Here is a 70627-nt window from a genome sequence, read left to right on the forward strand (position 1 = left end):
ACCAGCGCTAAGCAACCCATTGAATCTCCAGCTGTGGTGAATCTCGGCTACACTGAAAATATCTGTCTCACAATGCTGAGGTTAGCACTGGCCCAAACTCCCAACTCATTCATTCATTGATAAGGAGGCAGATTTAATATTAGGGTGCGTTCACACGTACAGGATCTGCAGCAGATTTGATGGCGCAGATTTGAAGCTGCAAATCAATTCTGGGCCATCAAATCTGCTGCGGATCTGCTGCAGTTTTTAAATCTGAGCCATCAAATCTGCTGCAGATCCTGTACGTGTAAACGCACCCATAAAGGGACTGTGTCAGATATACATAACCTGTCTCCCTGCAGCCATGTTTGTCTAAACCTGGGCAACCCATTTAAAAACTTAGTTTAACATATACAATATTGCAGCAGATTTCATGCTGCGAGTTCCGTAGTGAAATTGGCTGCAGTCCTTTGTAGTGTCATTTTCTACAGATTTACATACGTGCAGCGGCTTTTTTATTCCGCTGTAAGGCCATGTTCACACAACGTATCTTTTGTATTAATCATGGCCGCTGTTGCAAATTGCAACAACAGCTGTGATTAATACAAAAGATAGATTGTCATAGAAGTCCCGGCCGGAGTGTCTACACATAGTATACACTCTGGCAGGGACTCCAACCAGCGGCAAGGAAAACTGACATGTCAGTTTTGTGCGGCCGCTATTAAGCGATCGCAAAACGATCGCAAAAGAATTTTCCGTGCGATATATCGTTCCATCTAAACGCTGATCCTTCTAAAAAAAATCGTTACTTCGAAATTGTTAATCGTACGATCAGGCGAATTATCGTTCCGTGTAAACGCAGCATAATGGTGGTTTTACACAGAGAGATAATTCGCCCGATCGCACAATTAACGATTTTGAATGAACTTTTTTTTTTTTTTTTTTATAACGATACATTAGACGGAACGATACATCGTACGGAAAAATCGTTTTGCGATCACGCTGTGATCCTGTACGTGTGAAACTAGCCTAAGGATCCTTTTACATGTACAGATAAATCGCTTAAGTGGTCGTTTAACGAATGAAATGATTTTGTCTTTTAAACAATAGGCGTTTAGACGAAAAGATAAATGGCTGCAAAAAATTGTTGAAACGATCGGATCGTAATTACAATCGTAATATATACTGATCCCTGCGAACGACAAGTGTTTACACTGAAAGACTTGCGAACATTTAACAATAATTTTGAGGTCAACTGAAAAGATGCTATGAATGACTCACAAGCAACTTTTTTTGTTTGCTGTTTGATCATTGCTTTGTTTACACCAGAACGTTATCATTTAAATTTGAAAGATTTAAAGATTTATTGCACAATAACTGGTCAGTGTAAAAAGGCCCTTAAAGGAGAAGTCCCTCATCCTCTCCAGCAGCCACAGCCTGCACAGCTCTGGGAGTCGGGGAATGACGTCACCATTTTATCCAGGAAGTGAAGCCTTGATGCAGTAGTAAGCGCAAGAAAAAAGCACTTTATAAGCATTTCCTGTAATAAGTGTATATTGGTGATTGGAATAACTTTTGGGGGGCAATCTGCTTTAAACAAATTTTCTTAACTCGGCATCAACATGTGCTAGTGGCAGTAACATTTCCATTTTGTCAATATACCTGTATAAGGGCTTATAGTTTACTTAAAGCGACTCTGTACCCACAATCTGACCCCCCTCCACCCCCACCCCAAACCACTTGTACCTTTGGATAGCTGCTTTTAATCCAAGATCTGTCCTGGGGTCCATTCGGCAGGTGATGCAGTTATTGTCCTAAAAAACAACATTTAAACTGGCAGCCCTGTGCCCAACTGGCGTGGCTTAGATTGTGTATGCATTAGGCTGGGACAACCTCTCTGTCCCTCCTCCCCGCCCTCCTCATCATTAGGAATGCTCCAGGCAGATTGCCTACTATCCATCAGCTGTGTTAGCATGGCACATGGGCCGGATTGTTAAGGCACCTGTGCAATGTTCAGACAGGAAAAAATGTTCTAGCGGCATTCCTAATGATGAAGAGGGTGGGGAGGAGGGACAGAGGGGTGGTGCAAAATTAGGGGACAGATACTCTAGGCCCTGTCCATTGGGCATGGGGCTGCCAGTTTAAAAGTTGTTTTTTTTTAGGACAATAACTGCATCACCTGCCGAACGGACCCCAGGATAGATCTTGGATTAAAAGCAGCTATCCGAAGGTACAAGAGGTTTGGGGGGGACAGATTGTGGGTACAGAGTCGCTTTAAGACCAGATGTATTTTGATGGTACCATTTTAAAGGGGATGTCCCATCATTGGACAGTTCATACAAAATGAACCATGTTTGCTATTTGCATTCTCATAAAAACAAGAGAAGAAGAGTTATATTTACAGTGGTGCCTTGAAATTACGAGCATAGTTCATTCCAGGACTGTGCTTGTAATCCAAATCACTGTTAAACCAAAGCAAATGTTCCCATAAGAAATCATGTAAATGCAGACAATTAGTTCAACACCCCCCCCCCCCCCCCCCAAAAAAAAGTTATTTTTTTTATTCTGAATAACATGTAAAACAAGTGAAACAAATATTAAGAAACAGCTGAATATGTGGTATTATAAGTTACTGTACAGTATAGCAATCAGCATGTAGAGTATAATGTATAGTAAGGGCATAAACACAGCAGCAGTTTGTAGATACAGGACCGAGCTGCAGATCCCCAAAATGCAGTAGCGTAGTACAACAGGCTAAAATAGAGAAGCAGGGCTGCTGTCAGAGGTCTGTGTGGTCACATGACAGCAATGGGGAAGGGGTGTGTGTTTAGCATGGACCAATCAGGAAGTGAGAATCACAGAGATGTGCAGAAAGACCGTGACAAAAGCTTTCTATACAGCAGTGTAAATAACTGAGTGTAAAGGCCCTATTCCACGGAACTTTTTCGAACAATTATCGTTCATAAAATCGTTCAAATGACCGCTCGTTAACAATATTCGTTCTGTGGAATAGCTGTAAACGAGCGAACGACAACAGCGAAATCGTCGTTGAGTCGTTCACTATTTTTTTTTCAACATGTCGAAAAAAAATCGTTGGTCTTTCAACAATAATTCGCTAATCTTTTCGTTGAATAAAAAATCTTTCAGTCGTTCTTAAAATGTCTACCTACATTTCCCCGTGTTTTAATCGACCATGTAACGATGTAACGGCTTAAAAAAAATCGTTACACTACAGATATCGTTCACGTTCCCACACGTATTATGTGTTATAGTTCGCTTAAAAAAATCGTTAAAGTGACACTGTCACCCCCTTTGTTCATTTTGACATCTCTACACAGGTGTAAAGGGTAAATTTAGTGTTTTTCATACCTTATTTCATATCATATGTCATGGTGCTTGTTCAAGTAAAAAGTGTCCTTTTATCATCTGCAGATTGTATTAAGTGGGCGTGGCCTCGCGGCACTAGCGCCACATAACCCCGCCCACAACGGCACAATTGGCCCCGCCCCCTCGCCGGCCATTGGAACAGGCTGGCCGAAAGGTCTAGACTCCACCCCCTTTACGTTGGACAACCAATGGGCGTCAAGGGGGCGGGGCCAACCGTGCCGTTGTGGGCGGGGTTATGTGGCGCTAGTGCCGCGAGGCCACGCCCACTTAATACAATCTGCAGTTGATAAAAGGACACTTTTTACTTGAACAAGCACCATGACGTATGATATGAAATAAGATATGAAAAACACTAAATTTACCCTTTACACCTGTGTAGAGATGTCAGAATGCACTAAGGGGGTGACAGTGTCACTTTAAGTGCTCGTTAACGAGCGGTCAGAGCGAGTCTATGAACGATAATCATTCTGTGAAATAGGGCTATTAGTGCAGGCACATTATAGCACCAGTGTGTATTGCTGAGTGTGAGTGCAGGCATATTATAGCAGGAATGGAAAGGATGGGAAACACAAGGGCTGACAGACAGCAGGGAGCATGAAGGAATGAGCAGGGCATATGTGGGCACATACATGCAGCACTCTCTGTCCAAGGGGAAAGAGAGGTTACAGCTAAGAAGAGATTATCTCCACAGTCCTGGCACCTGATGCAAGCTCCAGCCTGAAGTGGATCTGCTATGATTTGGAAGGTGAGGGAGACTTCCTGGGTCAGAGTACAGTGCTGTAGACCCCGCTATGCAGACCATGCTCCTCCTCCACTCCCGCTCCCACCCAGGGAGCTCTAAAAGGGAATCCGTCAGCTCCCGGGCACTACCTGTGGTGCTGACAGTGTGCTGTAGCTGGCAGCCCCCAGTGAGCATGGTGCCTTTTTGGTAATTTTCCGTGCAGCGGATTATGTACAATCTTATGTCTCCTACTGTCATTGAGCAGTTGTTCCTGCCACACTTGTCATGCATCCTCCTCCCTCTTCATGAATAATCAGTGTTGCCCGGCCTCCTGCTCGCTCAGTTGTCAGATTGCAGATCAGTCCTCTGTAGGTAGTGTATGTCTGAAAGAATCTTTCCTGTGTAATGTGTTGGAGCTGTGGTCTAGGGGTAACTCACCTGTCTAGAGACCTGCCAGCAGTCCATTCTCTGGTTTGAATCCCCTGATGGAAATTAAATAGATGTCTTTTTTTCCTCATTACTGTATTATTTTTAAGGCTATGTTCACACACAGTATTTTTGCTCAGTATTTTGGTCAGTATTTTGCAACTAAAACCAGGAGTGGATTGAGAACACAGAAATGCTATGTTCTCACACTGTTAAAATTGAGCAGATGGCCGTCATTTAATGGCAAATATCGGACATTGTTTTAAACAAAACAGTAATTATTTGCCATTAAATGACGGCCATCTGCTCAATTTCAGCAGTGTGTGAACATAGCCTTTCAGTGTTTTCAATCCACTTCTGGTTTTGGTTGCAAAATACTGACCAAAATACTGAGCAAAAATACTGTGTGTGTGAACATAGCCTTAAAAATGATACAATAGTGAGGGAAAAAAAGACATCTATTTAATTTCCATCAGGGGATACAAACCAGAGAATGAACTGCTGTCAGGCCTCTAGACAGGTGAGTTACCCCTAGACCACAGCTCCAACACATTACAGAGGAAAGATTCTTTCAGAGATAAACTGCCTACAGAGGACTGATCTGCAATCTGACAGCTGAGCGAGCAGGGGGCCGGGCAGCATTGATTATTCATGAAGAGGGAGGAGGATGCATGACAAGTGTGGCACGAACAACAGTTCTGTGACAGTAGGAGACATAAGATTGTACATAATCCGCTGCACGGAAAATAACCAAAAAGGCACCATGCTCACTAGGGGCTGCCAGCTACAGCACACTGTCAACACCTTAGGTAGTGCCTGGGAGCTGACAGATTCCCTTTGAGCCAAAGCAATGCTCTTAAACCAAGTCCGTTTTAAAAAACTGTGAGCTTTTCTTGCAAAACGCTCTTAATCCAAGTTACTCTTAAACCAAGGTACCACTGTACTTAATTTTAGCAATAGTGCATACTCAGTTACTCTCCCTACAGCCAGGTCTTTGCATAGTGATCCTCTATTCACTGCAGGTCAGAATTAAAAAAAAATCTCTGCCCTGCTTGTCAGAAAAGAAACAGACCCTGTGTAATGTCATGGCAGTATAGCTAATACAACGCCATCTGCAGGAAAAGAATGGGCTACAGGGGAAGCTGTCAATTAAAGGGCACTATATTTTAAAGTATTGCTACCTGTGCTCTATTTAGTGTGGAGTACAGGGTTAAATGGGTGTTTCAAACACATCTTTAGTACCTATTTTGTGGGTGGATGTGTTTGGTGGAAAACACTTCCACTGCTCCGAAGGTCCTGGCAGAAGTGCTTCAATGACATTACCATACACTGAGCACATGGCCTCAGCCGTCACATGCACTTGAAATTAATAGACAAGCATACGCTCTCCACTAAATCAATCTTCTGGGCATGACAGCTTCAAAAAAGCATGCCCAGCCATCTGAAACATTGCGATTTTTTGGCAATGTGCAATATCGAATAAATAAGGAATTGATATGCAAAAGAAATCAGGAGCGCTGTCTCTACTTGATAAATGAAGTCCATTGTGTGTAGTGAATATCATATTCTCCTACTGGCTATGAAGATTCTAACCAACGCATTTATAATAAAAGCTGAAAACAAAAGACGTGAAACCTGCCCAGTACTGTGTGTGAGTCCAGCCCGAGAGCTGTGGGAGTGCACATGCAGTCTTTGTAGCATTTTTCAATGCAGGATTTTGAGGAACACATAGGGTACAGTATTTGCTCTTTTTGGATCCACTTCTGGCTCCTGGCTGAAGACTTTTGCACATACACATTGTTAGGGTGTTTTCTGTGTATATTTGCAGCGGAGCACCACGGAGGGTGCGTAGGAGTTGAGCCCACTTCATACACAGCAGGTACTAGTTGTTCCAAGCAGGGGCGTAACTAGAAATGGCTGGGCCCCATAGCAAACTTTTGATTCCGCCCCCCCCTTCAATCGACCACTACGCCATCAACACACTCAGCTCTACACAGGTTCTGTACACCATATAAATTACAGTACAGTCATATTAAGTGACTCACAGGGGACGTCTTCTCTGATCGGAGTTGTTTCCTTTTCATTTTCCTCTTCATCCTTTCTGGGCCGTTATGAGAACTTCTCCGAGCCACGATTCCACAGAATTTGCCAGAGAAACATATTAGGCTCCTCACTCTGGCACCATCCTCATCTCTATACACACTGCACATCTGTATTGGCCCCTTTACACCCTTGTTTAGTGGGTAGCCCTGACACTATGTGATCCTCTTATAGTATATTCCCCTCTGTGTATTTTCCCTTGCTGATGCCACCCTTGTTGGCCCCTTATAAATTACCCCCCTGTGTTGTCCATCCCCCTTATAGATGGTCCCCCATGTGGTCCCCCTATAGATGCCCTCTCATTTGGTCCCCTTATGGTGTCCCCCTATAGATTGGCCCCCCTGTATATCCCCTATAGATGCTCCTCCTGTATTATCCCCCTTTGCAAAGCAGATAGAAAATTAAAAAAACACAACTCACCTAACTCCCCCGTCGGCTGTCTTCTTCTCCTCTTCTCCCGGGGGGGGGGGGGGGGGGGCCCTCCTGGGGATTCCCGGGCAGCACAGGTGTTGGGCTCAGCGTGGCTCAGTGTCCGCCGGGCCAAGTACAGTGCTTCCGGCGCAGGGTGTATCTCTAACAAGCGCTCCTGTGCCGGAAGTACAGGCTGGGGGCGGACGCTGAGCTCACTGGTACAGTACCTGCATCCCCGGCAGCACAGGTACCAGTTAGTATTTTACAGGTGCTATAATTATACTCAGAGCCTAAAGCAGCCCAATGAGCCTGCTGATATGCCCCAGAAGCTGTTTAACTTATCAGTGCATGACTGTTAACCATTCTTCTGTTCTCCTCTGCATTATCTTCATCTTCAAATTGCACCTATGCTAATTCGGGGCTTGAGAGCATTTGGGGTATCGCCCGACGGTCCAGAGCACCGGTTCAGCCCACCCTCTCCCGTGCCGCCCACTATGTATATATGAATATGCATAGTGGGCAGCCCGGAGCCATCCCATCGACCCACCCATCCTGCCCCCTACGCATATATGAATATGCATAGTGGGCACACAGGAGCGGGCAGGCTGGATGGGTTGAGGGGGTGCTCCGGGACACCCACTATGTACATTGATACATGCATAGTGGGCGGCACAGGAAGGGGCCGAGACGGTGCTCAGGGCCAACAGGCAACGCCGCGAATTAGCATAGGGGCAATTTGCGAATATGAAGATAATGCAGAGGAGAACAGAAGAATGGTTAACCGCCATGCACTGATAAGGTAAACAGCTTCTGGGGCATATCAGCAGGTTCATATGATAGTGCCGCTTTAAAGTGAACCAATCACTAGGAGTTTCCTTCTAAGGGTATAAACCCACACACCGTATACGCAGCAAATACGCAGCAAATACGCAGCAGATGTGATGGTGAAGATTTGATCCTGTGTTCAGTTATTTAGATCTAATCTGCTGCGTATTTGCTGCGTATCGCAGTAGTAAATACACTGCGTATACCGAGTGTGGGTTTATACCCTAAAGCTACTAGTAGTGGCCGATAGATGTGGTAAACTCCTGCCTTACTATGTGTTCAATGCGGTCTGTGGTACCTTTAGCTACAGGAATTTGGTCTTTTATTCGGCCGGTTAGAAGCTGCTTTTCCTGTCAATCACCACCTCAGTGTGTGCTGACAAGCAGAGAGGCGAGACTAGTCACAGCCCAGATGACTAGTTCCCGTCTCTCCCTCTGCCTCATGCCCCCAAATAAAAGACTGAATTTCTGCAGCTAAAGAGACCACAGACCACATAGAACACATGGTAAGGCAGCAGTTTACCCCATCTATCGCCCACTGCTAGAAGATTTAGGAGGAAATTGTGAGCGCACAATTCGAGTATTGTGATAGGGTACTTTGTATAGTGTATCCTCGAAACATGACCTGTTGGTGGGCCATAAGGACTATAATTGAGAAGCACTAATCTAGACAGCTTAACTGAGGCAGGAACCCTATCCATCACCTGACTGTCCCCCTTTCCCGTATGGAGATTGCTAATATATCAGGACACTGCAACACATATGCAATACAATATACAAACAAACACATACTAACAGAAAGTTAGATGCATAAGGTGCTGAGGATGAAGGGAGTTTCCTTGCCTTGATAATCAGAGCAGTTTTTGTTAAGTTTCTAGTTCATTCCCTATGCAAATGAGGCGGTTCGGTGCACTGGTGTTGGATAAATATTCATTGGGAGGTGGATTGGTGAACTTAGGATGGTAGCCCCACCCTAGTGTACCATACCAACTTATTAGCATAGTGAATAAACTACAAGCGAAACAAAAATGGTGCTGAGGATCAAGGTAAGAAAACTACCTTCATCCTCAGCGATCTCTGAACTATTGAGACATAACAGATGAGTCTAACCTGCTGTTAGTTTCCTGTCTCAGCAAATATAATTAAACTTGTAGGGCATGTCAAGTTAAATATTTGTTACAGGTCCTTTATAGGTCCAGGTCCTCCTGATCAGGAAAAAAAGTGCAGCACACTGCTCCCAATCCATTCTCCTGATTGGTTGGGATCTCGCCAGACAATTTTTTTGTTTTTTTTTCTAATGGGTATGCTTTAAGTCCCTTGTAGTAATAACAAGTAAAATATAAAGTTTTAAAATATTAAAATCTTAATATATGTCTCCTTTCCAATTAAAAAAAAAAACAGAAGTGGCATTGTCTGGAATGTTACTGCAGAGTAAATGCCATTAAAACAGAACCTTAAAAAATATAAATTCAGAATTACATTTGGTTTTCCATTCCACCCCAAAAGTATTTTTTTTATGAATTACCAATATATATAGTATATGTATATAGTAAACTTGTAGCTGTATATGTGTTCTACTGCCTGTCTCCTGTTAACTGTTTCCTATACCAGTTGTACATTACAGCAGTGCCACCTGCAGGCTACAATATTCACAGCATGTTTAGGTTAATGTATCCTGTAGGTTGTCAGTAACATCGACAATAACTAAGGGCCCTATTACACGGCCCGATATTAAAGAGCAAGCTATTACATGCACAGACAGACATAAAGCGGGGAGAAGTGGGGCAGGTAGCCCATAGAAGATAGTGGTGGTCTGCCGTACAAAAGAAGCAGCAGCCAGCAGTCGCTATCATTTTTGTTTTAACTACTGCAATTCTTTTTTCGCTATGCCTTCTTTTTTTTTTCAGGGTTCTCTTGTGTGAAGTTTATCTATTGTGTACAAAAACCTTTGTGAATTTGTGCAAATTTTTTGATGTAAAGTTTACATCTGGTCAGGAGGCAGCGATCGGCTGTGAAAAATTTTTGTACATTTTTAAAATTGTGAGCAACAATTAGTCTAGGTTAATAATAATAATAATAATAATAATAATAAATTGCAGCCAAAAGATATTTGACTGCCAAATACTCATTCAGAAAATACAGAAAGAGCACACCAAGTATATTCCCCAAAGAAGGTGCAAAGGCTATGATAAATCCGGGCCATTTCCTCTTAACACATTCTGAATCGTATTTCTCATTTAGGTTACAAACCCACTTGGCGGGTCTGCAGCGAGTCTCCATGCTGCGTTTTTGCAGCGAGACTCGCTGCAGATCCCGGCCCTATACTTTTAATGGCAGACAAACACGCAGCAGGGATGTACATCCCTGCTGCGAGTTTGTCTGCAGCCCACCCCATTAACCCCCAGGCCGCCGGAGCTGATACTTCACCTGATCCCGGCTCCGGCGGTTCCCGATGTCTTCAGCAAGCCGGAGCGGGGACCAGGTGAAGTATATGCTCCAGCCAGCCGCCCGCAGCCCGATCGCCCCCCTGCAGCCCCGGCCGCCCGATCGCCCCCCCCCCCCCCCCCCCGCAGCCCCGGCCGCCCGATCGCCCCCCCCGGCCGCCCGATCGCCCCCCCGCAGCCCCGGCCGCCCGATCGGTGCTGCGGGGGGGCGATTGGGCGGCCGGGGCTGCGGGGGGGGGAGGGCGATCGGGTGGCCGGGGCTGCGGGGGGGCGATCGGGCGGCCGGGGCTGCGATCGGGCGGCCGGGGCTGCGGGGGGGCGATCGGGCGGCCGGGGCTGCGGGGGGGGGGGGCGATCGGGCGGCCGGGGCTGCGGGCGGCTGGCTGGAGCATATACTTCACCTGGTCCCCGCTCCGGCTTGCTCAAGACATCGGGAACCGCCGGAGCCGGGATCAGGTGAAGTATCAGCTCCGGCGGCCTGGGGGTTAATGGGGTGGGCTGCAGACAAACTCGCAGCAGGGATGTACATCCCTGCTGCGTGTTTGTCTGCCATTAAAAGTATAGGGCCGGGATCTGCAGCGAGTCTCGCTGCAAAAACGCAGCAAGGAGACTCGCTGCAGACCCGCCAAGTGGGTTTGTAACCTTAAAACAACTTTTGGCATGTCATCAGGGATGTCAAGTTATCGATCGTAGCTGGTCTCACAGAGACCGACTGCAATCAGGAGAGACTGCCGCAGCTGTGTCATCCACTAATTACAACAATGTAGCCTCATACACATTTGATGTTTATCAAACATGGTGTAAAGTGAAACTGGCTCAGTTGCCCCTAGCAACCAATCAGATTCCACCTTTAATTTTCCAAAGAGTCTGTGAGGAATGAAAGGGGGAATCTGATTGGTTGCTAGGGGCAACTGAGCCAATTCTACTTTACACCATGTTTGATAAATCTCCCGGGCTTATTTCCACATCCCGTATATTACAAAGGCTACTGATAGGAATGGAGTATTTCCCCACCCGACTTAATGTATCAATATGGTGTCGGGAAACTGTTTGAATCTCTGCAGCACTATAATGACAGAGGTGGATCCAATCCTGGGTAACTAGGAGAAGTTTCCTAGGAATGGATCCAGCTTTTCCAGGCACCCAGGGAGGAGCGGCACAGTTAAAAGGCAGCAGGCTAATGAGCGGACTACCGATCTAACAAAGTGTGTCACTTCATTATTATATTATAAACATGACCGCTTCCAACCAAGCTCACCATTCTTGTCTCCAGTTTGAACATGGTTTTACAATTTAAGAGGTTGTCCAACAACTTTTTCTTAAAGGGGTACTCCGACGGGGGGACTATTTTGGGATCTGGCGGGGGAGGAGGTGGCTAAGAGAAAAGACGTTCACTCACCTCCCCGGATCCAGCGGCGGGTCCCGTATCGCGGCGCTCCAGTCCCCGGCCACTTCCTGGTGTCTGATGCGCACTCGAGACGTGACATCTCAAGTCCGCTCAGCCAGTCAGTGACAGGCGGGATCTGAGCGGACTTGAAACGGATCCCGCCTCTGTCACTGACTGGCTGAGCAGACTTGAGACGTCACGTCTCAAGCCCGCGTCAGACACCAGGAAGCAGCTGGGCATCGGAGCGCCGCGATACGGGACCCGCCGCTGGATCCGGGGAGGTGAGTGGACATCTTTTCTCTTAGCCACCTCCTCCTCGGCCAGATCCCAAAATAGTCCCCCCGCTGGAACAGGGAATAATTTGTAATCTGTCCCTCTCCCTTAGTAGTTTCCTCTAACCTTTTCTTTTTACCGCTATGTTCCTGGGTGTCCATCCTCAGTTGCTGCTTTTTGGATTTGTGTTTATTTACATAAAGAACTTCCGGGTTACAGGGGTCAGCAGTGACATCACAGCTCTGCAATCTTGTAGCGCCAACCACTCCTCTCTGAATCTGGTTCCACAGGTGCCTAAGCAGCATGGTGGCTCAGTATGTTTTAATTACTTATCTGCAGATCTGCTGCGTATACGGTGTGTTCGTAACCTTACAGTAAAACAATATTGTTCCTTTATTTATATAGCTCCAATATTTTCTGCAGTATTGGACAGAGATTGTAGTCTCTTATATTGGTCACTGTCCTCAATGGGACTCACAATATTTTGAAGTGTGTAATAAAATCCATGCAAACATTGGAGGGCATACATGCGGCTGTTATCCCAAGACCCTAAGGGTACTATTCCACGGGCCGAGGAGGGCCCGATCAACGATGCAAACAAGCGCCGATCTGCTAGATCGCCGCTCGCTTACTGGGCCTATTCCACGGCCCGATAATCGTTGAGCGAGGGCTGCAGGGACATCGTTACCGATGTCCTTGCAGCATACATTACGTGTCAGGTCTTCTGCTCCGCTCCGTCTTTCTCCCCGGGTCCCGCGCACTCAAGCTTCAGAATGGCCTGTCAGCTGACAGGCCACTCAGACAATCACAGGCCGCAGGGGTCCCGGCCCGTGATTGGCTGAGCGCTCAGTCAGCTGACAGGCCATTCTGAAGCTAGAACGCGCGGGATCCGGGGAGGAAGACGGAGCGGAGGAGAAGCCCTGCAGGTAATGTATGCTGCTGCTGCTTCTCAAATCGGTCGCCCGCCACGCACCGCTATTCAACCGAAGCGATGCATGGTGGAGGAACGATGATTTTTTAGGTCTGGCCCTAAATGAATGATCAGCAGATGACACGATCGGCTGATCGTTCTATTTCACCGAGCGATAATCGGACCAATTATCGTTACTGTGGAATAGGGCTCTAACACTACAAAGCAACATTGCTAACAGCTAGGTGTGTAACTACCACCATACAGACTGCCATGATCAGGAGGCCCAGTGGCCCACTCCTGCAGTACATTGGTGTCCCTGAGCTGTCATAATTTGCAGCACCTGCTGGCTGGTTCTCTCAATGGCAGGAACAGGAACCTGAAAGACATTGCAGGAAGTAAAGAAAACAGAGGTCATGTGACTTAGCCTGAGAACACAGTTAGCGCTCTATAAAAAAAAAAAAGTGTATGTAGAACATACAGCACCTACAGAAGTCAGTGAAATACTAATTAATTTTTTTCTAAAATCCTGGACAACCCTCTTTAAAGAGGACCTGTCAGCTGGGATGCTGTGGTGGAGCCTGGCATACTTAACCCTCCCTAGAAGTCCCGCTCCTAGACCCAGTGCCCGGGTGGAGAAATCACAGCCCGAAGGCTGAGCGCACAATATGCAAAGCAGTAGAGTCTGGCGTCCATAAAAAATGACTGCTCCAGGGGTCGGGCAGACTGCCATGGCATCCCGGTTGACAGTGTTATCCAGTGCTACAAAAACCATGACCACTTTTCCCTCTCTTGTCTCCAGTTCAGGTGTTGTTTTCAATTAAGCTCCATTTACTTCAATGGAATTGAGTTCCAAACCCCACCCAAATTCCATTGAAGTAAATGGAGCTTAATTGAAAACCACACCTGAACTGGAAACGAGAGGGGAAAAAAGTGGCCATGTTTTTGGAGAGCTGGATAACCCTTTTAAATTCCATGCAATTCAATGGAAAACCCCACCTGAATGGAAGACATTTTCTGGAAAAAAAAAGTGGCCATGTTTTCCAAGCTTGGATAACACCTTTCAGGGCCGTTTCTAGCACCGTGCAGGCCGGGCCACTGCACGGGGCGATGACAGCTAGGGGGCGCCCTCCCTACCTCACTCAGCAGCAGTGACGTTCTGCACAGGGCAGCAGGCTCGGACTTCAGAGCGCCCACACACAGTACCTGGCTCCTGGGGGCTCCTTTGTGGCCTATGTACAGGGAAGAGGATAGAGGAGGCAGCAGAGGCTTCCCCACGTTCCCCCTGCGGCTCTACTGATCATCCACCACACAGGCAGCAGCTCCTGTGTGAGGCGTCTCCTCCCCCGACCCGGCCTGGACACAGATGAAGAGAGTCTATGTAAGTGCTGATGCTGTCTTCAGGGAGGGGGGGGGGGGGGGTCAGCAGTGTAGTGTTGGGGTGTATGTAATTGTGGGGTGGGGGGTGATGGGCAGCTTCATACCCCACAGTCTATACTTTTTCATCTTCCTCATCCTTTCCACCTTAGCTCAGGATCCTCTGCAGCTTCAGTCAGGAGGAGGGGGTGGGGGAGGGTTATTACCATACGACCTCAGCCTGGTGATTTAACCCTTCCTAGACTGCACCCAGCTACAAAAAGTTAAGAGTTCAATGTAAAAAAGCATGTGTGATGTCCTATGGTATGTATAGTTTGATGCTAATATTCTATGTATGTGTGATGTCTTATGGTACATATAGTGTGCTACTAATATTCTATGTATGTGTGATGTCCATACTGTGTAGTATACTAGTGTGTGCGCACGTATGTATGTATAATATATATATATATATATATATATACACATACACACACACAATGTGTATGTAAGTACATATCTATTGATCTGTCTGTATACATAATAGAGATGAGAGAACTTAGAGTAGCTTCACATGTACCGGATTCGCAGTGGATTTCACACTGCGAGTCTGGTAGTGTGATTTTCAATAGGGTTACATATCCACAGCAGAACTTACATTCTGCTCCGAATATGTAACTCAGCCCCTTTAACCCCTACTGCCTGTAGCATACATTAACTCGGTCAGTCCCGCTCAGCCAATCAGTGCACGGTCGCGCTGCAGTCACTGATTGGCTGAGCAGGACTGATGGAAGCCTCACATGCAGCCGCGGCACAGAGCAGGTAATGTATGCTGAGTGGCGGGCGTGGGTTAAAGGAGCCGGGTTACATACTTGCAGCGGGATTTAAATTCTGCTGCGGGTATGTAACCCCATTGAAAAATCACACTACCAGGATTCGCTGCGGAGTTCGCTGCAAACTTACAGCGTGAAATCCACTGTGAATGCAGTAAGTGTGCAGCTACCTTTAGGGTAAAAACACACACCGTATACGCAGCGGATTTACTGCTGCGATACGCAGCAGATTAGATCTAAATAACTGAACACAGCATCAAATCTGCTGCGTATACTGTGTGTGTTTGTACCCTTACAGTAAGTACCAGAACCAGACCCGTATGGTGCAGCTGTTGATTAAGGCAGCCTGGAAAAAAGATACAGCTACAACATCCGGTTCTGGTTCTGGAACTTACCATAGGTTTTTAAGGGCACATCCACACACCACATGTGCAGTAGGTTTCAAGCTGCGAGTTTCACAGTGAAATCTGCTGCGATACTGATTTCTATTACAGTCTATGGCGCTCCGTTCTTGAGGCAGATTTTCATTCTGCTGGAAGAATGTATAGTGCCATAGACTTGTAGAAGATAAAGCAAACCATTAACTTAGATTGTCCCGGTAACGCTACTTACGGTGCCCGGAAGATGCCAAAACACTCCCTTGCCTTGTGTTCTGTAGAACATTTAGCTGCTGAAATGAATTCTATTATTTTGGTGCATGAAACAAGCAAAGTGCCAGGAACTAGCCATCTGGGCTGTGACTAGTCACTGCTCTCTGCCTGTCAGGGAGCTCTGCAGGATGACTGACAGGAGAAGGTTACTTAGAAGCCTCTTCCTGTCAATCATCTTAAAACGCATCCTTTTTTTAACGTACACAAAAATTCAGTCTACCACGTTTTTGTGTACATTAAAAAAGCAGATGCGTTTTTTTTAAATAATGGAAGTAAATAGAAAAACGAATCAAAATAAATGCACACAAGTGCAAAAATGTAGCGCAAACCCAGCTTTAGTAAATTCAGTGGGACCTGCAACCGCTCCAGAGGTGGTGTAGGGGGGGGGGTGCTTTTTTCAGAGTCGCCCTGTTGCCAAAGTGGCCTAGAAACTGCCCTGACACCTTTAATGGAGCAGTATTAGAGAGTTTGCTTTTTGCAGGATAAGCTGCAATTGTAGCACTGCTAAAGAAACAAGTTTTTGCCAACTTTTTATTCCATTCAAAGGGATATTAAAAAAAAAAAAATCCTTTTCTCATCAATCAGGATAAACTTTACAGAATGCTTAATATATTATATATACATATACTATAGTGATATTCTTAGGAGGGACCCAGTCACCATGAAAATGCTACCCAATCCATCAGCATCCCGCTGAGCGCTATATCTTTAGCATGGAAACATCAATAACTAACAAGTTATACTAAATATTTTCCCATAAAGAGCCCAGGCCAATAAGTGACACCACCCACTGGACTCCTTTCACAGAATGAGCAGGGATTTTAATCAACACTAAATCTTTATTCAGCTATATATCAATCCCCTCAGCTCTTCCTGCTCTAACATACTGATAGATTAGTCAGCATTGTCTTGGCGACAGGTTCCCTTAATCAGGAATTTGGATTCTATGTTTTGAGCACTCTGACCTTTGTTTCACTAGGTGACTTGACCACTAACACAATACTCTGCAATATTTCGGAGTAAAACGGTAGTGTTTGCCATCACTGCTATAGGCCCTAATTGAAGCACTAAGCTGGCAGGTTTGGAAGCCTTCATTAAGTTCTCACAGGGGTTGTGATGGGATGACTGTCTATGGCTTAGATACTGTAGTCACTAAGGACTGCAGCATCTAAGGGGATAAAGGCCCAGCATCATCTCCAATCATAGCCTCTGCAGCAGATTGTCAGCTGTATTACAGTAGCTGCGATTAAGTCTGTATGTCTATCTTTCTGACCAAGCCTGCAGGTGCCATGATAGCCCAACACCGCAGTGCAGATTGTGTGGGTGCCGTTTGAGATTTCTGCATCCCATGCTGTACATATATAGCAGATTGCATTTAGAAGTAGATTATAAGCGATATGTTTTACACAAAGTATGACGGCTAAAGGGGTTTTATCTGCTTTAGGCTATGTTCTCACACAGTATTTTTGCAACCAAAACCAGGAGTGGATTGAAAAACACAGCAAGGCTATGTTCACACACTGTTGAAATTTAGTGGACATGTCAGAAGGTTTTACAGATGATAGTTACACTTTAAGTGAACTTCTGAAAGAAGCCTTGTTCACCTTTAAAATTCAAGCTTGAAGACTTCTTTGCCAATTATTTAAGTGTTTAAAGGACACCTGTCACCCCCCGTGCCGGGGTGACAGGCTCCCGACCCCCTGTTAGACCCCCCTATACTTACGTGATCCCGCCGGGTCCCACTTTCTGAGCCGGCCGGGTCCCGGAGATATCAGCTCCCGAAGCCCGGCGCGCGCGCTGACAGCAGAGTCAGACGCCCATAGAGAATGAATGGGGAGTCTGATGCTCCGTCATTCTCTATGGGCATCGGACTCATCTCTCAGCGCGCGCGCCGGGCTTTGGGAGCCGATATCTCCGGGACCCAGCTGGCTCAGGAAGTGGGACCCGGCGGGATCACGTAAGTATAGGGGGCTGTAACAGGGGTCGGGAGCCTGTCACCCCGGCACGGGGGGGTGACAGGTCCTCTTTAACCTCGAGTTGGAGCTCCACCATATGGCTACCACTCAGAAAACTGGCACAATCTGAATTATATGCGCCATGATACAAACAATAACCCACTCTGTTCTTTACAGGCAGTGGCGTAGCTATAGGGGTCGCCATGGCGACCGGGCCCCTACGCTAAGGGGGCCCGCACGGCCCCCCCTTGCCACTTGTGACAGTGTCACTTTAAGCATCCCGAGAAGCTGCGGCCGCGCAGCTTCTCGGGATGCACAGATCGCTTTGATGTTCCGCCCGCGGAACATTAAAGCGATCAGAATACAGGAGAAGGACCTGCCAGCGTCGTCCTCCTGTATTCTCTCCCATAGGCTGCCGGCACTTCATACCAGCAGCCTATGGGAGGCCGGGACGTGACCTCTCCGGCAGGCGTGAGGATGTGACGTCATCACGTCTGCCGGAAGTCCCGTCCCTGCGGCTCACAAGATGGAGCCCGAAGAGGAGGAGGAGGAGAGCTGCTGCCTGCAGCTACACAGCGCCGATTAGGTGAGTAGGATGTTTGTTTTTTTAGGGGCACCTCTGGGGGCATTATTAGTATATGGGGGCACCTCTGGGGGCATTATTAGTATATGGGGGCATTATTAGTTCTTGGGGGCACCTCTGGTGGCATTATTATTGTATGGGGGCACCTCTGTGGGCATTATTAGTTCTTGGGGGCACCTCTGGGGGCATTATTAGCTCATGGGGCACCTCTGGGGGCATTATTAGCTCTTGGGGGCATTATGAGTTCTTGGGGGCACCTCTGGGGGCATCTCTGGGGGCATTATTAGTATATGGGGGCACCATTCGTATATGGGGGCACCTCTGGGGGCATTATTAGTTGATGGGGGCAACTCTGGGGGCATTATTAGCTCATGGGGGCATTATTAGTTCATGGGGCACCTCTGGGGCCATTATTTGTTCATGGGGGCACCTCTGGGGGCATAATTAGCTCATGAGGGCACCTCTGGGGGCATTATTATTGTATGGGGGCACCTCTGGGGGCATTATTAGCTCATGGGGGCACAGCAGGGAATCCTACATACAGGGGGCATCCCACATTCCTACTCACTTTACTGCACATTACACCACACAGCGCAGTTACTATGGGAGCCTACAGGAGGGAGGAAGGGAAGGAAGTTGCTAGAAATGTGCGGAGCCTAAATTGTTTGTCTCGCAGGTTCTAAGGGGATGAAACGTATCTGGAAGGAATCATCATGGAGGACTGGGCCGGATGAAGAGGAAAAGGGAAAGTGACGCCTCAGATCAAAGAAGACGTCACCGGTGAGTCACTGTATGACCGTTTTCTTATTTTGTAGAACATCATTTAGTAGGGGTTCCCCGAGGTGGAAAAGGTTGGAAAGCACTGCGCTAATCTGTCCCGCTGCGCCCGCTGGCACATGCTGTCATCTGATTGGGCCTCTTACCTAATCAGATGACAGCAAGTACCAGCGCCCCCTTCTCCAGACATCTGCCTTGGCGGCCCAAGCTATGTCCTATGGCCGTATCTTTACCGCGTTGAGCTCCAGCTTGTGCTGCATCTACATTATCTGTACTCAAGAGATATCACTGTGTTATCTGTGGTGTTACATAGGACTGCAGGTGACATCTACTACATTATCTGTACTCAGAGATATCACTGCGTTATCTGTGGTGTTACATAGGACTGCAGGTGATATCAGGTGACTTCTCCAGGTTGCAGAAGTTCAAACTTCATCGTGCCCTGCTGACAGTTTATAATGGGAGTTGTAGTTTTGCAGCATGTGGCTCTTTAGGTTGCAGCACTACAACCCCTATCGTTTCCAACTGGCAGTTCATGATGAGAGTTGTAGTTTTTCAGCTGTAGAGTCAAAGATTGGAATACAATGATTAGACAATGACAGTACAGTCCATTAATTATAGGGGGCAGTAGTGCAGTACATGAGGTAGAGGCAGTGACAGGGCATTAGAACATGGTGGCACATTAGAGTAATTGGATATAACGTTAGATAGGACTTTGCCTGATCGGGGGGAGATGGGGGGGCCCCCAAGCTAAAATTTTGCACCAGGGCCCATCAGCCTTTAGCTACGCCCCTGTTTACAGGCATACATGTGTTTCAACAGTATAAAATAAATTGCAGACCTCAGGAAGGATGGAAGGTAGGTGTTTTATTCTGAGCATGTTGTACTGGGGAGGCCAAGTTTGCCATGTAAACAGTGAATACATTTAAAAGTGGATGAAAAGCAGACCCCACAGACATCTACAGGGCAATATATACATCTAGGAGCAAAACAATATACACCACACAGAAGGGGTCTAGTACACACCGCGACATTCTGCCCAGACAAGCTGTGAACGGGTGACGTGAGAGGGTGTTAACCCTTTCACTTCCAACAGACTACACAATGCACTGAGGTTGTCAAGTAAGTAGCTTGATAACTGTCCAGGTGAGAACCGTAGGATTTAAGGGTAAAGTGCTTGTGGCGCCAGCTTTCATTCCCCAGGACATGACCCCAAGAGTTCTCGCTCAAGATTGGCTCTTAATTCCTTGATATTCATTGGTTACACGTTACTCAGAGCATCCACACCAGGGAGGACTTTACCTATAAAAAGGATGAAACACATAGCTCAGGATACAGTTTTACCTACAGGGAACATTAATATTACATGCTACCCATTTAACCAGCCACCAATGTAATCTTTGGCCTGGACAAGTCTCCCAGAGCAGATCTCCCTTCTGGCCAATAGACAGGAGGAGACCACTTTGAAAGCCATATGCCCCAATTGGATGTATGGATGGTGGTTTTGAGAGACTACCCTTTTAAGTTACCTTCCAGAAGCTCCAGGCTGGCTCCACCTCCGGTGCTCACATGACTGACTTTGTCTTCAGTGTCCCACTTTGCGCAACATGTTGCTGTGTCTCCTCCACCTATGGTTATAGGAAGAGCATGAAATAAGATTGAAAACACAGAACTGTAACATTTGTATAAAGTTTAGGCTACCAGTACTTAGTGTTGACACCTTGCACCCATGCCACAGGGAGAACAGGGCCAAAAGCAGTATGCTCTGTACTCCTTGTAGTGACCAGGCCAGGTTCCTACTCACTTTAATAGAAGCCGAAGCTGCAGTAATGCTGTGCTTTCACCACAAGGAGTATGGAGCCAACTGCTCCTGGCCCAGTTAGTGCCTGTAATGTGGGCACTGAACAGCTGACCAGCAGGGCCGCCATTGTCTGCACACCACCAACTACAGTGGGTGGGCCATCAATTCTTCTCTGGACAACCTACAATTTGTAAAGTAGCTGACAGAATGTTTGAACCATTTCTTGAATCTATAGTACTTCTAGACTGCTGTGTAACATATTAAAGTTGGATGATACAGAATACTGCTACAGTAGGTAGTGTGAATGAGGTTAACAAATCTCATCCTCCAGCTGCAGTAATATTTGTGTATCCACTATTTAGATTTGCAGGTGATGGACAGCAAAAAGTTTGTTTCCCCCCCCCCCTTTTTAAAAATCTCTCCCTGTATATTAAGATCGAATTTGACACAGAATTCTAATAATCAATAAGAGACCCCCAAGTAAGCTGCAGATAGAGGCCAGGGTGCTTCAGTGAGTGCTCGGTCCCCTTCATTGCTTACCAGTAGTGTTGAACAGACTTGCTAAACCGTTCAAGTTTGGCAACATTCTCTGAACCCACACGCTTGGCTATGGCTGCCTCCATGTTTTACAAGACTTCCTGCAACAGCACCCAACTTTTCCATCCGCTGGGAGTGAAGAGTCTGGATAATGTTGCTGAACCCAAACAAAAACGACAAGTCCACGCAATGCTATTTAATGGGTACAATTTGTAAAGGCTGCATCTGACACTGCAAGGGTGCCAGGAGATGGACCACTACAGACCCAAGATTGATGGCCAACCTTCAGAGGGAGTAGTGGGAACATAATAATGAAGTGATACTTACCCCATCCCAGTGCCCCTGCAGCACCAGTGCCAACTACGCTCCAGTATCTCAGTCATGTAAAGTCACAGCCGCACTCTAAGCAGGTAGCTCCTGTGATGACACAGGAACCCCGGGGAATCAGGAGACCGGAGGGTAACAGCTAGGAACACCAGAACAGGCAAACTATTATGTTCCTACAACCCCCTGCCCGCCTTTGCTATTTACCCTTGCCCAGAGTGTTCCTTTAAGGACTGTTCAATATTGCTGTACTGGAAAAACCCTTTGGGAAGCTTGCCTTGTTTCAGTTTCCCTATAAAGCGAACACTACAGTACAACTTACCAATTATAGTTATGGTGCCTTTCCCTGTGACTTCCACAACCTTGTCCATAACTGCTTTAGTTCCTTTAGCAAACGTGTCCCACTCAAATACACCGACAGGTCCATTCCATACGATCTGCTTGGCTCTTCCCACAGCTTCCACAAACTGCTTCATACTCTCTGGTCCACAGTCAAGGCCCTGGAAACAGAATCAGTCATGTTGTAATAACCTCAAAAGAATAGCAACACCCTTTACTGGTTCCATTTTATATTGCCAAAAACAGAACACAGTTTTAGGCCATGTTCACACAAAAAAATTTTTAAGACAAGAACGGCTGTTGGCAAGTAAAACAGCTGTTCTGGTCTTAAAATAATGGACTAATGAACGGCTACGGAATTAACTGACACATCAATCATTTCCGACCGCTAGCGTGAACGGCTGTAGGTCACACAATGTATGGCCCTTCTGAGTTCTATGGTGATCTGGATTGCAGGCACACCCAAATGTGCAGCTGCTTTTTACCAAGTGTGAACATGGCCTTAGAGTAAAACAAAGTATTGGTAAACTTACAATCTAATGTGAGGCCATACAGGTTCTGAGAACACAATACTGCGCTACAAAAACATGGCCACTTTTGCCCTGCTCTTGTCTCCAGATTGGGTGGGGGGTGGGGTTTGAAACTCAGTTCCATTGAAGTAAATGGATCTTCATTGCAAACCACACCTGAACTAGAGACAAGAGTCGGGGAAAAGTGGCCATGTTTTTGTAGTGCTGGATAACCCCTTTAAAGGGAATCGGTCAGGTCCATAACAGGTACAGCGCTGCAGACAGACAGTAGGGAAATAAAACAAGTGATGCTTATCTTGCTGATGGCCATTTGCAAAGTTCTAAAATAGTGTTTTTCCCCAGAAGCTGAAGTGCCACAGCTATCTGCTTGTATCATTTTCCTTGGAATCTGATGTACCACACCTGTTAGCTTCACCTGGTAGGGACCTGACAGATTCCCTTTAACCTCTTGAGGACCAAGTGAAAAATGACTCAGTGGACCATGCAAATTTTCATTTTTGTGTTTTTTCCTCCTCCCCTTCTAAGAGCTCCAGCACATTCAGTTTTCCATCTCCAGGGCCATGTAAGTGCTTGTTTTTTACAGGAATAGTTGTACTTTGTAATGGAGTCTTTCATTCTACCATACCATGTATGATGGAACCCCAGTTTATGAAGATAAATTAGTGAAGTTGTAAAAAAAAAAAAAAAAAAAAAAAGCAATATGGTAACTTTTGGGGGGGTTCCTTTGTCTACATAATGAGTGATCGCCAATCAGACTGCACAGTGAGAGACCTCCGGCGGTCAGTTACACTGCAGGGGTCCCGATCGGTAAGTGACTGCGCCTGTCACTAACACTAACTCACTGCAGCTGGCCCCCCACCTGCTAAGTTCACGCTATATCCAAGATCAAGTTGCTGATTAACTCACTGATTATTCCGCTCAGCATTACAAAGAAGCTACAATGTTGCAGATAAAGCCGGCCAGGCACATGTTTACATCAGACGTCTCAGAAGGGAGGGGGGAGACAAAGGCTTACAGATGTGTTTTTAGCAGAAAGCAGCAGCTCAGAAATTGGAGGAAACTTAACAATTGATTCCACACTTGTTGTTATGTTTCAGTGGAATACACCTTTAATAGTTAGGACTGTATTGCAACGCTCACATACTGAGCCTATTACACGGCTCTATAAACATGCAGCAAGGGCTGCACTCACATAGTTTAGCAATGTCTGAGCAGTCCTTCCCTTAAAAGTGTAAACTTCATACCTCTCCACACTCCCCGGTGTCCTAGCTTCTGCCGCTGCCCACAGCCACCTCTGAGCCAGTCTCTGAAGTGACACGCAGAGGCGGGAAAGCGCTGCAGCCTCCTCTCACTTCAGAGACTGGCAAAGAAGTTGCCGTCAGCTGCAGTGAGCAGGTAGAACACTAGAAGGACACTGGAGGGAATCGACAGGCAAGTATAGGTTTATTATTTTCTTAACACATAGTGATAACTTTGCATATGCTGCTGCCCACTGTTACACTCAGTTTTGGACTGGCTCACCAGAGAATCCTCCGGTGGGCCCCCAGCTTTACAACCTGTAAAACACTGACTGATGTGTCATTTCTCACTGGTTTTTCATTGGTGGGCCCCCAGGATCATTTCCTCTGGTGGGCTCCAGATACCCCAGCCCGACACTGGTGAGACTCATTCCATATTTGTTACCATCTATGCTGTCTCCTTCTCCCAGTTCTGAGCTGCTGCTTTCTGCTAAAGACACAAAAACCTGTGTGTGAGCCTCTCCCCATCTCTCCCTCCTCCCTTCCAAGACACCTTATGTAAACAAGTTTCTATCTGCAACTTGTAGCTTATTTGTAATGCTGGGAGGACGTATCACAGTGAGCTAATCAGCAACTTAATCTCAGAGAAGCTACATAGCTGCAGATAAGGCCATCCAGAGACTTGTTTACATCAGCCATCTTGAAAGGGAGTTGTTTGCATAGATTACCCCTTTTTGGTTGATTATTGGCCTCATCACACAGAGCAATAACCTCCCAGATCAGCCTGATTCGGCAGATTGTCGCTGTGTGTAATAGGGCCCTTATTTTTTTTTTAATCCTGTCACACTCACCATCCATCCTGCCGGGATTCCTGTGGATACGCTGGCCTGTCCAGTGTTTGCATTCTCATCAAACTTGTCTGCAGTGGTGAAGTCCACAGGCAGGGTGATCCTTACACCGTTCTTCTTAGCTTTAGCCATCAAGTCATTTACAATTTTTGCACCCTCCTCATCATACAGTGATGTGCCAATCTGATAACAAGAATCAAAGTGTAGATTAATGGACAGACAGGAATCCTAAAATGAATGGCATATTAAAAAAGGGCAGCTGTGGGTCACAATATTGCAGGTTTGTTCCTAAATCAGATTTGCTGGGTTCCTAACGTGCTGCACAGCCATAGTGAATAGTCGTGGCTGCAAGGTTTTTAGATGGGAACCAAGTTTAATATGCCTTTCCAGCAAAAAAACACAACCATACATTCAAGAACCACAATGCCAAGCCATGTGAGACTAGTGAGGAATGTGAAGCCAGGCTTATTTTTCAAACATATCGTCTATACAGCAGCGCTGACAAAACCAGCAGAGCATTCAGAGCAAACAACCCCCCACCAATCCTAAATACAGGTTGCTATGCAGAATTGTCTCTTATTAGAGCATTAAACCTCCAGAAGTGGAACTGTAAGTCCTTCCTTTATAGGAGGGGTAGTGAGAGGAGAAGAGGAGAAGAGATACAAAAACCAAAAGCTGGTTTCACATAGTTAAAAAGAGGAGGAGACCGGCAGAAATTATTAAAAAGTATTTTATTACCCCCCCCCCCCCCCCCCAAAAGTTAAACAAATCACCAATATACACTTAGTACGGAAAATGCACATAGAGCGCTTTTTTACCCTGCACTTATTACTGCATGAAGGTTTCACTTCCTGGATAAAAAGGTGATGTCACGACCCGACTCCCAGAGCTGTGCGGGCTGTGGCTGCTGGAGAGGATGATGGCAGAGGGATGCTTAGTGTCCCTGCAGTGCCCTGTGTCCCTCAGTGTCCCCCCGCCATCATCCTCTCCAGCAGCCACAGCCTGCACAGCTCTGGGAGTCGGGTTGTGACATCACCATTTTATCCAGGAAGTGAAGCCTTGATGCAGTAGTAAGTGCAGGGAAAAAGCACTTTATAAGCATTTCCTGTAATTTATATTGGGGATTTGTATAACTTTTGTGGGGGCAATACAATACTTTAATACAAATTTTCGTTGGTCTTCTCCTTTAATGCTGTACGTCTCCACTAGATATCATCCTCCTTTTGGTGGGTTGCTAAAACATTGGAGCCATACAGCATTAACGCTGAGTGAACCCAGCTCAAGGGTGATGTGCTACGAAAACGTACCTCCATGTTGTTTAATACTTTCAAGAAGGTGAATGCCATTCCTCCACCAATAATCATCTCATCCACTTTATCCAACATGTTATTGATGAGCTGGATCTTGTCCTTGACCTTGGCACTAGAACAAAGGAAGGAAGAACTCTGTATAAAACATCTGCTGCAATCCTATAGAGTCATATGTACAAGTAACTCTCCTGCTGCCCTAAGTCTGACCTGTGCTATGAAGATTATCCAACCTGAGTAATAAACTTCCCTTAGCCAACAGATTGAGGTAGGATTATAAGATGCCATTCATAGCGCAAGAACATTACTTCTGCCTACAAGGGAACATTTTTAGCTGCAGGTTAATAAATGCAGACAATAATGCCCAAAGATACTCCTTGACAAGAAACCTTGACAAGAAACTAGAGGAGTTGCTTTAGGTAGCCCTAAATTTTAAGCAATATTATTTAAACTTGCTTCCTCCCCATGCATCCTGACAAACCATGGTTTCTGAAATAAACTTGTCATAGGCTGTATCATAGGCTGTATCCATGTTTTCCATTCAGCGGGATTTAAATGCAGATCATTCAGGTTCATGTGTGAACCCTAAATGATGGCATCCCTCATCCATAACAACCAGTTCTCCTTACTGTATCCTACACACTGTAAATTCTTAGTGAGACCCCAATGCTGCCCCCTCCTAAGCCAGACCTGCTGAATTCACACATTCACCGATATCAGAAGGCCAAGGCTGTCCACACTCCTATCTCCTAACCTTTTTAAGTTATCTATTAAAACTGAAGTGCACAGCAACCGATATAATGCAATACAATACAACTGCAGAATAAACAGGCTTCTCTATAGCAGCCACTTACTACTTAGCATTTTGCAATTCATCTAAAATACCATACCGGCATAAAAATTTTCCTGGGGCCATTACGTGTTTGTGCACCACACACACCTATAGATGTATACGCCGGTAGGAGTTTTTTGTATTCAGATGAAGGGGTGTGTATATTATATATATATATATATATATATATATATTTTTTATAATCTGTTTTTTTTGGTGGATAATATGATATATGATTTTTTCATGAGTGGTATTTTTATTTTTATTTTCATTCATTATCTTTTACTGGTTCCTTGTTATGGGTCATTGCTTGTTTCTATTTCATTTTTTTTTTTTTTTTTTTTTTTATATATGTTTCATTCTATACATTTTCTCTTTTTTCTGTATACTCATATGGAGGAGGCAACCCGATCACTAAACTACACTGTTTTTAGATCTATTCCGATCGAGTTGTTCATAGTGTGTTCAATAAAGTTGGGCAGAACTTACGTCATGTCTGACATCATAGGGGGAGTGTTTGTCGGGCTCACACATGTGTGGTGCGAGTCCGGAGACGCCGCGGCGGCCATGTTTAGGAATGCAGAGCAGACCATACCTCATGGGGGACTTAATACAATCAGTAGCATGTGAGTATGGATACCAATCTTTCTAATCACGGGTGCTATTTATATGTGATAATTGCATGACATCAATACCCTTGAGAAAGTCTCTGTGCTGAGACGAACGCGTGGGGTTCAGTGGACCTAGACATGGACCTCCCTTTATGGCGTTACAAATTCTTTTATGGTTAGCCATACATGGCTGAATTTACACTCTTAGGATATAGGCTCACACGTCATTGTCTGTATATTTCACATTTAAAGGAGAAGTCCGGCGAAAATTATTTTTTTATATGTTATTACTTATGGAAAGTTATACAATTTTCTAATGTACATTAATTATGGGAAATGCTCATATACTGCTATTTCCCTTAATTTAGTGTATCAGGAAGTGTTAGAATTATCTCTGAAGCAGTGACGTCACGACCAACGGTGTAATTCCTATGGAGTGTCCAGCAGGGGGCGCTCTATATATAGAAGTCAATGAGTACCATTGACTTCTATATATAGTGCGCCCCTGCTGGACACTCCATAGGAATTACAGTGTATGTAATGTAATGCACTGTACTGTACTGTTGTGACTTTATGAATACATTTATGGAATACTTTGGGGAGCAAGTGTCCTTGCTCCCCAAAGTATCCCATAAATGTATTCAATGAATACATTTGCAGGGCACCGAGCAGGGAGGGAGAGAGGTGCCATCTACCTCCCCCCCTCCCTGCTCGGTGCTGGGAACATATACAAAGTACTACTCCCCCATTATCTGCAGATAATGGGGGAGTAGTACCTGTGCTATCCCTATCACCGCCCGCGCCGCCGCCGCTCACACAGGGGCTGCTATTCATCGCTGATTCCCCGCCACCCGCCCGCCCGCCCCGTTCCTGGCCGCCGCTCTCTGCTCATGCCGGCCGCGTCAGCCCACCCCCACCCCGGCCGGGAGCACGGCGCTTCCTGGTGTCCCCGGCCGGGGTGGGGGCGGGCTGACGCGGCCGGCATGAGCAGAGAGCGGCGGCCAGGAACGGGGCGGGTAGTTAGGAGCGGCGCGGGCGGCGGGGAATCAGCAGCGCGATCGTAAGTTTGATGCCGGGAGGAGGAGGGGGAGCGGCGGGGGGCATGAACAGCAGCCCCTGTGTGAGCGGCGGCGGCGCAGGCGGTGATAGGGATAGCAAAAGGTACTACTCCCCCATTATCTGCAGATAATGGGGGAGTAGTGCTTTGTATATGTTCCCAGCACCGAGCAGGGAGGGGGAAGGTAGATAGCACCTCTCTCCCTCCCTGCTCGGTGCCCTGCAAATGTATTCATTGAATACATTTATGGGATACTTTGGGGAGCAAGGACACTTGCTCCCCAAAGTATTCCATAAATGTATTCATAAAGTCACAACAGTACAGTGCATTACATTACATACACTGTAATTCCTATGGAGTGTCCAGCAGGGGCGCACTATATATAGAAGTCAATGGTACTCATTGACTTCTATATATAGAGCGCCCCCTGCTGGACACTCCATAGGAATTACACCATTGGTCGTGACGTCACTGCTTCAGAGATAATTCTAACACTTCCTGATACACTAAATAAAGGGAAATAGCAGTATATGAGCATTTCCCATAATTAATGTACATTAGAAAATTGTATAACTTTCCATAAGTAATAACATAAAAAAAATAATTTTCGCCGGACTTCTCCTTTAATTTTTTGACTTAGCAGCCTGTTCCATAATAACTTTTGGGGGGAGGGGTCATTACAATTGTTCATGTCGGGGTATCTTTGGGTCTGTGTTCATCTTGCAGTCCCTTATGTGTTGTGTGTGTTTTAAATGATTTTAATGTGTTTGGCACCTGTTGCTCTATTTATCAATAAAGATTTCTATATTTCTTATACGCAATTTTTTGGATATAGTTTGTTTACTCTGGATGTGCCATCCTCTTTAATTTATGGCATTCTTTTTCTTGTTTGTGTCATCTAAAATACCAAGCAGAGAACTGCTGCAATGGGTCAAAGTCTATTGAGTCTTACGTAAATACTTTAGTAGGAGTTTTGCATAATAGAAGCAGCCAGAGCGAGATTCATGACTGCTCATGCTAATATGTATACTTAGACGAAGCCCAGAGAACGACTGCTACAAATGTTGCCTACTTCTGACCAATCTGATGCAAAAAGCATAATTAGGCTGGGTTTACACTACATAAGACAACGGCCGTGTCACAGAACGGCTTGTGTCAGTGAAGATCATCCCGACCAGTACTGCAGTACTGACCAGATGAACTTAATTTCTGTTAAATTGGGATGTGTGCCTGCATCCAGTGTATACTATGTGCAAACACTCCAGCCGGGATTCCCTCTATGTAACGTATCTTTTGTATTAATCATGGCCGTTGTTGCAAATTGCAACAACTGCCGTAATTAATACAAAAAATAAGTTGTGTGACCATAGCCTTAAAGAGAGTTTACACAGACAGATTTGACAGATTTTTGAAGCCAAAACCAGGAACAGATTATAAACCGGGATCAGGCCATAAAGGAAAGACTGATTCTTTTCAAATCCATTCCTGGCTTTGGCTTTCCAAATTGGTCAGATAAATCTGTGTAAACTCTGAAATTCTGATCATATAAAAGGGCAAGTGTTACCATATAAATGAGAAATTTTTGACACCCAGCACCCTTGCCAATCAGCTGTTTGTGCCACAGCAGACATTGCTGTCTATTGTGTGGTGCCCATGCTGGTTTACTGTAGGTCAGCTCCCACTAAAGTTTTAAAGGGGTAGTCTGGCATTTTGGCTGTACAGCCTGCACTTTTCAGAACTTGTCTTAGGAGTGACAGCCCGACCAGCTAATCACTGGCTGTGGGGCTATCCAGTCTCAGTCAGTGATTGGCTGAGCATGCTGTCACTCCCAGGACAAGTCTTGAAAGTGGAGGCTGTGCTGTTAGCGGGGGACACTGGGGGAGCGCAGAGGTAAGGATAGGATGTTTTATATATATATTATACACACACACACGTTGTACAGTGTCAGTAAACTGAAAAAAAAATATAACCTTCATAGTTAACCTGCCAAGCATTTCTGAAAAAAGGCAATGTGAAAACTGTAACATAAGCATTTCCAGGTCAAAACCATTAGAAAGCCCTAATACTACACATTAATCTATAATAACACTTACTTACCCTCCAAGGATGGCAAGGAATGGTCTCTCAGGTTTCTCCAAAGCCTTAGCAAAATAATCCAGCTCTTTCTTCATTAAGAATCCAGCTGCTCTCTGGGGCAGATTAACTCCTACCATAGAGCTAGAAGAGATGACACCATGTTAACAGACCTGGGTGCTGCACGGAGTGATCATGTATCATGCTGACTATACTAGCACATCTCCCATCATTTGTCATCTACCAAAGAATGGCGATAAAGGTTTGTCAATGGAACTCTTAATTGCAAGGCCATACAGAAAACCTGGACCACTTGTAGATCTTTTGAACAAGATTTAGAGCAAGGGTGTTAATTCAGGCCCTCCAGCCAGTACAAAACTACAATTCCCATCATGCCTGGACAGCCAAAGCTAAGGCTGTCCAAGCATGACGGGAATTGTAGTTTAGTAAGGGCCTGAGTTTGACACCTATGATTTAGACAATAAGGTGATCTATATCTTCCGACTTTCTACAGATTTACATGCATCTCACTGAAAATCGAGATGGAGAAAGAATGCCCACCATCTGCCAGGCTGGCAGCCATCCATATATTACTAAGGTTCTAGCCTTCATATGAAGATGGGTGGCTAAAACACTATATGCACAATCCCTACCACATCACAGGTTTTAGGCCAGTGCAGAAGATCAAGGAAAAACAAGAAATGGCCACCACAACCAATACCACTATTCACACTATGCAGGTGCATAAGATAAAGCAGAAGCATGCAACAGCAACCTGAAATTGCCAACAGCAACCTGTAGCATTGCCCCTGCTTAATGGTTCACACATGCACTGATTGTGTAACAAAGACCATGCAATACTACAAAATTTAGTTTTGGCCAATATAAATAAAAAGCAAGTAAACCTACAGCAACAACCTCTCATCTGCAGGTCTGCAACAACGAATGCCGCTTACATAGAAACAAAAGAGCATCATGGACCTCAAATTCCCCAAGATCCAGGAAATTCACCCATATGGTTTATAGTTGTTTTGAAGCAACCGTGTCTATTCCCTCCAGGCTCTCCAGTTAGTGTAGCAGTACTCCTGAGACTGCAGTACACATGGAGGAAGCAACCAATTTACCACTACATCACCTGCATTCATTCATCTGGAAGCCACTGCGTCATTACCTGTGAGCTCTGTGTGCTGTCCCAAAGGCATCATTAACATAGATGTCTCCTAGTTTGGACAGAGATGCCCTGAAAGCTTCCACTTGTGCAGGATCTGCCTTGGTCTATAAAAAATGAAAAATAAAATAAAAAAAAGTGCATAAAATTATAAACAGACTACTACAAAAGATCACAGAAGCAGGTAATGGCTCATATCTAAGATGAACGCCAGTTGTAAACTTCTAGGACCATCCCATGCTGCAAAAAAAAAAAAAAAAAAAACTCCCTAGATTCATCTCCCCACTCTGAACTGACTGGTTGAGTCTGAACACCCAGATGCAGACCATTCAAAACTTTTGAAGTTAAAAAGTAAAAGGGTATCAAAGATTAGGAAAAACCATCACTGCTTTTTCCCAAAGCAGCACCACTTTTGTCTTGTGTGGTTTTGCAGCTCTATACCATTGAGCCAAATTGTCTCACACTGTAATATCACTCACAAACAACTCAGAAAAAAAAGCAGCTATGATTTTCTAATCTTTGATAATCCCTTTAAGACCCTTCACAACCAATGACGCAAGAGTACATCATGGTGCCACTAGGGAGGGCCCAGAGGTGTCACGCCTTGATCCCACTGCTTCCAGCTGGCACCAGCAGATCACCGCACCCAGCTAATTAATTTAAATGCTGTTAACCCATCTGGTGGTCTAGTGGTGGGATTGCGATGCAATCTGTTCTTCTTGCCAGGCCTCAGCGACTAGGACACGGATCCCATAGCAGCCCATAGTAACAGTGCTGGTTAAATAGAGATCAATGCAGTACATAAGTACTGCATTGATTTCTGAGCAATCAGTGCCTTGCTTATAGAAGTCCCCTGGGGTGCTACAAATGAAAGTAAAAAAAAAAACAAAAAAAAAAACCATAATAAGTTTAACCCTTTGAGGACGAGGCCCAAAATGACCCAGTGGACCGCGCAAATTTTGATCTTAGTGTTTCCGTTTTTCCCTCCTCCCCTTCTAAGAGCTCTAGCACTTTCAGTTTTCTATCTACAGGGCCATGTAATTGCTTATTTGTTACAGGAATAGTTGTACTTTGTAATGGCATCTTTCATTCTACCATAACATGTATGATGGAATCCCAAATATATTATTTATGAAGATATAAGTTGGTGAAATTGCAAAAAAGAATGCAATAATGGTAACGTTTGGGGGGTTCCTGTGTCTACGTAATGCACTATATGGTAAAAGCGACATGATTACAATTATTCTATAGGTCAGTGCGAACACAACCACATGCAGGTTACACAGATTCTATCATGTTATATATTTTTTTTTAATGAAATCTTTTTTTTGGCAATTATAAATAAAATGGGACTATTGTGACTTATAACGGTTTTATTTTTTCACCTACGGGGCTGTATGGGGTGTCATTTTTTCCGCCATGATCTCTAGTTTTTATTAATACCATATTTGTGAAGATCGGACGTTTTGATCACTTTTTATATATAATGTAACATAAAATCGGTAATCCGCGCACTTTTTTCCCTCTTTTCGTGTAGGCCGTTAACCGTTGGCAATGACGCTTGTTATATTTTAATAGATCGGACAATTACGCACGCTACGGTATATTATGTTTATTTTTTTATTTCTTTTTATATGTTTTATTTATATAATGGGAAAGGGGGTTATTTCAACTTTTATTGGGGGAGGGGCTTTGGGGTAGTGCGTTAGTGTTTTTAACTTTTTTTTTTTTTTTTTTTTTACACATTTGAAGTCCCTTTGGGGGACTTTTATATCCAGTACTTGGATTTTTACACTGATCATTGCTATGCCATAGGCATAGCATTGATCAGTGTTATCGGTGATCTGCTCATTGAGCCTGCCTGTGCAGGCTTAGTGCAGCAGATCGCCGATCGGACTGCACGGAGGCAGGTAAGAGACCTCCGGCAGTCCGTTTTACCGATGGGGACCCGATCGGTAAGTGACAGGGGACTCCCTGTTTAAGGGACGCTGTTTAAGGAGTTAATGACACGTGGCAGCGCGATCGCTGCAGCGTGTCATTACCGGTGAGGTTCCGGCTGCTGATTGCAGCCGGCCCCCACCTGCTATACAGCGCGCTCCGCTCCGGAGCACGCTTCATAGCCGGAGAAACACCCAGGGCGTACAGTTACGCCCTAGGTCGTCTGGGGACAGACTTCCATGGCGTAACTATACGCCCTGGGTCGTCTAAGGGTTAAATAGCACCTTTCTCCATTTTATAAATCAAAATAAAACATTTGCTATCACCGCATGCAGAATCACCTGAACAACTAAGTTTTGCAATTGATTATCTTGCACACTAAAGCGGCACAAGTGCAAAAAAGTGCTGATTTTTGGTCACATCAAATTTGGAAAAACTAAAAAGTGAACAAAAAAAGTCACCTACAATCAAGCTACGGACAGAAAGTATAGATCATGGTGCAAAAAAAAAAATAAATTACGCCTCAAGTGGCCCATTCAATTTCACCGCACAAGTAATTTTTTTTTTTCGTTTCACAGCATATTTTATGGAAAAATTAAGTCTGTCGTAGCAAAGTACAACTAGTGTCACAAAAATAAGGGCTCATGTGTGTCTGTAGGTGAAAAAAAATGCAAGTGCCTTTAAAACACAGAGGAAAAAACAAACGCAGAAATGCAGATTGGCCTGGTGCTTAAAGGGTTGAGGCCAGCACTTTTTAGCAAGAAGTTCCCATTAAAATGTAGTCGATTAAGCTGTTTAGGATCTGATCAGAAAATAGTTTCTGGTTAGAGATGAGCGAAACTCGAGCATGCTCGAGTCGATCCGAACGCGAACTTTCGGCATTTGATTAGCGGTGGCTGCTGAAGTTGGATAAAGCCCTAAGGCTATGTGGAAAACATGGATATAGTCATTGGTTTTCCAGACAACCTTAGAGCTTTATCCAACTTCAGCAGCCCCAGCTAATCAAATGCCGAACGATAGAGTTCGGATCGACTCGAACCTGGTTCGCTCATCTCTATTTCTGGTAGAAGTGAAAAGAGACTGCTTGATCTCAAGTGAACCCTGTAAAAGTTCACATACTGGTTCTCTTGTTTCAGCCAGTAAAGGTCACAGGAGTAAAGGTCAGCATTCATCCGCCTGTACAGTAGGAGAAATACTCAAGGACAGGAGTTACAACAGGTCAACCCTGCTTAAAATAGAAAGCAGCTAAGAGACTCTTTACTTGACCTTCAGTAAAATGTCAGGGGGTCAAAAGCACAACAGATAGATATTAAACCTGATGTTCTAACATGGACCTCAGTTAGGAAAGAGCAGAGGCCAGTGGCTGTCCTGACAGAGAATGTGTAAGGCAAACAGGTTCTAAAGACTAAGATGGTGTGGGAGATTGGTTGGTGGAGCGGAGTGAGGTTTGGCTGGTCGGGGTATACACATTTCTTGCATTGTTTGTCACCTTGTTCCCTGCAGCATCTTTGCCTTTTCCTTCTTCTTCCACATGGAATCTCAAGTTCTCCAGAAGAATGATGGTCCCAGGGGCTGGATCTGCACAGGCAGCCTCGACTTCTGGTCCCACACAGTCCTTCAGGAACGTGATATCTCTGTACAATGAATGCAGGAAGGAAAAGACTGTCAGCACTTAATATAAATATACCATCATGAAGACATAGACCACCATCTCATGAGGACTAGTCTACAAGTCTCAAACACAGATCATATGTATGAACATTGCTGATAAGCATTACACTGCATTCCCCAAGTGCAAAGAGACTTAGTACATACTGAGGAGACAACTAATATGTATATCAATAAGAAAAGCTGCAACCAAATATATTTTTATTTAAAGCTGAAACAAAGAATTACCTATTCATAAGAGACTTCAGCTCCTGAGCTACTGGTGCCAGGGAATACTTGTCTGGCATAGGAATGCCATCTGGCCTGCCAAGGTGGCTCATCAGAACAACAGATTTTGCTCCATGGTCTAAGCAGTGCTGGATACTGGGGACAGCAGCCTTAATCCTAGAGATCAGGGACAAAAAGCAAACTATACACATCAGCAGTTTCACAAAACAGGAAAAGGTCTATCAGCAGATATTACTATCATGCTTAAATATACAAGGCCAATTTAATAAAGCAGAAAGATTGGAATATACAATGGAAGTGGTAGTGAGCAGAGATAACCGGTAGATGCTAGTATTGGTGTCCAAGAACAGAGGACAGGTCTATCACTTGAGCCGGACAGTTATGGCAGCTCTATATACCAAGGGACCTCACCATGAGGGTACAGGCACAATACAGAATTTCCAGAGACCTCAAGTGGATTCTGCTGGGTGGAAATTCTGTAGTATGCATGTATCTTCACTCAGATTGTGGACTGCTGGGCAGGTGCAGGATTATGTCCTATGAACCCATAGCAGATCTGAAGCCATGCAGAGCATGGATTTGTTAAAGCGTTCCTGTCACTTAACTTTTGTCCTGATGCACAGATTGTCTTCGTGCCGAGACACCCTCTGGCCATTACTTCTAGCCAGGAGAATAGTGAAGCTGCGCGCTTCACTCCCCACCTGGACAGCCAATCAAAATTCTAATGGAGCACCTCCCCTGCAATGAGCTGCATAGGGTAGCTGGCTGGAGAGTAAAGCTCACCGTGACACTTTACCTGGCTATAAACTAGGGATCAGAGGGGGTCTCATCACAGAGCCCCCAACCAATCTTAATGTTTGATATGTCTGTGCAACAAGATAGAGGTTAAATTACAGTAACACTTAACACTAGTCTGTGTAAATAATTTTAAATTTTCAGAGAAGTGTAGCTGTATGGAGTCGCTCTGGTGGTCCATGTAGTAAGCCTGGTATAATAAAGGTCACCTATAGTCAAAGGAGAACAGAGGGATAGTGTTCTCTCCTATAGAGAACAGAGGTCGTAATACGCATTTTAATAACTTTACACTCCTGAGGTGCAGACAAGAGATCAATGAGTCACTGAAGCTTCAGCTTACCTTTGGTTGTTAGTAATCTGGTTATTTTTCATAGGAACATTGAAGTCAACCCTAGAAGAGAAATAGAAAGTTAATTCCTCGCTTCAAACTAATACCAAGTATTAAAGAAAACATGTCGACTGCAGACGTATATTAAGCCATGCAAACATTAGGCTCCCAACAAACACTATACACTTGTATACTACCTATACCCGCTGCTCCTCCTGGCCAGGCTGTGCACATGGTTTCGTAGTTATTTCAGTGTGTGTTGAACGAGAGCCTACACAGCCACCAGGGATCAGTTTCCTCCATTGTTTCGGCATGCCTGGGCTTCATTTAGGCGAGAGAATCATAAATGACTTGGTGCATTAATAATGCAGTTATTGCAAACTATTGACAGCCTGGTGACTGATGTCCGCTGGCAACACTACCCATACAGAAAGCTGGTGGATCAGCTAGTACAGACATCCTACATACATGCTTGCTTTGAAGGAGTGTTACATGTGCAAAGTTGCTGAACTGAATACCCACTCTAGAATGACACCATCACCCATTGCTTTGTAAGACATGGGCACATCCCATCATAGCATGTCTTCCTCCAAATGGAATTATTCCCTGGACAGCCATTTTGCTTCCTGGTAGTCAGTTCAATTTATGACAAGCCCTAGCAGTTTTAGAGTTAATTCCTCATTATGAGCCATCTACAATAGCAGTGAACACGCTGCATGGTGACTCAGCGGCTACAGCGGAAGTTGGGTCTCTGACAAAACTACAGCAAGCCAAGGGAGAGGCTTCAAAATGTAACACAGTATGGTCTACCAGGTTACCTTATAACAAATGGTGTATTGTAGACTACAGGAATACCTGTATGCGGAATGGGCCACTGTACATCTAGCCAATACAATGGGACAGCAGACAAGCGTCTGTATACTGGGATAACACCCCTGGTAACTGATCACAGTTACTGTAGTGTTATTTCGGCTGTGTGCCCTGACAAGCTAGAACACATGCCCTTGCACTGAATAGACCGTACTATAAAGCCTTTACCAACCCTTGCCTCTGATAGTAAGGATACTGGCATAATTAATAAGTTATTGATGTTTTCCCATCATTAAAGTGTCACTGTAGTTTAATTTTTTTTGCTGAAATCAATAGTACAGGCGATTTTGGGAAACTTTGTAATTGGGTTTATTAGGCAAGTATGCCATTATCTGCATAAAAAAGCCTTTCCCCAGCGCCGCCCCCCCCCCCCCCCCCCTCCCTCTCTCTCATCCACTGCTTATCAGGAAATCACAACTCTTTTACAGTCTGGCCCTGTCAGTTCTATGGAGGGGAGGGGGAGGGGGGGGGGGGGGAGATTACTCGGCAGCAAAGAACAAAGGATTACACAGCGGGACCTGTGTGAAAGACTATATTCAGAGGTCAGAGCGGTCAGTGCTGAGTGTCAGAGGAGATAGCCTGATGTAGCTGTAAATTAATTCTTTGTTGTCCGGTTTTGGAGCCTCATCTCCCGCCACCCCTCCCCTCTATAGAGAACAATGAAGACATGGGGGAGAGCTTCAAACTGCTTTTTCATGATTCATGCATTTTTCAGCTAATAAACCCAATTACAAAGTTTCTTAAAATCACCTGTACTGTACAGTGAATTTGTCTTTAACACCAGGTTTTCCCAGAGAAGGATATAACCAGATATGACGGCACCTACAGTGGTCGTCATTCACCTCACCCTGAATAGTGGGCCTGTTCATTTATGCGTAGGGATTCATTTCCCGCTTGGCTTTAGAATTGCACTAAAATGCCAAAAAACTGGCTGCTCATGCCAGCACTTCGGGGGATTGCATAATAGCAACACAGCCAGGCTGAAACCATCACTGAACAATGCTGCATATGTAAAATATTCTGTGTTTCGTGTTGGGACGACATCAAGTAATATAGCAGCAAGCCATGCAATTTTCTGGAAATCTGCCTCTCATGCACTACATGGTATGGCCCATTAGACTGTAGCAGCGGGTCGTATACCAGACATCACATCCTATGGTAACTGCAGTTTTCTCAATCCACGTGTTAGCACGTTTCCTTAGTCATGGTTCATTATGACACCGGAATTTCCTGTAACACATGCATGGCACTGCAGAGGTTAAACAAGCCTCAGCCCCCCTTCTGTCCCCCATACAGGGCTATTTTAGTCTTCACAAGGATGCCAGGCAGAAATCTCCTGGCCTTCTTGATACAGTATACATCTGTGGGGTCATTTATACATGCTCTATTATGAGAACAGGGAAAGTGACCTTTACTTCAGTTCACTGATACTTGCAAATGAACCCAATGAAATATAGCCTAAAACTATCACATTTAGGGTAGCTTCATGCGTACTGTATCGCAGCGGATTTTCTGCTGCGGATCCACAGCAGATTTGGCAGTGCAGATTTAATGCTGGGTTCATCCATTTAGTGAAATCTGCTGCAGATCCACTGTAATACGGTACGTGTGAAGCTACCCATACATGAATAAACCCATAATCCTCAGCAGTAGCCACCCAGGGGGCTACAGATGCAGGTCTCATGCCCGGACACCTCACTGATACAGTGTAACAGTAAGAATAATATTAATAGAATGGCCATCATTCTAATTATACAATGTAACAGTGATAAATATTTACAGAATGCCCACCTATTGTAAATATAAACACTATTTAGCCAAAATACAGAAACTGGATATTAGTACAAAGTCACCGCACCCTTTACACTGGAAGGCAATTGGTCTCCCCATTGGCTTTTACTACACGGATGCGGTAATGCCGATAATAGGATGGTATTTCCCGTGAGATGCTCTGACATCTCCATCGACCTTCAGTCTGCCCTTCACACAGATACATGACAAGGGCACAAGGGAACAGCAGCAACAGTGATGCACAGTCCGCCATGCTTGGTGGGGAACATCTTATGCAATCCACAGCCTCAGGTCATCACCACTAATACTGATGCAGGAATGATCACTGTCTGGATGTGCGATTGCTGGTTCAATAAAACAGACAATGAAGCATTTCTAGGTTGAGTATTTGTGTAGCTCAGAATGGGCCAATAGGCCATAGAGCACCAACACAGGGGCTGCGTACTCTCAGAGGCGTCACACCCATCAGCTTGTTAAAGGGATCCTGTCCCATAGATAATGCAGCCATTGGATAGAGCTGAGCAGATTTATATGTAGTATAGTAGGAAATGTGACAGCTCTTTATATGCACATTTATCCACAGATAGCTGTCAATCACAGAGCAGGACCGCCCACATGACTATTTTGCCAAGAATGAGACAGTGACAAGTTATCCTGAAACTTTTCATACACACCTATTTATCAATCAGCTCTACAGCATGCTGCCTGCAGACGGCACTGGACACTCAATGTGACAGGTTCCCATCAGTAACATTAAACTGAATGGTCACATAGTAGTAGGATATTACTGGATGGATGACTGGAAGTCCAGTAACCAGGACTGGAAACCATCAGCCTGTTACCAGCAATGAGTCAGGAGAACATCCTGGACATAGTGGGCAGTCTCATCTGCTTGTCATCCATAAAAAAAAAAATAATAATAATAAAAAAAAAAAAATGTAAGGATGAACTATTATTGACATGTTAATAAAAAAAAATAAAAAAAAATAAAGAGTAATTACAGAAATACGGATGCACTACATATGCCCAATCCTTAAGTTTTAGTGGATTGTATGGGTGAACAACAGGAGGAATCTATGGACTCCCCAAAAAAAATTTTTAAACACATTGGGGGAGATTTATCACACCTGATGTAAAGTGAAACTGGCTCAGTTGCCCCTAGCAACCAATCAGATTCCACTTATCATTCCGCACAGACTCTTTGGAAAATGAAAAGTGGAATCTGATTGGTTGCTAGGGGCTCCCAAGAAAATAAGATAAGAAAATAAGAAAAAAAAAAATCTCCCTTTGGCTGCCTGAGCCCGGCTGGATGCCCTCCTGCTATGTATATGTTGGGGATGGAGTAAGTCACACCCACACATAGTGCCCGGTGCTATCACAGTGCCGGCCGCACGCGGTACCGCAACCTCACATCACGGTGCGGAGCAGGCGCTCACCTCATCACCACCCTCTTCCCCTTCACGTCCACCTTGTCCAGGGTAAGCTTATTAGACAGAGACATGTCTGCTGCAGGTCCAGTCAGTCCGCAAATGGCAACGGGATATCGCGGCGCAGGTCACCTTAACATTGCGGAGGCTCCGCCCCTGCAAATCCCTCATTGGCTCAAAGCGAAGGACGGGACGACTTACTGCTCCACTATTGGTAGATAACGATGTCATCTGTCAAAGTAGACACGCCCACTGATCGCCCGCTAAGGAGGCGGGATCGGAGGAGACTGACACGCCGGTGAGTCAATGCGAAGCGTGCCGCCGCCATGAGCCGATCACGTCTGTCACGTCGGATCAGCACGAGCGCTGAGAAAGTCTGAGCCGGTTTCTAAGTTTTTGTAATGGATAAAATACGTCAGATTACGGCGAGAATTCACACTGCAGCGGGGGAGTGCGTCATTTACATCCATTTCTGTACCATTAAATTGTATATCAGAGGTGTCAGTAATTTCCTATTTGGCTGTGCATACAAAGAGCGGCAATAAAACACATGCCAGTGCTGGTGTAATGTATAGATAATAACCATTATACCACCTGCCCTGAGGAATCTGCTGTCAGATACAAACAACAGTCCAGAAATCCACTCGGGATTTACAGAACAAAGTCTATACAAGTTCTCATGTGCCAATCGTGTCACATAACTAGCCACACATCAACCCCATCATGGCAAAACTGGCGGCACCAACCACTCCTAGGCAGCACTGGGGGTGAGCGCCTTATCAGGGTTCAGCCTGGTTCACACTAGGATTCAGGCTCAGACTGGCCCACAGGGAAGCAGGGGAATCCCCCGGTGGGCCCTACCCCTTGGAGGGCCCCTGAGCAGGAGGTGGGCCTCCCTGTTTAGCAGCTCCAGGACAACATATAATCCCCAAACTGCACATGCCTTTCACCCAGTCACAAACTGCCTCTATCCAGTAACCTGGGGTTTTATCTTATATAAAGGCAGGGAGTGACTGGGGTGACAGGCAGCAGCATGTAGTGTGCAGATTTAGTCCAGCCCCTCTCCTCTCCCCTGGGACCTTCCACCACCTCCTCCTCTCAGGCTGTCTCTATCTGGGTCCAGGGTCGTGGAGTCGGAATCGGAGCTAGTTTTGGCTGCAGTCGGAGTCAGAGTTAGTTTTTGCTGGAGTCGGAGTTGGAGTCCGAAAAAAATGTACCGACTCCAGCTTTAAAAAAATCTTTAGAAAATGTAGAATTGAATTTTGATATGAATTTTACAAGTTTTGCTCATGAATATATATTATGAGCAACATTCTAATAGGACACTGGCCCTATTACATAGGGTGGTCGCGGAAAAGTTGTCGGTCATATTTGGCAGTTTGTTTCTGAGCTGGAAGAGTCCATTGTGTGGGGGGAGATCTGTGCTGCTCTCTTCCTGGATGCTGGATGACTGTATATGAGCAGCAGTGTAATATGAAGATATCCTGTGTAATATAGAGGAGGAGAAGACATAAGTAGTGTAGCTGTAACCTCTGTCCTCAGTGTGGTGTTTTCTCTCTGGGAGAAGATTGTGTGTTTTTCTTCAGTGTTCTATGGCTGCAGCTGTGTGTGTGTGTGTGTGTGCTATGACTGCAGCAGGCTGTGTGTGTGTGTGTGTGTGTGTGTGTGCGTGTATGCTATGGCTGCAGCAGACTGTGTGTATGTGTGCTATGGCTGCAACAGGCTGTGTGTGTGTGTGTATGCTATGGCTGCAGCAGACTGTGTGTATGTGTGCTATGGCCGCAGCAAGCCAAGTGTATGTGTGTGTGGTCTGTATGCTATGACTGCAGCAGGCTGTGTGTGTGTGCTATGGCTGCAACAGGCTGTGTGTGTGTATGTGTGCTATGGCTGCAGCAAGCTGTGTGTGTGCGCTATGACTGCAGCAAGCTGTGTGTATGTGTGCTATGGCCGTAGCAAGCCAAGTGTATGTGTGTGTGTGTGGTGTGTATGCTATGACTGCAGCAGGCTGTGTGTGTGCTATGGCTGCAACAGGCTGTGTGTGTGTACGTGTGCTATGGCTGCAGCAAGCTGTGTGTGTGTGCTATGACTGCAGCATGCTGTGTGTGTATGCTATGGCTGCAGCAGGCTGTGTGTATGTGTGCTATGGCTGCAGCAGGCTGTGTGTATGTGTGCTATGGCTGCAGCAGGCTGTGTGTATGTGTGCTATGGCCGCAGCAAGTCAAGTGTGTGTGTGTGTGTGTGTGTGTGTGGTGTGTATGCTATGACTGCAGCAGGCTGTGTGTATGTGTGCTATGGCTGCAGCAGGCTGTGTGTGTGTGTGTGCCTGCTATTGCATGCCCCCACAATGACATTCTATATCACTGTGTGACCTCTATATCACTATGTGTGACCCCTCTCTATATCACTATGTGTGACCCCCTGTATATCACTATGGCTGACCTCTATATCACAGAGATCTGGCATTATTAACAGTGTTTTGTTAAGTATGGTGAATATTTAGTTAGAAACATAGAAGACTGTCAGCAGGAAAAGACCACCTGCTCCATCTAGTCTAGTTGTGAGTAGTTCAGGACATGGAGGCTGGAGACTGGCTGCATCCACTGCACACACAGAAGAAGCTGCTTTATATACAGTATTCCTTTATTCCCTCAGAAGTCACCCCAGGATCATGTAATACATTAGGGAAAAGCTGCTGAGCCAGTGTGATAAATAAATCCCCTGGTATATGACTGGCCATTTATCAAGGAGCAGCAGTCGGGAGTCGGAGTCGGTCCTGATAAAATTCAGGAGTCGGAGTTGGAGTCGGAGCTGCGGCTTACCCACTCCACAGCCCTGCTGAACACACACTTTTTGACAGATCCGCTCAACACTACTCCTCACCAATACTCTTGGAATATTTCAGCTTACTTATATAATATATATAACAATATACAGTGTGAACTCTGGCGTGTATTTTAGACAAAGAATACATTTTTCAGAGCATATTTTGATGTGTAATAGTTGAGAAGTGGTGTATTTTTTCCAGTCTGACACAGCGCTCTGTGCTGCCACCTCTGTCCATGTCAGGAACTGTCCAGAACAGTAGCAAATCCCCATAGAAAACCTCTCCTGCTCTGGACAGTTTCTGACATGGACAGAGGTGGCAGCAGAGAGCACTGTGTCAGACTGAAAAGAGAACACCACCCTCTGCAGCACATACAGCAGTACTATAAGATTGGAGATTTTTTTTTTTTTTTGCTGTGAACTATGTTACTTTTAAACAACTAGACAACCCCTTATGTACAGTCAATGCAGTTTCTCCAGTGATCATCTAATCAGATGATCACCGATTTCCTATGAAAGACTGGGAAATGTAGTGTTACATGCAGGGCCATCTTACCCATTGGGCAGGGTAGGCGGCTGCCCGGGGGCCCTTGCGTCCTAGGGGGCCCCTGCCCTCTGGGACACACCTGTATTTTTTGCTTTATAAGACGCACTTATAAAACTAAGTGCGTCCTATAAAGCGAAGACGGCTCCCAAGCAGTGCTGAGCACCGCAAGGAAGCCGTCCCGCCCGCCCCCTGTATTGCCGCTCACTATGCATATGCATAGTGAGCGGCCCTGAGCCACCCCCTCCGCCCGCCCCTTCTATCGCTTCTCAGCTGACAGCCGATCAGAAGCCCAGGAAAGTGCAATGAGCAGCACTTTCCTGGGCTTCTGATCGGCTCAGCTAAGCGGCGATAGAAGGGGCAGGCAGTCCAGGAACTCACCCGTCCGCCGGCCCCAGCAGCTGATGTCTCCCGACAGCGCGCTCCCGTCATCCTCCGGGCACAGGCAGCGGGGTACAGAGACGCTGCCTGTGTCCTGGATGTGTCGTGCAGCCGGACACTTCCGGCACAGGCAGTCTCTCTGTACCCCGCTGCCTGTGCCCGGAGGATGTCGGGAGTGACGCGCTGACGGGAGACATCAGCTGCTGGGGCCGCCGGACGGGTGAGTAACTGGTTTGTTGTTTTGGGGGTCACTGGCTACTATGGGGGGCACTGGCTACTATGGGGGCACTGGCTACTATGGGGGGGGACTGGCTACTGTGGGGGGCACTGGCTACTATGGGGGCACTGGCTACTATGGGGAGCACTGGCTACTATAGGGGTACTGGCTACTATGGGGGCACTGGCTACTATGTGGGGGCACTGGCTACTATGGGGGGCACTGGCTACTATGGGGGCACTGGCTACTATGGGGGGGGACTGGCTACTATGGGGGCACTGGCTACTATGGGGGGGGACTGGCTACTATGGGGGCACTGGCTACTATGGGGGGGGACTGGCTACTATGGGGGGGGACTGGCTACTATGGGGGGCACTGGCTACTATGGGGGCACTGGCTACTATGGGGGCACTGGCTACTATGGGGGGGACTGGCTACTATGGGGGGCACTGGCTACTATGGGGGGGGACTGGCTACTATGGGGGGCACTGGCTATTATGGGGGCACTGGCTACTATGGGCGCACTGGCTACTATGGGGGGGGACTGGCTACTATGGGGGGCACTGGCTACTATGGGGGGGACTGGTTACTATGGGCGCACTGGCTACTATGGGGGGGGGGGGACTGGCTACTATGGGGGGCACTGGCTACTATGGGGGCACTGGCTACTATGGGGGGCACTGGCTACTATGGGAAGCACTGGCTACTATAGGGGTGCTGGCTACTATGGGGGGCACTGGCTACTATGGGGGCACTGGCTACTATGGGGGGCACTGGCTACTATGGGGAGCACTGGCTACTATAGGGGTGCTGGCTACTATGGGGGGCACTGGCTACTATGGGGGCACTGGCTACTATGGGGGGCACTGGCTACTATGGGGGCACTGGCTACTATGGGGGGCACTGGCTACTATGGGGAGCACTGGCTACTATAGGGGTGCTGGCTACTATGGGGGGCACTGGCTACTATGGGGGCACTGGCTACTATGGGGGGCACTGGCTACTATGGGGAGCACTGGCTACTATAGGGGTGCTGGCTACTATGGGGGGCACTGGCTACTATGGGGGGCACTGGCTACTATGGGGGCACTGGCTACTATAGGGGGTACTGGCTACTATGGGGGGCACTGGCTACTATGGGGGGCACTATATGGGGGAATTGGCTACTATGGGGGGCACTATATGCAAAGATGTGGGGGATTTGATGGCGGCGGTTGGGGGGGGGGGGCCAATTCGCACCTCTGCCCAGGGGCCCATGATGCTGTTAAGACGGCCCTGGTTACATGTCACCCATACTGTCTTTACTCTGGGGGATTTCCAGGTAGGGATTCCCTCCTTCTCTATTCATTTCAACAGCTTTATGTATAATCCTCTTTAGCCGCCCTTTCAGCATACAATTGTCAGCAGTCTCCTTCATGTTACCAAATCCACCGTATATATCCGTATACCAGTGGATGCTAAACTGAGTGACAGGAAATGTTGGGAATTGTAGTGTATAGAAATGTCTGTGAACCACAAGTGTCCCTCCAAAAAGATGGGAGGTATGGAGGAAGGGCTGACTGCAAAGCATTATGGGGAAACTTGATGTCACATATTTTCTCTCATCATCACCATCATAAGTTTTCCAGCAATGGCGCAGCTTTATCAATCTATGAAAACATTGTCTGATTTGCCCCTAGCAACCTATCACAGCTCACCTTTCATATCTTAACAAGCTCTTATACAATTAAAGCTGAGCTCTGATTGGTTGCTATGGACAAGTTAGACTGTTTAGGTTGCACATGGCCAGGGCCGGCCTTAGGGGTGTGCAGCCAGTGTGGTTGCACAGGGCGCAGCATCACTCCCGGCCAGCTAGAGGGCGCTCCTGCTGTTAGATGTTCTGTCTGCAGGTGCGCCCTCCTCCTCCAGCAGGGGTTTGTTCCTTTCCCCTCTCCTGCCTTCCTGACAGCGCCCTCGGGCCACACAGACACTTGCCAGACCATTAGTACCTGGCAAGTGCGGCCCTCTCAGCCCCCGGATGCCGCCTCTGGCAGGGGATGGTTCTCTCCTCTCTCCTCACACTCACATGCTGCACAGAGCTGCTGACGGCCCCTCCCCCTCTCCTGCTGTGTGAGGAGGGAGGAGGGGGAGTGATGGCGGCAGCTGGAGGCCTCCTACCAGGGACTGGACTATGAAAAGGAGCAGCAGCAACTCTGTCAGTGAGTGTCATCATCAATGTATTGTCTGTCAGGCTGGTAGTATTTCCCAAACCCCCATCATACCCTGGTAGTTGGTGTGTGTTACATGACTACAACTCCCATCATACCCTGGTAGCTGGTGTGTGTTACATGACTACAACTCCCATCATACCCTGGTAGCTGGTGTGTGTTACATGACCACAACCCTCATTATACCTTGGTAGCTGGTGTGTTACATGATTACAACCCCCATCATACCCTGGTAGCTGGTGTGTGTTACATGACTAAAACCCCCATCATACCCTGGTAGTTGGCTTGTGTTACATGATTACAACCCCCATCATACCCTGGTAGCTGGTGTGTGTTACATGACTACAACTCTCATTATACCTTGGTAGCTGGTGTGTGTTACATGACTACAACTCCCATCATACCCTGGTAGCTGGTGTGTGTTACATGACCACAACCCTCATTATACCTTGGTAGCTGGTGGGTTACATGACTACAACTCCCATCATACCCTGGTAGCTGTTGTTTGTTACATGACCACTGTTACATGACCACAACCCCCATTATACCCTGGTAGCTGGTGTGTGTTACATGACTAAAACCCCCATCATACCCTGGTAGCGTGTGTGTCACATGATTACAACCCCCATAATACCCTGATAGCTGGTGTGTGTTACATGACTACAACTCCCATCATACCCTGGTAGCTGGTATGTGTTACATGACTACAACCCCCACACTGGCGTAGCTACCATGGGGGCAGGGTACGCCGTTGCTATGGGGCCCGGGGGTTCAGGGGGCCCGGGCCCCCACGTTAAAATATGCCCCCGCCCCCTGTATTGCCGCTCTCTATGCATATGCATAGTGAGCGGCCCTGAACGATCCCCTCCGCCCGCCCATCCTGCCCCTACTCACCTGTCCGCCGGCCCCAGCAGCTCCTCTCCCGACACTCCGGTCTCCTGTCATCCTCCGGCACAGGCAGCGGGGGACAGAGACGCTGCCTGTGTCCCGGAAGTGTTCTGCAGCAGCAGTCTCTCTGTCCCCCGCTGCCTGTGCCGGAGGATGACGGGAGACCAGAGTATCGGGAGAGGAGCTGCTGGGGCCGGCGGACAGGTGAGTAGCCTGTTTGTTGTTTTTCTGGTCGCAGGGGGGGATTGGCTACTATGGGGGCACTATATGGGGGCATTAGCTACTATGGGGGACACTGTCTGGGGGCATTGGCTACTATGAGGGCACTGTATGGGGGCATTGGCTACTATATGGGGGCATTGGCTACTGTATGGGGGCATTGGCTACTATGGGGGCACTGTCTGGGGGCATTGGCTACTATATGGGGGCATTGGCTACTATGGGGGCACTGTCTGGGGGCATTGGCTACTATATGGGGGCATTGGCTACTATGGTGGGCACTGTCTGGGGGCATTGGCTACAATATGGGGGCATTGGCTACTATATGGGGGCACTGTATGGGGGCATTGGCTACTATATGGGGGCATTGGCTACTGTGGGGGGCACTGGCTACTATATGGGGGCACTGTATGGGGGCATTGGCTACTATATGGGGCAATGGCTACTATATGGGGGGCACTATATGGGGGCACTGTATGGGGGCATTGGCTACTATATGGGGGCACTGTATTGGGGGCATTGGCTACTATGGAGGGCACTGGATACAATGGAGGCACTGTATTGGGGGCATTGGCTACTATATGGGGGCATTGGCTACTATGTGGGGGTATTGGCTACTATATGGGGGCATTGGCTACTATATGGGGGGCACTATATGGGGGCATTGGCTACTATGTGGGGGTATTGGCTACTATATGGGGGGCACTATATGGTGGCATTGGCTACTATATGGGGCCACTATATGGGGACATTGGCTACTATATGGGGGGCACTATATGGGGGCATTGGCTACTATGTGGGGGTATTGGCTACTATATGGGGGCATTGGCTACTATATGGGGGGCACTATATGGGGGCATTGGCTACTATGTGGGAGCATTGGCTACTATGTGGGGGCACTATGTGGGGGCACTATGTGGGGGCATTGGCTACTATATGGGGAGCACTATATTATAGGGGCATTGGCTACTATGTGGGGCACTATATGGGTGGATTGGCACCAATTACACTGCTGCTATCTCCAAACTGTGACAATGAGCAAAATATTTTTTTTCTATTTTCCCCCCTAAAATCAGGGGTGCGTCTTATCAAAAGGCGTGTGCTATAAAGCGAAAAATACGGTACTATATGGGGGGGGGGGGGGTCAGAGAAGGGTCTAACTACTTAATGAGGGACACAGTTGTCTAACTACTATATGAATAGATGCATAGGATATTGGGGCATGAGTGAGGAACCTAAACTGTCTGGCAGATCCTACTGAGAGAAGTCCTTATGGTGGCCAGGCTGGATGGAGAAGAAGGGAAAAAGTGAGCAACTCCGATTGGAGAAGACGCCTGTAACTGCACTGTGATCACTTATGGTGTGTAAAGCCTGTGTGGAGCCTATACATGCCACTATATGGCCAATGGTGATATTGGACTGTGGACTGTGGATTTTATTCCGTAGCAGTGGTAGCATTATTCAGTATGTGGGGGTTTTAGTCAGTAATAGGTGGTAATATTTGTCCCATGTAAACTGGTACTGTTTGTATTATTCATCTTAACATACTGGATTTGGTTGGTAACAATATAGTGGTAATGGCAGTGGTCATGGTGCTATAATGCTTTTCCTAATACTATATATACATATTGCTCTCTCTTCACAGCTTAGTGGTCAGTTGTTTGGGGGGGGGGGGGGGCAATGAAAAGTTTGCTATGGGGCCCAACCAGTTCTAGTTACGCTCCTGAACCCCCATAATACCCTGGTAGCTGGTGTGTGTTACATGATTACAACCCCCCTCATAGCTGCAGTGTTACATGACCACAACCCCCATCATACCCTCATAGCTGCAGTGTTATATGACTACAACCCCCATGATCCCCTAAAAGCTGCAGTGTTACATGAACACAACCCCCATCATCCCCTGATAGGGTATGATGTAGAAAATAATAGCGAGACGGCACTCACTGGATTCAGCTGGATGCTGTTTATTTGCAAAAATCACCACATACAAATGCAATGGCATACAAGGTAGCCTTGCAAATAAACAGCATCCAGCTGAATCCGATGAGTGCCGCCTCACTATTATTTTCTACATCGTATTCTTGTAAGTACCTCTCATGGACTGAGCACCGCTGTGTGTCCCTGTAATACCACCATTTACCTGCACGAGCTTCCTGTGCTCCAGCGTCTGTACACTGGGCTGGATGACCGGCAAGGATAAGTAATGCCAGGATTTGCTACTATTACTGGATTTTTGTACCCTGATAGGGTATGATGGGGTTGTGGTCATGCAACACTGCAGCTGAGAGTGGGGTTGGGCGTTAGGTTTTGGTATGTGGAGGGGGGCGCCGAAAAAAGTTTCGCACAGGGTGCCGTCTACCCTAAGGCCAGCCCTGCACATGGCAACCAATCACAGTTCAGCTTTTATTTTACCAGAGTAATTTGAGAAACGAAAGCTGAGCTGTGATTGGTTGCTATGGGCCACATCAAACCATATTATTTAGTGTTCTTAGTGCGGCCTAACCATAAGCTGTTTGCTTGCACACAAGTGTGTTTAGTGATCTCTGCAGTAAAACACATCGCCAGTCATTAATGGGTTAATGCTTCAGATGTGTTTACCTGCAGTAACCATAGCAACCTTGCACTGTGATGACAAGCGCTTATGTCATAAAGAAGCTTCCATAAAGCAATGCACCGCGCCCTGATCAGTGCCATCTTGGATGCGCCAGAGGACCTTGAGCTTGTAGACTTTACTGCCCCCTACCCTTGATTTATTTTGGAGGTTCTAGCAGGGGAAAAGGGGCGGTCTGCTATAGACTTCCCCTTCATCAACTCTCCACCTTCCTGAGAAGTGGACCTGGATCTGTGAAGGAGAAGAGATACATCCGCCGGCCATCAATAAGGTGACAGATATTGCAGCCGGATCTCTCATATCCAGTTTATTATATTTATAGTATGGTATTACCCTCTAAGCCCAGGGGAGGGGCAGCTCTCCAGCCATGGCTCCCACGAGGTTTCCCCCACAGGGGTTTTTTCCTCGCCTGAGTGCTGGAGGGTGACTCTTCATGAGTCGGGGGTCTGCCATTTTCAGTGTCATGTAATTTTAAATAAAATTGGGCCCCTTTTGACACCTGATTACAATGTGTTGTGTCTTTATTTCTTGTTCTTTGGCTTAACTTATTATGTTTGGGAGTTGAGGATCCATCACATATTGCAGAGTCATAAAGCTGGACATCTGCCTGCTACACAGATCCATTACCTGCACAAAACGCACAAGTAGGATGGAGCAGTGGATAGTAGAACTCCTGCATGGATGTGTGTATCCTGCATATAAAGGGACACTCAAAACATGCATCGCAAGGTTTATACCTACATCTGCAAGGTTTGTCAAAAGGTCTTTTCTAGTGACAGGGTCACCAGAATCATAGCATATCATAGCAACATGGACACCACCATAAATATACATCATATATACTGTACACAACCCAGTGACTCTTGTGTGTGGGGGCAGTATCAGGGGCAAATCTAAGTATTGCGCCCCCTCACACATACACCCAGGTGTGGGCTAGGTAGCTGCCCCCTCCCCTAAAATCCACAGGATAGGGAATATCAAGCTGATTGGTGGGGGTTCCAGTGGTCACCAAAATGTGGGGAACGCGTCCCCCTCAAATAAACAGTGGGGACGATGCTCCATTAATTCTCTATAGGTCTTCTTATTTCTTATCCTGTGAAAAACTTTGGGAGAGGGGTATGTTCTCATGTATTATATGGTTGGACAAGATGTTAGCTAATAGTCAATGGGGAAAAGTGAAACACAATACTCAGAGGACATTTTTCTGCTATGGTGTTTTTTTGTTTGTTTATTTATTTATTTTGTTTGTGAATCGTAGCAGGCTATGTGTTTGGTGTTTTGTCACAGTCTTTTATGGCAGTGATTTTCAACCTTTTTTGAGCCGCGGCACACTTTTTATACTTAAAAAATCCCGGGGCACACCACCAACCAAAATGGCACAAAATGACACTAAAACAGTACATATTATACATATAGTTAATAATATAGATTCTAAATGTATTTATACTCACTCAGTGTGAAACCTGGGCCTGTTTTCTTCTCCCCCCTGTGCTTCTCTCCTGTGCTTCTTTCCACCATACTTCTCCCCCCTGCTTCTCTCCTGTGCTTCTCTCCTCCGTGCTTCTCTCCTGTGCTTCTCTCCACCATTCTTCTCTTCCCCCTGCTTCTCTCCACCAAACTTCTCTCCCCTGTTTCTCCCCCATCCCCATGTTTCTCTCCCCCATCCTCATGTTTCTCTCCGCTGTTTCTCTCCCCCATCCCCATGTTTCTCTCCCCCCTGCTTCTCTCCCCTGTTTCTCCCCCATTCCCAGGTTTCTCTCCCCCATTGTTTTCTCCTGTTTCACAGGGGCACCATAGTTTGGGGAACTTTCCCCGCGGCACACCTGACCATGTGTCGCTGCACACTGGTTAAAAATCACTGTTCTATGGGGGGGGATATTGTCATGTCTAAATGGAAATTAGTGTTTTTTCCCCAGTTCTTCAACAGAAAACCTGGAATCACATGATAAAGAATCACATGACTTGTAGTGAAAAAGAGAAACGCAGGGGATAAAACGCTAATAGCAATTTACACATAAATGAGAAAATGGCAGCAAAAATGCCAGAAAAAAAACACCAAAAAGCAGGAAAATGTGCAACAGATTTGTAGTGAATTTTGTATAATTAAAAGGGGATTCAGGCAATTTTTTTTTTTCAAATCAACTGGTGTCAGAAAGTTATGAAGATTTCTATAGTTAAAAATCTCCAGTCTTCCAGTACTTATTAGCTGCTGTATGTCCTACAGAAAGTTGTATTTTCTTTCCAGTCTAATACAGTGCTCTCTGCTACCACCTCTGTCCATGTCAGGAACTATCCAGAGCAGAAGTTTTCTATGGGGATTTGCTACTACTCTGGACAGTTCCTGACATGGACCGAGGTGGCAGAAGCCTCTTTGACTCTTTGTACCAGAGAATAAAAGCATTTTCTATGCTATGGAAGCACAGACAAATATATTTAAGGTACCATGTGTTGTCTTGACATAACAGCATCTAACAGTGTCCGTAGTTTGGAACATGATTTCCAAAAATAGAAGTCTCGTGACTTACCAGTCCCTGTGCCCCATAGAGATGCTCTCGTGTCTTCCATCTGCCAGAAGTAATTTTCGCCTGGGTTCAGTGTACATGTCAGCCCTGGCTCCTCCAGCTGCAATGTCACAGAGCGGCTGATGGATTGCCGTCCTGGTCACTGATTGGCTGAGTGAGTGATCCATCGGCTGAGTATGTGATGTTGCAGCTGGAGGAGCTGCAGGAGACCAGCGTCTGTCTGTCTACCTGAGATTTGCTAGTTTCAAGGGACTTCTCCTTTCAAGAAACTTAACCTCTTAAGGACATAGGACGTATGCGTACGTCATATGTCCTCACTTGCACTTCAAAGCGGGGCCGCGCGGCGGCCCCGCTTTGAAGTGCCGCGATCCCGGGTGCCGCGAGTAGCCCGGGACCGCTGCTATTAGCGGGCACGGTCTGATCGCCGTGCCCGCTAATTAGCTAATCGGAGGCAGCTGTCAAAGTTGACAGCTGCCTCCGATTACCGGAGGCAACATTTCCCTGGTGTCTAGTGGGGGAGATCGCTCCTCCGGGACCTTGTCCCGGAGGTGCGATCTCCGTTACTGATGCCGGCCGGGGACGCGTCCAAGATGGCGCCGTCCTCGGCTCAGGACTCGTTCGTTTTCGGCTGCAGCAGCCGAAAGCAAACGAGTGCCGATCTCATGGATCTCTGCAGCATATCTATGCTGCAGAGATCTCAATGAGAGATCCAAGTGTATATACTAGAAGTCCCCTAGGGGGGCTTCTAGTATATGTGTAAAAAAAAAAAATAAAGTGTTGTTAATAGTAAAAAGCCCCCTCCCCTAATAAAAGTCTGAATCACCCCCCTTTTCCCAGGTTTTAAATAAAAGTAAACAAATAAATAAATAAACATGTTTGCTATCGCCGCGTGCGTAATCGCCCGAACTATTAATCACATTCCTGATCTCGTACGGTAAACGGCGTCAGCGCAAAAAAATCCTAAAGTGCAAAATTGCGCATTTTTGGTCGCATCAAATCCAGAAAAAATGTAATATAAAGCGATCAAAAAGTCGTATATGCGCAATCAAGGTACCGATAGAAAGATCACATCATGGCGCAAAAAATGACACCTCGCACAGCCCCATAGACCAAAGGATAAAAGTGCTATAAGCCTGGGAATGGAGCGATTTTAAGGAACGTATATTGGTTAACAACGGTTTGAATTTTTTACAGGCCATCCGATACAATATAAGTTATACATGTTATATATCGTTTTAATCGTAACGACTTGAGGAACATGCATAACAAGTCAGTTTTACCCCAGGGCGAATGGCGTAAAAACACATTTCCCCCAAATAAAAGAAATGCGTTTTTTTTTTCAATTTCACCACACTTTGAATTTTTTTCTGGTTTCGCAGTGTACTTTATGCAAAAATTCAGCCTGTAATTGCAAAGTACAATTAGTGGCGCAAAAAATAAGGGGTCATGTGGGTTTCTAGGTGGAAAAATGCAAGTGCTATGACCTTTTAAACACAAGGAGGAAAAACCGAAAACGTAAAAACGAAAATGGGCCATGTCCTTAAAGAGTTAAAGGGAATGTGTCACAAAGAAAAAAAAAATTGGAAAGTGTTAAAATTACATTCGTTGTTGTTTTTGGTTAATTTATATGTGTTATTTATATTTTTTACATGTAAGGAAATATGAAAAATTAATGACCTAATTTTTCATATTTCCCACTGATGGCCCCTAGGGGGAGCTCCAGCAGGTAAAAAGTAACCTGAAATACAGCTGCTAAAAAGAGGCAGTCTCTGCTTTACTGCTGTGACATCATCACCTCCCCCCTCTTTTCACAGAACAAAGAGGGGAAAGGAGCAGTGCCATTTTGTTGTTGTCTGCACAGCAGTACAGATACTGATAGAAGTGTGTCCCCAGCCAACTTCATAATACACCTCAGCTCTGCTCCAGATGATTTGAAAATCTGGATACAGTCCTGCAAAACTTCACCCAGGACTGTATCCCACTTATCCAGACATGCAGAGCAGAACTCAAATGCAGCCAGCTGACAAGCCGACGGCCGTGCGAAGCGAAGCACTTCACTACTACCATTAATTTGCTCCTCCCTGATGTACACTCAGACAGGGAGATCATACACGCACACTCAGACAGGGAGATCATACACGCACACTCATACAGGGAGATCATACACGCACACTCACACAGGGAGATCATACACGCACACTCGTACACGCATGCTCATACAGACAGGTGGGTCTCCTGACAGCTGCTCCCGGTGCTCCAAAGCTACCCTCAGATCTCCGTCCACATGCAGCTCCCCGCTCAGGCTCCAGTAGCCTCTGACCATACCACACACCTCAGCTCCTGCAGAACCTCCATACTACATCTCAGCTGCGACAGAACCCCATACTGCACCTTAGCTGCTGCAGAACCTCATACCACATACCTCAGCTGCTGCAGAACCTCATACCACATACTTCAGCTGCTGCAGAACCCCTTACTAGACCTCAGCTTCTGCAGAACCTTATATACACCTCAGCTGCTGCAGAACCTCATACCTCAGCTGCTGCAGAACCCCTTACTAGACCTCAGCTTCTGCAGAACCTTATATACACCTCAGCTGCTGCAGAACCTCATACCTCAGCTGCTGCAGAACCCCTTACTAGACCTCAGCTGCTGCTAATTTTTGGGGAGCTAAAATGAAATTCTTTGCCAGGTCATATATATATCCCATCTATACCATGTTAGCCTTGCATTACATATGCAGATGCAGTGTAGTAGCTACAGGCAGTGTCCTGACATTGGGAAGGAAGGGGTTAACACACTGGCAGCTTTTCTCTTTATTTCTTTTCTGGTCAGTGTGACACTTTTCTGCCTCCTCCATCCACTATCTCCTGAGACCGAGCTCCCCTGTCCCAGCATGTAGCACTGTAGTCTCTGTGCGTCCCCTCCCCCGTCCTCCTGCACGGAGCTGAGTCCTGCTGGCTCATTATCAGATCAGTCTCACAGCCCGAGCAGGAGGAGGGGGAGAGCGGCTAGCTGCTGAGGATAGTGCTGGGCACAGTGTACCTTCTCTGGGGGCTCCACAAGTATGGCGTCTGGCTCCCTCTGCAGCTCCCTGTGTGTGTGAGTTGCGCATGTCAGCTCTCAGCTACATTGTAGCAGACGGGACGGGAGCCGTCCATTGACTCCAATGTACTGAGAGCTGCCATAAAGCAACTGTGTATGTGTCGTGCAGGGAGACATACACAGATGCAATTGCAAATGGCAGCCCCCAGGGCAGCATATTATTGTTAATTTTACAAAGCATAAAAACAGGAATCAAAGTCTAACTATTTTTAAAGATATTAATTAAATGAAACAAAAAGAAAAAAAAAAAGAAAAAAAAAAAGTGACACATTCCCTTTAAGTGGTAGCTGTGCTGTTTGCAAAGAGTGACTGACAAGTTACTAGCAGTGAGCTAGCATTGCTGGTTACATACACTGCTCTGTGCAAAGTCGCTGTAGTAATGTGAAAGGTTTGGTGCTTATTATATCTGGTGTATGTAGGCTGGGCCCCAAGTATCATATTCCCAGGTTGGCCCAAGGTACGCCAGTCCGACACTGGAGAATAGGGCGGACTTTGACACTTCCCAGCCTAACAGTGCCAGCCTATAACACATCTACTACATTGTGTGTAAAATGGATTACTCCTTAGGCTATGTTCACACATGGTATTTTTGTCAGTCCTTTGGTCAGTCTTCTTTCAACCATCTGGAAAGGAACTGACAGGGCAGAATTATAATTGAAAGATTTACACTGTGTTTTCAACCCACTCATGGTTTTGGTTGAAAAGATACTTACCAAAAGACTGACTGAAATACTATGTGTGAACATAGCCTTAAAGTGAATGTACCACCTTAAGGACAATAATAAGTTTCGCATACCACCTTATTGGCCCTGCTGTGTTAAATTAGCTGATGATTCTTAAATGTTAGCTATTTCCTGTGATCTTTGCCAGTATTCAGAAATGCAAATGAGGTCTGTTGTGCACTGGGGACAGGCCCAGGACCACAAGTGCAAGGATATCTTCTTCCCAAGTGACGGGCGTTTTATCTTCTTACTAAGCCCTGCCTTCAGTTTCCTGCCCAGCCCGGCTTTGTAGCCTATTCTCAAGCGCCATCATCAGAGCGGGGTATAAGTCCTACTCCTCAGGCTCATACCCTGCTGTATGCACTGATGGAGACATACTGTGGATGTCAGCAGGGCCGTCTTAACAGCATCATGGGCCCCTGGGCAGAGGTGCGAATTGGCCCCCCCCCCCAACCGCCGCCATCAAATCCCCCACATCTTTGCATATAGTGCCCCCCATAGTAGCCAATTCCCCCATATAGTGCCCCCCATAGTAGCCAGTGCCCCCCATAGTAGCCAGTACCCCCCATAGTAGCCAGTGCCCCCATAGTAGCCAGTGCCCCCCATAGTAGCCAGTGCCCCCCATAGTAGCCAGCACCCCTATAGTAGCCAGTGCTCCCCATAGTAGCCAGTGCCCCCCATAGTAGCCAGTGCCCCCATAGTAGCCAGTGCCCCCCATAGTAGCCAGCACCCCTATAGTAGCCAGTGCTCCCCATAGTAGCCAGTGCCCCCCATAGTAGCCAGTGCCCCCATAGTAGCCAGTGCCCCCCATAGTAGCCAGTGCCCCCATAGTAGCCAGTGCCCCCCATAGTAGCCAGCACCCCTATAGTAGCCAGTGCTCCCCATAGTAGCCAGTGCCCCCCATAGTAGCCAGTGCCCCCATAGTAGCCAGTGCCCCCCATAGTAGCCAGCACCCCTATAGTAGCCAGTGCTTCCCATAGTAGCCAGTGCCCCCCATAGTAGCCAGTGCCCCCATAGTAGCCAGTGCCCCCCATAGTAGCCAGTCCCCCCCCCCATAGTAGCCAGTGCGCCCATAGTAGCCAGTCCCCCCCATAGTAGCCAGTGCCCCCCATAGTAGCCAGTCCCCCCCCATAGTAGCCAGTGCGCCCATAGTAGCCAGTGCCCCCATAATAGCCAGTGCCCCCCATAGTAGCCAGTCCCCCCCCATAGTAGCCAGTGCCCCCCATAGTAGCCAGTCCCCCCCATAGTAGCCAGTGCCCCCATAGTAGCCAGTGCCCCCATAGTAGCCAGTGCCCCCCATAGTAGCCAGTCCCCCCCCCATAGTAGCCAGTCCCCCCCCATAGTAGCCAGTGCCCCCATAGTAGCCAGTCCCCCCCATAGTAGCCAGTGCCCCCACATAGTAGCCAGTGCCCCCATAGTAGCCAGTACCCCTATAGTAGCCAGTGCTCCCCATAGTAGCCAGTGCCCCCATAGTAGCCAGTGCCCCCCACAGTAGCCAGTCCCCCCCCATAGTAGCCAGTGCCCCCATAGTAGCCAGTGCCCCCCATAGTAGCCAGTGACCCCCAAAACAACAAACCAGTTACTCACCCGTCCGGCGGCCCCAGCAGCTGATGTCTCCCGTCAGCGCGTCACTCCCGACATCCTCCGGGCACATGCAGCGGGGTACAGAGAGACTGCCTGTGCCGGAAGTGTCCGGCTGCACGACACATCCAGGACACAGGCAGCGTCTCTGTACCCCGCTGCCTGTGCCCGGAGGATGACGGGAGCGCGCTGTCGGGAGACATCAGCTGCTGGGGCCGGCGGACGGGTGAGTTCCTGGACTGCCTGCCCCTTCTATCGCCGCTTAGCTGAGCCGATCAGAAGCCCAGGAAAGTGCTGCTCATTGCACTTTCCTGGGCTTCTGATCGGCTGTCAGCTGAGAAGCGATAGAAGGGGCGGGCGGAGGGGGTGGCTCAGGGCCGCTCACTATGCATATGCATAGTGAGCGGCAATACAGGGGGCGGGCGGGACGGCTTCCTTGCGGTGCTCAGCACTGCTTGGGAGCCGTCTTCGCTTTATAGGACGCACTTAGTTTTATAAGTGCGTCTTATAAAGCAAAAAATACAGGTGTGTCCCAGAGGGCAGGGGCCCCCTAGGACGCAAGGGCCCCCGGGCAGCCGCCTACCCTGCCCAATGGGTAAGATGGCCCTGGATGTCAGTAAAGAACAGTTCAATGCTCGAGAACAGACCCCAGAGCCAGACCGGGCAAGAAACTGAGGGCTTAGTAAGAAAAGAAAGTGCATGTCACTTGACAGAAGGAGATATCCTTGCACTGGGGGCGCTGGGCCTGCCTTCAGTGCACAATGGACCTCACTTCTATTTCTAAATACCGGCAAAGATCACGGGAACCACCTGACAGATTATAAAAAAGGACCCCATTACTTGATTTAGTGCAGTAGAGCCGATAATTTGGTCTTATTATTGTCATTAAGGTGGCACATTCACTTTAGATGTATTTCAGTAAATTAGCCTCAGTTCAATGCCCTATTATATGTTGTTGTTTATTTAAGCAGCAGCTATCTTGGGGCCTCAAAATGTGCATATCACATCTCCAAGACACTGTGAATATATTCTCTAACCATTCTTTAATGGCCTCTTTAGTACAGTGCATCACCATGGAGGGCTTGCTGCCATGATCAGTGCAATCTTTAAGGCGCCTTGGGACCGTGAGCTTACAGGGGAACTCCGGATAAGAAAAACTTGTTTTCTATTAAAAGTACATTAGAAGTTATAGAGATGTGTCTATACAATGTATTACCGTATTTGTACGCTTCTGCCACACTGGTGGCTGATAGAAATCCAGGAAGTGAAGAACAATGGCCTCTGTGCAAATCCACATTGCCTCCTGCTCCTTCTGCTATCCCCCCTTAGGGCCAGTTCACACTGAGCAAGATCGCCGGAATTCCGCAGAATCCCGCCATGCTCAGTGTGCTGCTATAAGTGAATGAGAGGGCGCATGCTCGTCCGCTGCCGCCGCTCTCCGCTCAAGGGACTAACATGTTAGTTCTTTGAGTGGAGAGGAGAGGGAGCGGATGAGCGTGTGCGCCCTCTCCATTCACTTACAGCAGCACACTGAGCACGGTGGGATTAAGCGGCAGAAATCTCCGCTGCGGAATTCCGACGGTCTTGCTCAGTGTAAACTGGCCCTTAGAAGACAAATCTTCCATGCCTCTGTCTCACATCGTGTGTTTGCAGAGGTCAGGCTGATGATGCAGACAGGGGGCAGGGCGTGAAATCCCAGGAGGCTTGGCTGGATCCCCCAACCCCCTGAGTGATTCACCATCTCGGACCAGCCAGAAGCAGGTGTTGCACTGATTTCTCTGATTGTGCAGAAGTGTGCAGCGAAATTAGGGCTGTGTTCACACATGTTGGAGTGTCATTGCAGTACTGCAGTGTATTCACAAAAATGATGCAGTAACATAAGTAAATGATGCTAAATGGTAGAGAGGATCAGTGCCTCATTGTGGGGCTCAACTTCAAAGATAACAGATGCTTGATCGTAATATGTGCGTGGAAATAAAAAGAAAAAAAAAATTCAAAAAGTGCTTTACTTTATTCCAATATCAGCATTACAGGTTTTACAGGAGATTACAGCGCTGTGTGGTGTTATAGGTAGAGAATACAGCATGTTGTGTGGTGTTACAGGTAGAGAATACAGTGTGCTGTGTGGTGTTACAGGTAGAGAATACAGTGTGCTGTGTGGTGTTAGAGGTAGAGAATACAGTGTGTTGTGTGGTGTTACAGGTAGAGAATACAGTGTGCTGTGTGGTGTTACAGGTAGAGAATACAGCGTGCTGTGTGGTGTTACAGGTAGAGAATACAGTGTGCTGTGTGGTGTTACAGGTAGAGAATACAGCGTGCTGTGTGGTGTTACAGGTAGAGAATACAGCGTGCTATGTGGTGTTACAGGTAGAGAGTACAGTGTGCTGTGTGGTGTTACAGGTAGAGAATACAGTGTGCTGTGTGGTGTTACAGGTAGAGAATACAGTGTGCTGTGTGGTGTTACAGGTAGAGAAAACAGCATGCTGTGTGGTGTTACAGGTAGAGAATACAGTGCTGTGTGGTGTTACAGGTAGAGAATACAGTGTGCTGTGTGGTGTTACAGGTAGAGAATACAGCATGCTGTGTGGTGTTACAGGTAGAGAATACAGCATGCTGTGTGGTGTTACAGGTAGAGAATACAGCGTGCTGTGTGCTGTTACAGGTGGAGAATACAGCGTGCTGTGTGGTGTTATCGGTAGAGAATACAGTGTGCTGTGTGGTGTTACAGGTAGAGAATACAGAGTGCTGTGTGGTGTTACAGGTAGAGAATACAGTGTGCTGTGTGATGTTACAGGTAGAGAATACAGTGCTGTGTGGTGTTACAGGTAGTAACTGTGCGCTGTGTGGTGTAACAGGTAGAGAATACAGTGTGCTGTGTGGTGTTACAGGTAGAGAATACAGCGCTGTGTGGTGTTACAGGTAGAGAATACAGAGTGCTGTGTGGTGTTACAGGTAGAGAATACAGAGTGCTGTGTGGTGTTACAGGTAGAGAATACAGAGTGCTGTGTGGTGTTACAGGTAGAGAATACAGTGTGCTGTGTGGTGTTACAGGTAGAGAATACAGAGTGCTGTGTGGTGTTACAGGTAGAGAATACAGAGTGCTGTGTGGTGTTACAGGTAGAGAATACAGTGTGCTGTGTGGTGTTACAAGTAGAGAATACAGCGCGCTGTGTGGTGTTACAGGTAGAGAATACAGCATGCTGTGTGGGTGTGACAACAATAAAATTATAAAGTACTGCAAACAATTCAGTAACACAATGAAACTGCAATGTGTGAACACAGCCTAGATGTTCTGCAATAGATTTAGATTTTAACAGCTGAGGGAAAGCATTGCATTCTGGAACCTGTAGTCCTGTGTACAACTGCTCAACCAGGAAGTGCAGAAACACAAAACAGAACAAAACCCCCTAAAACAAATTGATTTTTGGTAGCTGGAATAGAAAGGTAAGTATTATTATTATTTTTATTATTTATTTATAGAGCGCCCTTAATTCCAGAGCGCTATACAATAGATAGAGGTAGAAAACATGAAGGCAAATGGCAGACTGGTACATGGGGAAGAGGACTCTGCCCGCAAGGGCTTACAATCTATAAGGTACGGGGAGAGAAACAGGAGGTAAAATGCAGCCAGTCAAGTGTGATGCAGAATTATTATAGGTTGTAGCCTAGTTTGAAGAGATGGGTTCTCAGGTTACTTTTGAAGGACTTGATGGTGGGTGAGAGCCGGATTTGTCGGGGTAGCGAGTTCCAGAGTATGGGGGAGGCTTGGGAAAAGTCTTGGAGGCGGTTGTGCAAGGTACTTACAAGGGGGGAGCGCAGAATGAGGTCACTGGAGGGACGGTAGAGGGATATCAGGTCAGAGATGTACGGAGGGGACAGGTTGTGGATGGCCTTGTACTGTACGTCATGGTCAACAGTTTAAAGTCAATACGTTGGGCACTGGGGAGCCAGTGGAGGGATTGGAAGAGTCGAGAGGCAGAGGCAAAGCGAGGGGAAAGGTTGATTAGTCGGGCAGCAGAGATTAGGATAGACTGGAGGGGATCAAGGGAATTAGATGGAAGGTCAGAGAGGAAGATATTACAGTAGTCCAAGCGGAAAATAATGAGGGCATGTACCAGTAGTTTGGTAGAGTCAGGGGTGAGAAAAGATCGGATTCTGGAAATGTTTTTGAGGTGAATGCGGCAGGAGGTGGTCACGGCTTGAATTTGGGGTTTAAAGTACAGGGCAGAATCAAAGGTGACCCCAAGACAGCAGACTTGGGGGACGGGGGACAGAGTGCTGCCATTGATAGTGATTGACAGATTAGATGGCAGGGTGGAGCGAGATGGGGGAAAGATGATTCGTTCTGTTTTGTCCATGTTGAGTTTTAGAAAGCGGGAGGAGAAGAAGGAAGATATGGCCAATAGACAATCTGGAATCCTAGATAGCAAAGAGGTGACATCCGGACCAGAGAGGTAGATCTGCGTGTCATCGGCGTAGAGGTGGTGCCTGAAGCCGTGGGATTCTATGATATGTCCCAGGCCAGAGGTGTAGATGGAGAAGAGAAGAGGCCCGAGTACAGAGCCTTAGGGAACACCAACAGTAAGGGGACAAGGAGAGGAGGTGGTGTGGGAGTGGGAAACACTAAAAGTGCGGTTGGAGAGGAAAGAGGAGATCCAGGAGACGGCTGAGCAAGTGACGCCAAGGGATGAGAGAATTTGTAAGAGGAGAGAATGGTCGACTGTGTCGAAGGCAGAAGATAGGTCAAGGAGAAGGAGCACAGAATATTGGTGTGAGGTTTTGGCAGTTAGCAGGTCATTAGCCACTGTGGTGAGGGCAGTTTCTGTGGAGTGATGGGGGAGGAAGCCAGATTGCAGGGAGTCAAAAAGCGAGTTGGTTGAAAAGTGGGAGGATAGTTCATGGTAGACGTGTTGTTCCAGGAATTTTGAGGCAAAGGGGAGAAGTGAGATGGGCGGTAGCTGGATAAGGAGGTAGGGCCAAGGGATGGCTTTTTAAGGATGGGTGTTATGGTTGCATGTTTGTATGGAGATGGGAAGATGCCAGAAGTTACTGATAGATTGAAGAGATGGGTTAGTGCTGGGACAAGTGCTGAGAAGAGGTTGGGGATAAGGTGGGATGAGATTTAGTCAAGTGCGCAAGTGGTGAGATGTGATTTGGAGAGTAGTTTGGAGAGATGTTCTTCAGTGATGGTGAAGGGGTGAGTTAGTGGGGAAGAGCACTGGACAGGCATGAGGGGGACCGAGGGGACTGTAAGGTGAAGCTTACCCTAATGCTTATGCAGAAGTTTCATTTTTTTTAACCTCTACCTGGAGTTCCCCTTTAAATACTTTACTATACCCTGCACTTGATGTAATTTGGAAGTTCTAACAGGGAAGAAAAGGGTTGTCTTGGGTTGTGCTATGGTGCGTCTACACAGACAAATTTATCTGACAGATTTTGGAAGCCAAAGCCAGGAATGCATTTGAGAAGAGAAGAAATCTCAGTCTTTCCTTTATGATCTGTTCTCTATTTGTAGTTTGTTCATGGTTTTGGCTTTAAAAATCTGTCAGATAAATCTCCCTGTGTAAACGCACCATTAGACAACCCCTTTAACCATGTGTCCACATGGAGAAAACATGGAGAAAAGGTACTACCACCTGGCTATTAAGAAGGTGACAGAAATGGCAGCTATATCTCTCCTACATCTGAATTAGTATATTTATAGTCTCTTTTTTGTTATCTGTGCACTTTGGAAACGAAACAGCAGGTTAGATCCCTACCTTTGAGATTAGAGATGAGTGAATATACAGTAATAATAAAGTGAGTCACTTTGTTAGCTTGGCAGCCGGCCTATCAGCCTGCCGCCTTTTAACTCACTGCCGCTCCTTGCTAGGTGCTGGGAAAAGCTGGATCCAGTCCTGGGAAACTTCTCCCAGTTTCCCAGGACTGGATCCAGCTTTTCCCAGCACCTGGAGCAGCACTAACTTAAAAGGCATCTGGCCAATGAGCCGAAGTGATTTGCTTTATTATTACTGTATATTCACTCATGTTTATTTGAGATATCTATCATCTATTGGGCATGCTATGATTTAGGGATATCCCCTTTTAAGCCACCTCCCCAACACCACCTCTCTCTTTTCACTTGAAGCTGCTATTTGTAACCTGTTTGCTGAGAGGTGTTTATCCCATCATGCAGTGCGTCTGATGTAAAAGAACAGGTTTTAAAAAAAGGTGTGCAGAGAAACAATGGAGCACGTTTCAGCTTTCATATTTAAAAAAAAAACTACCGCAGTGTTTCCCCACACTCGCTTTAATGAATCAATACTGACGTCATCCGCGCGCTTCCTTCTTGGACCTGTGTCGGCTTCCGTAGAAACTGTTTCCGGATCCGTGTAAACAACGTAGCTCGCAGGTCGGAGGCATGCCGCCGGTACACCGCTCCCGGAGCGTCAGTCCGGGGTCTCCACGGAAGCGGCATCACCGTGGTAGTAGCAGCAGGAGCAGTAGTAGCAGCAGCAGCGACAGGTCTCCCGAGAAGAAGAGCCGCAGATCCAGGTCCAGAGACCGGGGAGTGAGCAATGGCCACCGCCGCAGCCGCTCCAGAGAACGCGCCCCCTCCAGCCGGTCCTATCACGGCAAACAGTGGGGGGACTACTACGAGAAGGGGAAGGAGGAGATGATGAGGCAGAGGCAGGAGGCGTTTATAGCCAGGTAAGGGGGAGGCCTGAGGCCGTGGTGTCCTACCACCTGCTGCGGAGACACTACAACGCCCAGCATGCCGGAGGCTGTAAGGACATGCAGCTGGTGAAGGACAGGACATGTATGCTCGCACCCAGCAGATTACATCCAGGCCGTACACTATACATATGCTATATATTGTACAGGAAATGATCAGTATGTATTATGATCTGCTGTGTGATCTACATAGAAGCACATGAGACCTTATACCTCACTGGTCAGACCTGTATGAGGTGACTGCTGCACAGTACAGAGGCTTCTCTATGTACACAAACCTATAGGTCACCCTGACATCCCTTCTCCTTATTGGCATTGTATTGCCCTCCCCTTCTGGCCATGCCTGAAAGTAGCTGATCACGGAGGCCGATCACCACTGCACACTGATGGGCTATGTGGGCGCTCTGGCTGCATTCACTCGTCCGTTGTTCTGTCCGCAATTGGGGACAGAACATAAAACCAATGTTATTCAATGGCCCCGTTCACACGTCCGTACGTGTATACGGGGCCGCAATCCAAAAAAAAAGGACATTTTTTTTTAGCGGACCGCTAGGGTAATGAAGTGTGAATGTACTGCTCCGTGAAGCACAGAGTACTACGCATGCACATTCGTATTGCGGGTCCGCGATCGCGGACTGCACTACGGGTGTGTGAATATAGCCTCCCTCTGAGTGAAGAACACCAGGAAGTGACAGTCTGTGGGGAAGTGTGTATTATTTTTTTTCCCAACACACTGAATTTTTTTTTTTCCCTTACGTAACAGGTTGTACCTTACCTTTACTGGTATCCTTCACTTTACTGTACAGTTTATTACAAAGTAAAAAAAAAAAAAAAAAAATGAATATATATATATATATATATATATATATATATATATAATATATATATATTATTTATTTGTGGGGTAAAATTGAGTTCATTGTATGGGGAAATTGACATGCTAACTGTATTCCACAGGTCAGTGCAATTAGTATTGGGATTTAAAGTGGGTTTCTGGGACTTTAGTATTGTTAGGCTATTTATATGAGATTTTGGACACCCAGCACCCAACTGATCAGCTGTTTGCCAGAGCCATGGTGCCAGCGACACACGGGCGGCAGACAGCTCTATGTGTTGTATAGTGGCTGTGCTGGGTTACTGCAGCTCAGTTATTGAATACTTACTGCCAGATTTTCCTGCAAAAAACAACTGATCATTGAAGTCTCAGCAGGGAGATGCTTGGTGATCTGCCACTTTTCCATGAAAACAGATTATTTTAATCCTACTTAAATAAATATTGAGTGCACCTTCTGCATGGAGGTGATACCTGTTCTGAATGTATTTCTAGGTAGTCTGTTGAATCAGCATGGACAGGTTTCTGTATTATAAGTTTCACATTAATGTATTTTTCCTTTCTGCAGACGTCTGAGTGAAAGAGAGAGGATCGGAGAATTGGGAGCTCCAGAAGTTTGGGGTCTTTCACCAAAAGTTCCAGAACCAGAGTAAGTTATTAATCTCTGATTGGTAGAGGGGGGTTCCTACTTACATAATAAATAACTAAGTTCAACTAATTCGTCACATATTTATAATATATGATGTTAAATCACTGGGGCTCACTTCTGGGATCCCAGTCAATTGCTTGTACAAGGAGTCTTCCCACCACATCTGTAGTGAGAAACACTTGTGTGGAGCCATAAGTATTTTGTCAAGTGGGTCCAAAACACAGAAGAAGGTGCTGAGTTGGTTCTATCCCTGGTTTTGAAACATGCAAAAAGAGTCAGCAGAGCTTGATTTAAAGGGGTATTCCACTTAAACATAACTTTTTATATGTTGTTGCCCAGGGTGACACTAACAATTTATTCCATTCAGTCTTTCTCTCCCAGTTCTGATCCTGCTGCTTTCTGCTGAAGACACAAAAATCTGTGTGTGAGCTTTTCTTTCTGTCTCCCCCCTCCTTTTCTGAGACAGCTGATATAAACAAGTCCCTGGCAGGCTTTCTCTGCAACTTTGTAGCTTATATGTAATGCTGGGAGGGTTAAAAGTAGGTCAAGTTGTGATTAATCCTCCCGGCATTACAAAGTTGCTACAAAGTGCATAGAGGGACTTGTTTACATCAGCCTTCTCAGAAGGGAGGGGGAGACAGAAAGAAAAGCTCACACAGTTTTTTGTGTCTTCAGCAGAAAGCAGCAGCTCAGAACTGGGAGAAGGAGACTGAATAGATAAAGTATGGAAGGAATTGTTAGTCTCACGATGGGCTGCATGGCAGCTAAGTGTCTCGAAACATGGGACAAGACAGATAGCTCTCCAGGGAAGGACCTAGCTAAAGGGTGCCACCTGTTTAGAGACCACCAAAACCACCATATTAAGTGGCCCTTTCAGTCAATATCTAGCCAACTTAGGAGTGTAGGGATATAACAAGGGAAATACTAAAGCCAGGTATCCATCTACAGACAGCTGTTTTGGGGTGTTGCCCCTCATTAATATGGAGGAGGATTCTGGCTAGGGCAGGAGTAATACCTAGTAGACCAACTTTGTAAAACAATCAGTGATCTCAGGGAGACCAGCTGGCATTTATACAGCTATACCTGCTGTCACTCAGTACGGGTCTGTGTCAAATACAGAAGACAGCGGAGCTTCCAATAGTGTTATTAGTGGGGAGAACACCATTAAAAGAATATATTCGTCTTCATGCAGTGAAAGAATCCAGTGTTTCCACACCAAAATTACATGGATTCTGGTGCTGATTTACTGCGTAGATAAAAAAGAAAAAAAACGTATTTGAGTTGCTCACAGTTGCAGTTTTTGCTGTGAATCTCTGGCAAAAGTCCACACCACTGTGCATTTATTGCAGATTTTTATTTCCCCATTGAAGTCATTGGGGAAAAGCCACAGTAAATCCCCCATGTTACCGCAGCATAAATTGATTTACTACAGATCTTACATATGCTCCTCAGATCAGATTCATGCACACTGTTTTTTTACACAGTGAATGGATGAGATGTGAACAAATCCCACACACTTTGCTTCTGCTATAATACACTGGAGATGATCTGCATGTCAATCTAGTGTAAAAAAAAAAAACCTGCAGCGTTGTCACCCTTTGTGAAGAAGCCCTAATAAGAAGTCCTTTTGTTTTTTCCATTTTTTTGTAGCTCAGATGAACACACTCCTGTAGAAGAAGAGGAAAAATCTAAAAAATCTAGTAGTTCAGATGATTCTTCAGAAGGTGGGTAAACCTTATCCTCTATGTGAAAATGAAAGTTCTTTATATGTTTAGATAAGATTACAATTCCTTTTTTTTTTAACAAATATTCCTTTGCAGTAGAAAAGAAGAAAAAAAAGAAGAAAAGAAAGAAAAAGTCAAGAAAAAAGCACAGAAAACACTCAGAAGAAAGTGAAAACAGCTCAGAAGCGCCAGAGAGCAGTGGTAAATAATACCTGTAAATAGTCAATGGGACTAACGAAGGAAGCCGCATCATAGAGGGGCGGGTGATTCCTCCCACTTGGGGCGGCCCGGCTCGCCTCCAGTGCTTCAGCCCCGGATCGGTACCCATGGATAGAACGTACACGGGAACCAGGCCACGGTTCAAAAAATAGACCGCGGCACCGGCTTCCCTGCGCCGATGCCGATCTCTCCTTGGGTCATGTAAAAGCGAATGTACCTAATGGTAAATTCGCTTTAAATAGTATGTTTTAACCTAATTGGGCAATTTGCAGTAAAATAGTGTGAAAATTGCTACAAAAACGTCATGTGTGGAAACAGCCTTAGAGGTTAACCTCTTAACAACCGCCAATATGACCCATTTACGGCGGCCCGGCAATAGTTGCATATAGCACTGTCCGTTCTCGAAATGCGTTGTGTCGCTGGCATAATTCTTTTAATTTTATGATATTTTATATTTTATAACACTATTACCCCTTGGACCTGCGCCTGTTTTACCCGCTTTGGAGTGGAAGAGGATACTGACTGAGGTACCAGACCTGTCAGGGGTCCGATTGGCACCCTGCAGCAAAGAACGGGGGTGCCGATTGGTTACTAGGGCTGCCGGAGGGTAACACTTACCTCCCGTGGCAGCCTCAGTCTCTCTGCTGGTTGAGTCAGCCTCTGGCAGAATTAAACAGCTAAGCACTGATCTGACTGATCAGTGCTATGCAGAAGCATAGCATTAACCAGTATAAGCAATCTAATGACAAAAGAAAAATGAAAGTACAAAAAAACCTTCCATATTGACCGTTATTGAGCCTGCACAGTGATTGTCAAAAACGAAAAAATAACATTAACCCCTTAAAGACGGAGCCAATTTTAATTTTTACGTTTTCTTTTTTTCCTCCTTGTGTTTAAAAGGCCATAGCATTTGTATTTTTTCCCCTACAGACCCACCTGAGCCCTTATTTTTTTGTGGGACAACCTCTTTAAAGTGACTGTACCACCAGGCCCAGGCTGAAGCACTGGAGGCGGGCCGACCCACCCTTAGTGGGAGGAAACCCTCGCCCCTCTATGATAGGGTTCTATTGATTCTAATGAGTGATGTCATGGAGAGGCTGGGGTTTCTTCCCACTAAGGGTGGGTGGGCCCGCCTCCAGTGCTTCAGCCTGGGCCTGGTGGTACAGTCACTTTAAACTCTATTGACTTTTGCAAATATATAAAGTGTCAGAAGTCTGTCTTGTTAGGAGAGATTGCATTTTTTTTTTGGTGAACACATAAAGCTTATACAGTATCTTTTCTTTTTTTTTTTTTAGATGAAGAAGAAAAAAAGAAATCAAAGAAAAAGAAGAAAAAACAAAGAAAGTAAGTTGTATATTTATCCTCAACCTCAGGATTGAGATGTGGCATGCTATTTGTGCGTTTCTTGTTGTTGTGTAATGCCTGTGTCAGGCTTCCCTCACACATACTAGTTGCAGAGCGTTTTTTTTTTTTTTTGCTTTGAAAAGATGCAATAAAAACTGCACTCCATTTGTTTATTTTTGATCATGTGATTCATAGATTTCTTTTGAATGTAAAAAAATTAGAGGTCTAAAAAAGTTTATCAGAGAATAAAAACACCACAAAATGGGTGAAAAAAGCTATAGCTACAGTGTACTGAGCTTTGGATAAACTTCCACTGACCCATAAACACTCAAAGGAGACTCTGAGCCCCCTGAAGTTATCTTATTGATGCTCCCTGTCTTGTTTGTCACTGCTACTTCCGCTAAAAGTGCCTGCTCAGCCAGCAACTGGCATAGGCAGGACACCTCTACCTCAGTTTCTGCAGGGATGGCAGGTCAGTGGGAAGTAGAATTGACAAGTGGGGAGTAGGGGCTCAAGATAGGTGAGTATAGCTTCTTTTAATTTGTGTACATTGCTTTTCCCTGTATATAAACTCATAAAACTGTGAATTAGGGCTA

General features: G+C 46.3%; 2 protein-coding genes across 2 annotated transcripts in view; one reads left to right on the forward strand and one right to left on the reverse strand.

Moving 5' to 3' along the window:
* Window positions 1–19863: 19863 nt before the first annotated feature.
* Window positions 19864–40874, reverse strand: LOC138802557 (phosphoglycerate kinase 1). Its single transcript, XM_069985995.1, has 11 exons — window positions 40736–40874; window positions 36651–36701; window positions 35516–35671; window positions 35109–35253; window positions 31685–31788; window positions 30538–30657; window positions 25941–26055; window positions 24637–24816; window positions 22001–22178; window positions 20546–20644; window positions 19864–20318 (listed from the first exon to the last, which is right to left on the reverse strand). The coding sequence occupies exons 1-11, from the start codon at window positions 40798–40800 to the stop codon at window positions 20278–20280; spliced, it is 1254 nt and encodes a 417-aa protein (XP_069842096.1). The 5' UTR covers window positions 40801–40874; the 3' UTR covers window positions 19864–20277.
* A 24014-nt stretch (window positions 40875–64888) lies between these two features.
* Window positions 64889–70627, forward strand: part of NKAP (NFKB activating protein) — an 8647-nt gene continuing 2908 nt past the window's right edge. Inside the window, exons 1-5 of the mRNA XM_069942802.1 lie at window positions 64889–65239; window positions 66664–66744; window positions 68395–68468; window positions 68565–68669; window positions 69983–70031. Coding sequence (XP_069798903.1) covers window positions 64950–65239; window positions 66664–66744; window positions 68395–68468; window positions 68565–68669; window positions 69983–70031 — 599 coding nt within the window. The 5' untranslated portion in view covers window positions 64889–64949. The remainder of the gene's footprint in view (window positions 65240–66663; window positions 66745–68394; window positions 68469–68564; window positions 68670–69982; window positions 70032–70627) is intronic.

The sequence above is a fragment of the Dendropsophus ebraccatus genome, chromosome 10 (assembly GCF_027789765.1).
Source record: "Dendropsophus ebraccatus isolate aDenEbr1 chromosome 10, aDenEbr1.pat, whole genome shotgun sequence".
Taxonomy (NCBI): domain Eukaryota; kingdom Metazoa; phylum Chordata; class Amphibia; order Anura; family Hylidae; genus Dendropsophus; species Dendropsophus ebraccatus.

What these genes read in the sequence shown, in the direction of transcription:
- LOC138802557 (XM_069985995.1), bottom strand. Translation starts at nt 40,800, where the DNA reads ATGTCTCTGTCTAATAAGCTTACCCTGGACAAGGTGGACGTGAAGGGG. An exon ending in AAGATGCTGCAGGGAACAAG is followed by an intron (nt 31,789 to 35,108) that starts GTGACAAACAAT and finishes CATTTTTTATAG; the next exon opens with ACCAAGGCAGATCCTGCACA. An exon ending in CAGCCTGGAGCTTCTGGAAG is followed by an intron (nt 20,319 to 20,545) that starts GTAACTTAAAAG and finishes TCCTTTTTATAG; the next exon opens with GTAAAGTCCTCCCTGGTGTG.